The 72,089-nt window shown below is 37.7% G+C and overlaps 1 protein-coding gene and 2 non-coding genes across 3 annotated transcripts; 1 reads left to right on the forward strand and 2 right to left on the reverse strand.

The window, feature by feature from the left end:
• Positions 1 to 9,205: 9,205 nt before the first annotated feature.
• Positions 9,206 to 9,312, forward strand: LOC127109914 (small nucleolar RNA R71). Its single transcript, XR_007797160.1, has one exon. It is a non-coding gene; the product is annotated as a small nucleolar RNA R71 (small nucleolar RNA).
• Positions 9,313 to 17,881: 8,569 nt separating this feature from the next.
• Positions 17,882 to 17,988, reverse strand: LOC127108875 (small nucleolar RNA R71). The gene has a single exon (XR_007796377.1). It is a non-coding gene; the product is annotated as a small nucleolar RNA R71 (small nucleolar RNA).
• A 17,490-nt stretch (positions 17,989 to 35,478) lies between these two features.
• LOC127100396 (formin-like protein 5) lies at positions 35,479 to 40,627 on the reverse strand. Its single transcript, XM_051037547.1, has 7 exons — positions 39,779 to 40,627; positions 38,565 to 39,312; positions 37,758 to 38,484; positions 37,463 to 37,668; positions 36,842 to 37,077; positions 35,859 to 36,738; positions 35,479 to 35,750 (listed from the first exon to the last, which is right to left on the reverse strand). Exons 1-6 carry the CDS (start codon positions 39,938 to 39,940, stop codon positions 35,875 to 35,877), a joined length of 2,943 nt encoding a protein of 980 aa, XP_050893504.1. The 5' UTR covers positions 39,941 to 40,627; the 3' UTR covers positions 35,479 to 35,750; positions 35,859 to 35,874.
• Between the last annotated feature and the right edge of the window lie 31,462 nt (positions 40,628 to 72,089).

A 72,089-nucleotide genomic window follows, 5' to 3' on the forward strand; every position in this document is an offset into this window, starting at 1 on the left:
AGTGTCAGTTGGGGTTGGGAGAAGCGTTTTGGGGTTTTTCCCACGGTGGATGAAGGTTTTGTCGGAGGGTTTTGGATGGGTTGCGAGCGGCTATGGGTTGAGGAGGTTAGGGCGTTGTGAAGGGTTTGACGGTGGTGAATCCGTCGGTGAGGGAGATGATGAAGACGGTGGTTAAGGGCTTTGAAGGTGGCGGCGAGCTTGCGAAGGGTTTGACGGTGGTGAATCCGTGGCTGTGGTGGTGGATGGATGGCGGATGAAGGCAAGGCGATGATGATGACGGCGAGGGTTTTTTTTCTTGAGAGAGAAATGTGTGAAGATGGTTTTTCAGAGAGTGAGAAATGTGAGTGAGAGTAAGAAGAGAGATTCGTGAGGGAAAGAGGGAAGAGGAAAAGGGTTTTTCTCTGAGTGTGTGAAGGGTGAAGGAGAGTTAGAGAGGTGATAAAATGAGGGTGAGGTGGCGTTGTGGATGTGAGAGGAAAATCTGAGAGTGATTTGTGAGATTTGTGGAGAGTGTGTGGGAAGTGTGAGGTAGTTGTTGTAGGTGAGGGAAGAGAGACGTTAGGTGGGTGAGGGAAGAGGAAAAGTTGTTTTCTCTTTTTTTTCTTTTTTTCAGTCCGAGAGAAAGAAGTGAGGAATATTTATTTATTTTTTTGTAACGCCTTTGTCTGAGAGGGGGACAACAAATGAGTGAGTGAGGTGGTGGTAAAGTTTGTTAGGATTTGAGAGAGATTTTTATGAGCTGTCAGATGGAGACGTGGGATTCTTTTGGCATTGCTATTATTTATTTATTTGTTTTTTTATATTTAAGAAAAGAGAATCCAATGCTTAACATTTTTTTTAATACACTAATAATTCACTTAAATACATAAAGCATTAATTACAAAACTAATTAACATTTAATTTAAATAAATTTTAACTATTTTAATTATCTAACTAACCAAAAATATTGATCCATTAAAAATAGAAATCGAATGCAAATTTGTCCGGAAAATTAAATCAATCATACTAAAATTATCAACACAAAACACATTATTTGAAAAATACACTGTTTCCTCAAATTCTAACAATTCAATCGATTTGTCTGTATTCTCAAATAAATTCATTCTGACTGACATTTCAGGTATTATTCATGATGCAATGTATGTCATGCTATGTGTATGATGCAAAAATGAAACTGAAATTAATTTTGAAAATTTAAATATGCCCGGACAAAATTGGGGTACGACACTTTGTAATATAGAAGCCAGGAGTGGTACCTACAGAAGAAGAAGATGGTGCGGTGTGTGGTGGTGAAGGATGATGGGGGGACACATGGGGTACGGGAGATCTCTCTATCCGATCATATTCATCATCAGTGTCTGGTCCCGCCTCATCAGGAATGTTAGGAGGAAGAGGACCCAAAACAGGTGGAGCATCTAAATCGTAGGTCCAATTCCTCTCATCTCGTATATTTGTACGTCTAGTGCAAGGTAGGACAATAGATGGGATGGCTACACCATGAACCATAAGTGTATAACCTCCTTCTCTCCTTGAACAGCACAATTTCATGTCTCTCAGAAATTTAAGGTTAATTGTGCGAGGAGGTAAGGGGTCTAGGGTAGCCAACTCATTGTTCAGGTTAAGTGCCCGAGCAATAGACGTAATCAATCCACCAAAAGAAATCGGTCCCGCTTTATTCAAAGTTAAAATCATATGGGCAAGCATGAACGGAACCGAATTAATTCGCCTATTTTTGAGGCTTCCTTGCAAATATAGAAGCTCTCTAGCGTTAAACTTATTTGGATTCTCCCGGCCAAAAATAGTACATGCCAACAGATATCTAAAAACTCTGATGGACGGGTTATGGATAGTTGAGGCAAGAACTCCTTCAAAAGAGTTTATGGAGGTGTTTGATAAACGCTCCCAAAAGGAAAATACCTCAACAGACCATTCGGAATCCAAAGGGGCCTCACAAATAGCACCTTCGCCATGAGGGATCCCTAACAAGCCGGCTAGTTCATCGGTACTGAACTCATATTCAACAGAAAACATTCTATATTTGAAAGTACCAACTGTGCTAGCAGTGTTAGGGTTGACAATATAGATTAAGGAACTCAAAAATTCAATTGTCAACCGCTCATAGGTAGGTTCTTTGGTGGAAAAGAAATTATGCAAACCTAAATTATTTAATAAATGAAATATGCTATGATAGATACCTAAAGTGTAGAGACAGTTTTCGTCAACATACCTTGTCGGGAGGATTTCCCGATTTTGCAACCGTTCAATAATTTTTCTTTGCCTATCCCCCGGTTTCCCTCCTCGAAGAATGAATCCATTAAACTCCATTTGAATGCTCTTGAAAAGTGGTGAAGAGGATGAAGTGGTTGGTGAAAAGGTTGGATTTTTACAAAATCTGACGGATGAAATCGAAAATGGAAAGTGGAATAATGATTTGTGTGGTATGATGGTTAGGAAAGTATGAGCTTTTTGTGGGTTCAAGGATGTTTTTCCAAGGTGAAAAAATGGGTTTGGGAGGTTGTAAATTGCAAAAATGGTGAAGAAAAGGGTTCTGCCCCGACCATTTACAGACGCTGTGGCGAGCGCCACAGGTCCTATGGCGGGCGCCACAAGGCCAAATCTGGTTGGGCCAGATTTTGGTCCTTTGGTTTGGGCTTCTCTTGTCTTTTGGCTTAGAAGGGTCTGGATAGCATTTGTCTTGTGATTCTCCTAGTATCTTTGACTTGCATAATTTTATAAAAGTAAAAACAAAAATAAAAGTGAAACTTAAAACAAAAAAAAACAAAAAAATTAAAAATAAATAAATAACTGAAAAATTAAAATGCAAATAAATTAAACATAAAACATATATAGATAAAAATAGAAATACTAATGTATAGTAGTAGTTTATATAATATTCTAAATGCGATAATATAAAATGAGTTATGTAAATACGAGAAGAATAAAATAAAATAAAAGAGCGATAAAATAAGATGGAATGGTGAGATCATATAGTAGGGGTGTCATCTTCCTGAGTGGATCCACGGAGCGTGGTGATTTCCTGCCTGAGCTATGCGATCTCTTGATATAGACAGTCGGCTTCAGTAGCATGGGTGAGATCAGACACTCCCATCTGTAAAGTGAGGTCAGCCACCTCCTGCCTAAGCTCTGCGATCTCTCTACGGCACTCAGCAATCTGGGTGCGTATGTCGGGTGTCTGCAATTAATGATTATTAGAGAAAACAGTGATTCTAGGAGATGGTGGTGTAGGCGTGTATTCAGCAACGGGTGGTGATCTCGGTGCGTCGACGGTCTCTCCCTGGCCCTCTAGAGCATAACTCCAATTCGCTGGATCATGCACATTGGTCATCATAGGGCTGGCAGTGTGAAATAATGGATGGCCTCACTGTCGACTAGCAATCGGAACTGACATGGGTGGAAAGAGGCTTTCCTCATCAATCCTCTTGTCAAACAGAAATCGATGTCCATGGTAGTGTATCCACAGTAGATCCGAAGATGTGACAGCTTGCGAGACAGACCTAAAGCGACAGCAATTTGTGTGATAATTCCACCCACATGGATGACTCCTTCGGTGGATCTGGAGATACCGCTGAGACTGTATAATAAAAAGTTCCCACATGCTACTGGACGAGACTGGGATGCATAAAATAATAGGAAGATCTCCTCTTCACTCAGTAGTGTCTCTGCATCCGGTCTTCCCAGGAAGGAATGTGCTAATATCATCTGAAAATATCTGAAGGTTGGGTTATGTATGACATAAGATAGATGCATAGATGGATCTTGGCTTCCGCCACCCGATATATCACTCCAAAACTTCTCCACCTCCTTACCCAGAAAATATCTCATAGGTGTCTCTGGGATAGCATCAGGAGTGGTCTGGAAACCCAATAGGTCGCCGAACTCTTTCTGACTGAAAGAGTACTCAACTCCAAAGAGCCTGAAAGCAGCATACCCATCTGGTCCAGAGTATGGGTCATAGTCGAATGAACTCAGGAACTCCAAAGTCAAGTTCCTATATGTGTTACTCAAGTCATCAGCAAATTCGTCCCAGTGGAGCTGGTGGCTAAGGAATCGGATACTCGGTTCGATACCTAGTGCCTCCATACAGTGCTGATCAGGGTAACGTGTGGGTGCCATAGGACGCTGATACAGGGCGATGTAGCGCTCTCTCTGAGTGTTATCTTTATAGGTAACATGCATGTCATCGAAACCCTACATCCTGTAAAAGTTAAGAAAGTGATCCTGAAAATGCAAACCATTCAAAATTTTAGTCTCGATGCAAAATATGATAATATAAAATAAAAATAAAAATAAATAACTGCGAAAAAGTAAAATGAAAGAAAAACCATGGGTTGCCTCCCACGCATCGCTTGTTTAACATCATTAGCTTGACGATTAGAATTTATACACCTGTAGTAGTAGAGATTGGTGGATCAATCAGGGTGTGGCTTGAGTAGTATGTTGGAATGTCTCCTCCTTCGTAGAGCTTCAGTCTTTGTCCATTTACAATGAATGGACTACAGGTTTCGTTCTTGATTTCTACGGCTCCGGATCTCAGAATCTTGGATACTTCGAAAGGACCAGTCCATCTTGAACGTAGCTTTCCAGGGAAGAGTTACAACCTAGTGTTGAAAAGAAGAACAGAATCACCTACATTGAAGTTTTTCTTTACTATTCTTTTGTCGTGATAGGCTTTTGTCCTCTCTTTATATATTTTTGCATTCTCGTAGGCCGATTGCCTAAGTTCTTCTAATTTATGAATGTCTAGGGTACGCTTTTCTCCAGCGGCTAGGTAGTCTAAATTCAAAGTTTTAATGGCCCAGTAGGCTTTATGCTCTAACTCGAAAGGTAAGTGACAAGATTTTCCATAAACTAGTTGGTAAGGAGTAGTTCCTATAGGGGTTTTGAAAGTGGTTCTATAGGCCCATAATGCTTCTTGAAGCTTCTGAGACCAGTCTCTCCTAGAAATAGAAACAGTTTTCTCTAGGATTTGTTTTATCTCCCAATTAGATACTTCTACTTGGCCACTAGTCTGTGGGTGGTATGGTGTTGCTACTCTATGCTTAACTCCATATTTTCTTAAAAGTTTGTCAAATATTCTCGATATAAAGTGTGATCCTCCATCGCTTATGACTAAACGTGGTGTTCCAAATCTAGGGAATATATAGTTTTTAAATAGTTTGATTACTACCCTAGTGTCGTTTGTGGGTGCAGTTATAGCTTCAATCCACTTAGACACATAGTCTACAGCTACTAAGATATACCTGTTTCCTAAGGATGGTGGGAAAGGTCCCATGAAATCTATACCCCATACGTCGAAGAGTTCTACTTCCTGAATGTTTCTTAGAGGCATTTCATCACGTCTTGAAATGTTTCCAGTGCGTTGGCATCTATCACACTTGACAATGCAAGCATAGACATCACGCCACATGGTAGGCTAGAATAGGCCAGCTTGAAGAATCTTGGCGTATGTCTTAGAGACGCTCGCATGTCCACCATAAGGTGCAGAATGACAATGCTCGATAATACTATTTACCTCTTCTTCTGGAACTCAACAGCGAAAAATGCCATCTTTACCCCTTTTGAAAAGGAGTGGTTCGTCCCAATAGAAGTTTCTCACATCGTGGAAGAATTTCTTCTTGCGGTGGTAGTCAAGATCAGTGGGTACTATATCAGCAGCTAGGTAATTAACGAAGTCTGCATACCAGGGTACGTTACTTATTGCTAAGGAATTTTGGGAATGCTCATAAGGATCTAGGTTATTATCTTTAATGGTTTCTACTCTAGCGATCAGTCTATCATAGGCGAAATCATCATTTATGGGTACTAGTTCTGGTTTTAGATGTTCTAGTCTAGAAAGGTGATCGGCTATTACATTTTCAGTGCCTTTTTTATCTCTTATATCTAAATCAAACTCTTGTAGTAATAGAATCCATCGGAGTAACCTGGGCTTGGCATCTTTTTTACTTAATAGGTAATGAATGGCAGCATGATCGGTGTAAACTATAATTTTTGCTCCTACTAGATAAGATCTAAATTTGTCTATAGCGAAAACTACAGCAAGTAATTCTTTTTCAGTTGTTGTGTAGTTAAGTTGGGCAGCATCTAGGGTTCTACTGGCATAATAAATGGCATGTAATCTTTTATCTTTCCTTTGTCCTAGAACGGCTCCAACTGCATAATCACTAGCGTCGCATATTATCTCAAAAGGTTCCGACCAATCGGGCGGTTTCATAATGGGTGTTGAGATCAATGCTTGCTTTAAAAGATTAAATGCGTCATTACATTTTTCATCAAAAATGAATTCAGCATCTTTCATTAAAAGACGAGTTAATGGTTTTGTTATTTTTGAGAAGTCCTTAATAAAACGCCGGTAGAATCCAGCGTGTCCAAGAAAGCTTCGGACTTCTCTGATTGTTTTGGGGGTTTTAGGTTTTCTATAACTTCTATTTTAGCTTTATCTACCTCTATACCTTTTTCAGAAACTATATGTCCTAAAACTATTCCTTCGGTCACCATGAAATGACATTTTTCCCAGTTTAGCACGAGGTTAACCTCCACGCATCTCTCCAGGATTTTCTCTAGGTTAGAAAGGCAATTGTGGAAATCAAATCCGCAAACCGAGAAATCATCCATAAACACTTCCATGATACCATCTAGGTAATCTGCAAAGATTGACATCATGCAGCGTTGGAAAGTAGCTGGAGCGTTATAGAGGCCGAAAGGCATTCGTCTGTAGGCAAAAGTTCCATAAGGGCATGTAAAGGTAGTTTTTTCTTGATCTTCGGGGTGGATAGGTATTTGGAAGAATCCAGAGTATCCATCTAGATAGCAGAAGTAAGAGTGTCTGGCTAGACACTCCAACATTTGGTCTATAAATGGTAAAGGGAAATGATCCTTCCTAGTTGCTTTATTTAATTTTCTATAGTCTATACACATCCGCCATCCTCCTTCTAAACATTTTGCTACATGTTCACCTTTATCGTTTTGCACGACTGTGATGCCTCCCTTTTTAGGTACTACATGCACAGGGCTCACCCACTTACTATCCGAGATCTAGTAGATTATACCTGCCTCAAGCAACTTAAAAACTTCCTTTTTAACAACATCACTCATTATAGGGTTTATCCTTCTCTGATGTTCCCTTGAGGGTTTTGAATCTTCTTCGAGCGAAATCCGATGCATACATTCGGACGGGCTTATTCCTTTCAGGTCAGAGATATTATATCCTAAGGCTGAGGGATGTCTTCGTAAAACGTCTAAAAGTTGGTTCGTTTCCTCATGGCTCAAGGTAGCGCTAACTATAACTGGACGGTTCATCTTTTCGTCGAGGAACTCGTATCTCAGGTTCTTAGGCAGTTCCTTAAGTTCTAAGGTTGGTTTCTCAGGGCATGGCATAGAATCTAGGGTAAGGGATAAACATTCGTAAAGGTTATCATCGATGTAAGGTTCTTTAAAGTCATCATCTTCCTTCATGGGGGTTGATGGTAACTTAATTGTTTTTATAATTTCTTTTTGTTCTAATTCTCTAACACATTCATCAATGATATCTAAGGCATAACACACGTCTCCCATCACAGGTGCCATAAGAAATTTCGAAAGTATAAATTCTATTTTCTCGTCACCTACCTCAAATGTCAACTTTCCTTTCTTGACATCTATTATGGCTCCTGCAGTTGATAAGAATGGTTTACCTAGAAGGATTGGTATATCATTGTCCTCTTTGATGTCCATGACGACAAAATCAGTAGGGATAAATAACTGACCTATCCTAACAGGAACATCTTCTAAAATGCCTATCGGATATTTAACATATCTATCGGCTAACTGAAGTGACATCTTAGTGGGTTGTAATTCTCCTAAGTTTAACCTCTCACAAACTGCTAAAGGCATTAAGCTCACACTAGCTCCTAAGTCTAGAAAAGCTTTGTCGATGACATGATTACCCAAAAGGCAAGGAATGGAGAAATTTCCAGGATCTTTATCTTTCTTTGCTAATTTATCTTCGGAAATAGCATTACATTCCAAAGGCTTCGGATCGTCAAGTCTACGTTTGTTGGTAAGGATGTCTTTCAGAAACTTTGTATAAGAAGGTATTTGGGTGATGGCTTCTATGAAAGGGATTTCTACATGAAGTTTTTCTATAACTTTAATAAATTTTTGATACTGTTTATTGATTTGGGTTTGTTTGAGTCTTTGCGGATATGGTATTGGTGGTTTATATGGCGGGGGTGGTACGTAAATTTTATCTTTAGGTTCTTCTCCTTTCTCTCGACCATCCTGGTTTTCAGATTCTTCTGGTTCCTTTACTTCATCCGGGGATTTGGTACATTCCTTAGAAGTTCCGGGTTCACTTAATCTTGGGTTTGGTGGCTCATCATAAGCGTTCCCACTGCGTAGGGTAATGGCATTGGCTTGTCCTCTCGGATTTTGTTGAGGTTGTCCAGGGAATTGTCCTCTAGGTGTAGTCTGAGGGGCTTGGTTTAAAGCTACCTGAGAGATCTGGGTTTCAAGCATCTTGGTATGAGTAACTATTTGGTCAACCTTGGTTCCTAACTGAGTAATCAATTCGTTAACATGAATGTTTTGGTTCATGAACTCCTTGTTTTGTTGGGTTTGAGCGGTGATAAAATTTTCCATAATTTTCTCAAGGCTCGGCTTTGGTGGCACAGGTTGCATAGGTTGATTTGATCTTGGGGCTTGATAACTAGGTCTCGAAGGTGCATTATTTTGGATTGGGTTATTGTTTTTATAGGAGAAGCTAGGGTGATTCCTCCATCCAGGGTTATAGGTATTCGAGTATGGGTTCCCTTGGGTGTAGTTCACTTGCTCAGAGTGGGTTTCGTTTAACAGATTGCATTCTTCAGATTGGTGTCCTTTGGCTCCACATATCTCACAATCCGACGAAACTGCGGCTACAGTATTCGGGTTTGTGTACATATGTTCGACTTTGAGGGATAATGCGTCCATTTTAGCTTGCATCATGTCTATAGAGCTTAGTTCATGCACTCCTCCTTGGGCTTCCTTCTTCTCAACTGTCGCTCGTTTGACTCCCCATGATTGATGGTTTTGAGCCATATCCTCAATGAGGGCACTAGCTTCAGGATAAGGTTTGTTCATCAGAGCACCGCCTGCGGCAGCGTCGATGGTCATCTTTGTGTTATAATGAAGTCCATTATAGAAGGTTTGAATGATTAACCAATTTTCTAAACCATGATGTGGGCATGCTCGTAACAACTCTTTATATCTCTCCCAAGCTTCAAACAGCGATTCTCCTTGGTTTTGGGTAAATCTAGTTATATGGTTTCGAAGAACGGCGGTCTTACTCGAGGGAAAGTATCTAGCAAGAAAAACTCTTCTAAGGTTATCCCAAGTCGTAATGGAATTGGGTGGAAGGGAATCTAACCATGATAGGGCTTTATCTCTGAGGGAAAAAGGAAATAATATTAAACGTATCGCCTCAGGAGAAGCTCCATTGGTTTTAAAAGTGTCTGCTAATTGAAGAAATATTTTTAAATGTTGGTTAGGGTTCTCGGTAGCGAGACCCGCGAATTGTCTCTGTTGCACTAGTTGCAACAAGGATGGTTTAAGTTCGAAATTATTAGCTGGGATTATTGGGTTTACTATACTAGAACTAGGTTCTTCATTAGATGGTTGAGCGAAGTTCTTAAGAGGTCTTTGGTTTTGATCTTCAGCCATAGCTCTCTTAATTCTATGAAAGAATAAACGTGCGCGAGCGTAACATTCAAGTTCCTCCAGAGGGTTTACTAAACTTAAACTTCTGGTGTTGCGAGTTCTTCGCATTGACCGGCGGGAAATAACCTAAGTCTAAACGATATAACAACAGGAAAATGAAATTTGACGAAATTGGTCCCCGGCAACGGCGCTAAAAACTTGATGCGTTTGCTTTTCGCAAGTATACGAACGCGTCAGAGTAATATAAAAGATTGTCGAATCCACAGAGACCAAGTGTCAATCTATCGTTATCTATTGTTATGGTTTTTATCAAAGGCAATCAAAATAGGTGTTTTTAGAGTGTGCAATGAAAAGTAAAGTGTTGAATAAAGATTAATTAATAAAGACAGGGTCGAATGTAATTCACATAATTAATTGATAATCCAAGTACTTGCTAATAGAACTACTTATGGGCAATGTTTCCTACTTTGAAAAGAACTAATTTAACGGGAACTGTAGCTTTCGCGTATTCAGAACCGAGTTGTACTCCCTAATCAAACCCTCTTATTGTCACTTATAAAAAGGCGCGCATTGCGTTAGAGTAGTAAACCTATTTTTAAGAGGTTCTTTACTAAGTTGAAAAGTATTATAACCTGGATTTCTTAACCAAAAGAGGTTCTTTACGAACCAGACTCTAAACTTATAAACGCGTCCGAAAATAGTTTTAAAATCTCTTTTCTTCTTAATGTTAAAAACTCCTAATGAACTAAACAAAGCGCTTTCGCTATTTTTGAAATAGTTAAAAACAATTAAGTTTAAATAGACGTTGGACGGCTTTCGATCTTACCCAACGGAATTGAAGTGCGGGAAAACTCAAGTTGAAAGTTAAAATAGCCCTTAAGTACTACTACGAACAATTGTACGGATTATCGGTTCAATTACGATCCTTACATTCTAACCTTATAAATTTAGTTAGACATAGTAAAGTAAAAGTGCATTAAAGTAAATAAAAGTAGTGCGAGTGCGGAAAGTAAATAAAAGTAGTGTGAGTGCGAGGAAATAAATAATTTAAAGCGAGTGTGAGGAAATAAATGAAAGTGAAGCGAGTGCGGGAAATAAACAAAGTAAAGCGAGTGCGAGAAATAAACAAAGTAAAGCAAGTGCGAGAAATAAATAAAGTAAAGCGAGTGCGGGAAATAAATAAAGTAAAGCGAGTGCGGGAAATAAACAAAGTAAAGCGAGTGCGGGAAATTAAATAAGATAAAGACAAGTAATAAAAACCTGCTCCAATCGGAGGGTTGAGTAAATTGCAATGCGGAAATGAAAATGGCGGCAGGATTAACTTCCTTCCAAAGTGCTCCAAACTCGATTACAGACTCTATCACAGACTTGATTACACAATTGTGGTAACACTCCAATGCGAAGCGATTACCACTTTAAAATACTAAATATATGCCTAAGTGAAACAAAGTTGCTTCTGAGTTTGCCTCTGTTCTAAGTTTGGATCTTCGTCTGCTCTAAGTTTGGATGATTGTAAAAGTGAATTCGCGTTTCTATTTATAAGCAAGTAAAAAGATGGAAATGACTTGGATGCCCTTCAACTTGAAAATAGAAGGGAACCGTTTTTCCTCTTGTGGCGCTCGCCACAAGGCCATGGCGCCCGCCACAAGCACAATATGGGGCGCCTTAGTGGAATTAGTGGGGAAACATGGGAGTTGATGGAAGTTGAGTTTGACATGTCATGGCAGGGTCTATGGCGCCAGCCATGGGGTAGGCCACAAGAACAAAATGCTGAATTTTAGGGTTTTTAGCCCTTTTTCACTCCTTTTCTCGATCGGGGCTCCGATTAAAGTAAAAACCTGAAAACAAAGGAAAACATAGTAATAACACAACAAAATGACAATAAAACAACTAGAATGCATGTGAAATCAGAGTCAAAAATACGGTAAATTTTAGTCTTATCATTTCACATCCATACCATTTAAACCAAAATCCCTTATCGTCTTCCATTTTGCCTTTAGTAACCTCTATCATAGATTTCTTAAGAGTTGTAATTCCTTTTAGGAATCAGAAATCTTCTTTTCTAAATGACTGAAAAATTTCTTATTTGAGGCCAAGCGTTTAAAAGCTTCCTTGGCCTTATTCTGTAGAGTACTAAAGGCATTTTTCAAATTAGCATAAGACATTTTATCAGTATGATCATATTTGGAATGAATTACATTCTTTTTATTCTTTTGATGAGATGTAAGACAAAGATTGACAATTTCTTCTTCATCACTTGAGTTATCATCGCTTGAGGGCTCGTTATCGCTCTCCCATGCAATGTATGCTCTTCTAGGTTTCCTAGGTTTGTTATGGCGTTTGTCTTTTCCATTGTCTTTCTTCAATAAGGGACACTTCGGCTTATAGTGATCGGCCTTTCCACAATTAAAGCATTATCCTTTTGACTTGGTTGTATTGCCTTCCTCTCGATTTGGGAATTTTGATTGTCTTCTATAGTTGACAAGATTTTATCCGAATGTTGGACTTCATTTTTTATAAGGTATCGGTTGTAGCTCCTAACGAAAAAACCCCATGTCTTCATTCGAATCTTTGTCATCATCACTTCACTCACTCTCACACACATCATTGGTGGATGACTTATATCTTGAAGCCTTTAAAGCGATAAACTTCCTTTCGGTGTTCTTGTCTTTCTCCTTGTTCTCCTTCTTTTGATTCTTCTCATGTTTCTCAAGATTCATGATTTCTTGCTCATGCTCTTGAAGCTTGCCGAACAATGTCGTCATGTCTAATGTTCTTAGATCATTGGCTTCCTTGATCGCGGTGACTTTTGGTAGCCAATCCCTGTTAAGACATCTTAAGATTTTATTAGTAGCAACATTATTAGGGGTATTTCTACCAAGCACATTTAAACGATTGATTAGATGAGAAAATATCTTTTGCATATCGGCAATGGTTTCACCATATTCCATATGAGAAAGATCAAATTCTTGAGTTAGGGTGTTCATTCTAGCTAGTTTGACATCATTGGTTCCCTCATGGGTAATTTGCAATGAGTCCCACACAGCTTTAGCACTAGTACAATGGGAAACCCTATAATACTCATCAACACCTAAAGCGGCAATGAGCATATTTCTGGCTTTCCAATTGTAGCTATACTTTTTCTCATCTTCTTCATTCCATTGTGCTTCAGGTTTAGGTACAACAAAACCATCTGCATTGGTCATGGTTATTTCCATAGGACCATCTTTGATGACTTTCCATACTTTCCTATCAATAGAGTTGATATGCATATGCGTATAATCTTTCCAATAACTATAGTTATCACCAGTAAAAATAGGAGCCCTATTGTACGCCCATTTAGGATCGTTACTCATTTTCGAAAAAGTTATATGTGAAGCACTAGATGAATCGGCGCTCGTGAAACCATTTGTTAGACGATAGTAGCGATCTAGAAGGGGGGTGAATATATTAGTTTTAAACTTTAGCGCTTTTTAAAATGTTTTCAACGGTTGCGGGAGAACCCTAGATTGTAATCGTCTAAATGATCCGTTAATGGAAAGATCGGATATGCGTGAAACCGAGTGGAATTACTTAAGATAGATATTATCAACCCCTATCTAAATCAATCGATTAACCATTATGATCCTTGATATCGTTACCTCTAATAATTCTTAACACAATAAGAGATCAAGAAAAATATTACTAAGTTTGTGTGAGATTAAATTTATCGAACACTTGGTGTGCACTTCACACCAAGTTTCAATTTCACTCAAATTGAATGTGCAGAATTTTACTCAGTTACAATCAAAGTGATTGTAACAATTTATCGAACAGTTGTTATGCACACCAATCAAGCGATATTGATTTTACGATTTATTTCACACAAAATATAATTAATGCAGAATTTAAATAGTTAAGAGATAGAGAGAACAAGACCGGATTTGTTGAGGCAGTTCCCATATCATCCTCACTTAGGGTACGTCTGCCTTCAATTTTAAATCTAGAATTGAAATGTTTTTATTAACACGTTGCAAAGTCAATAGAAGAGAACAAATGATCACCACCAATCAACCCCTAGAGTTGTTACAGATCCTATTTTATTCTCTCCCCTTGATTCGAGTTGAACCAAGTTCTTCAAGCACTTCGAGCAAACCTCTGGTTACCGCTACCTTATTGCAAGAACGCCATGTTCTCCAAAACTTCAGCTCGGGTGATTTCGAATGCAAATCGCTTGAACCCTAAGCTTTTCTTCACAATCCTCCGCTTACCGCTACTTGTTTGACCGAACCTTTTGTTCTTCAAACTTTTCACTCGGCTGAATCTGCGAAGCAAAGGTTAGTGCAAAAAACCCCAATTCTTGGAGGACAAAACCTCAAGGGTTTTATTCAAGAAAAACCCACACAAAGTTTCAATCCAAACTAAGATAATCCAATCTTATTTGAATGTTATCACAACTGCAATGCACAATGCTCAACAAAGATTATTATGTGTGATTATTGAGAAATGCAATGAAGAATGAAGATGATGAGCACTTTGGTGTATATCTTTCACTTTTCTTGTTAGTTTTTTGAAGAAGAGACATATGAATATTTATATGATGCATGGACCAAAAATTAACATAACATAAATATTTTGCAAAGTTACACAGCAGAAAATTATGTAAAACAGGCGATGAGTCGACTCAAACAGGGGATGAGTCGACTCAAACAGAGTTTACTTCAGGGTTGAGTCGACCTATGACTCGACCTGTTCAGACCCGTGGCAACATGGTTCAAATGAAAGTGGGAAATGAGTTGACGTAAGGAGTGGATGAGTCGACTCATTCAGGTTTCCCAGAATTGGGTCGACCTGTGACTCGACCTGTTCGGACCCGTAGGTTTTGCTACGAGTCATGAGTCGACTCACAGAGCTTAAACTCCCAAAAATGAGTTTTAACGTATAATGACCAATTTAACCGGTCTCCTATGAACCTAGGATATTTACTATGATTAAGTGCATGATTCACATATAAGATATGCTCCGATATGCTTGGACACACTGAACCTATATTTTGAACATGTTAAAGAATGAATGCTTTCTATACTATGGTGATATTATCCAAAGACACGTTGTGGGTGACTAGAGAGGTTTAACATCATTAAAATAAGGACTAGGCATATTTGCCCTCACATCTAGCAACTAAGGTCTCCCGCCGCATATAACTGGAATATAAAGAAGACTCATCGAACTCATGGTGGACTCTGTAACTTGTGTATGGTGTCCAGATGATATCATCTACAGTGAGCGCATCAAACCTCCTCCTTTACTCCATAACACTGATGGGATGTGCCTGTCTGGCCATCCATTTCCTCACTCATGGGGCCCCCACATGGGATTGTTGCATCATCCTATCATAAATGGTGGAGAACTCGTATATCCAGCACTGACATAAGAACACAGACACAATTCTGAAATTTCCGAGAAAAATCCATTTCTTATGAACAGCCAAAAATTCTAAAATTTTCGGGAAAAAATGCATATGAAAATATCGGAAATTTTGAAAATTTCAGAAAAAGATGCATTTCAAAATACCGGAATTTTTGAAATTCCCGGTAAAAATTCAAAGGATTCTCACGGAAATTTTGAAATTTCTTAAAAAAATACTTACTATTTTTCAGAATTTTTGATAGAGTATTTGAAATTTCCGATATCACTAAATATTTTTTTAAATTTGCGCAACTGATGAATAGATTTTGAAAACGAGTGAAAATTTTGTTACAAGAATAATATAATCAATTCATTGAATTTGGAAGGTGTTATATTTCATTGGAGAGTGGCAAATGAAATGTTCGACTCTGAGGTGTAGGCTTTTTAGACAACACTAATTGTGAGAATTACAAAACATAGTTTACTAGTCAATTATATGGAAAACCTATTCTACCTGTTTTCTATGATGTTGATCCTTCTCAGTGATTGATAACGCGAAAATACATCATATATTTGCCTTGATTTACACTCAAAGATCATACCGCTTTAGTTCATATTCTGATTATTCCGCAAGTATTCGAGTTATTTTTGCAGGTATTTCAATCTCCATGCATAAATGAGCAAAATGTAGAAAAGGAAGAAAAAGAAGAAGAAACATATGAGAAAGTAGCAGGAAAAGCAGGAAAACCAGAAATATAGAAAATGCTGATGTGACGACCGTCACAAGCAGCATGACGACCTTCACGCCCAGCCTGTGACGAACGTCGCAGGCCCATGACGAGCGTCACACGGCCAAAATATGCGATTGAAGCAGTCAGCAGAAGAAATCAAAATGTGCCTAAATTTTCTCCAACAGAACCACTTCCCCGTGGATTCCTCACTCAACCAGTCACCCTTAATTATCTCAACTGCCAAAGACCTATGAGGGATATAAAAAGGACGAAGGTTGGAAAAAAGAAGACGTCTACATTCTCTCTGCAATTTATTTTTTCTACAACATTCTAGCTTTTTGAGTATTATTTTCCTTCAGCAACTTTGTTTTCCTTACCGTAATTCAGTTACCATTCCATTTAGAATTCCCGTTTTTCCCTTTCCTTTCCGTTTTTCAGTTAGCTAAAGTAGTAGTTTCCTACACTGGGGAACTACTACACTTTATTTAATTTAGTAAGCAATTGTATCGAAGAAGCAGAATCCTACCTACCTGTGGAGGACTGCTCAAGTACTCAAAGATTCGACATACTCTGTTAATTCAATTGCCGGGTTTTTATTCAATTATTATTTTTATTGCCCTGTTATTATTATAATTATGTTTGTTGCACTGTTAATCGGTTTATGCTCGTCTGTGTTTGCGCTATTTAGCATGTCCAGGTAAACTACCGCTATCGGTATGTAACAACTTAATTGGATGGGATTTAGTAATAACCGGTGAAAACTCCTTTTCTCAAACAATCTTTTCGGCTGAGGTTTTTAATTTGAATTTAATTAACTTTGTCACAAAAGTGAGAAGCTATTTAATACGATTTTGCCACGAGAGTGGGAAATTAGCTAAGGTGAGAACCAACAATCGCGAGAGCGTGAGGCTCGAGCTGGATAGTAAAAATTAGGCATTGATTTTAAAAACAGTGAGAGCACTTTAAAAGCAATTAGAACTTATTTATTTTCAAAAAGTATTTTTAACTTCAAATGGGACAGCGAGAGCGTACATTCTGACTTAAAGCTATAGGCTGAATCAACAATCACGAGAGTGTGAGATAAGGTCTTTTAAATAAGTATTTTATATTGAAAGATATTTGGTATTTGAACTATACACCGGTGATTTATCGAATCCCTGAAGATTAATACGTTGCATACTGATTCCTCTTATTAATACTTTCTTAAAACTAAATTTCTCTTAGATTTAATTCTCTGCACCCGAACTTCTATAAATCCTTCCCTTAGCTAAACATAGTGACGTTAGTAGCACTAGTTTGACCATCGGTCCCTGTGGGTTCGATATCTTTTAAAACTAAAACGACTGGACTGTGCACTTGCAGTCAAGTACCCGATAGACTATATTCTATATATAGTCACGACTCGCATCAAGTTTTTGGCGTCGTTGCCGGGGACCTGATTTAGTCGAATAGTGTGATTCTTTCGTTGCACGGTATAGACTAAGGTAAAAATAAAAACTAATCTTCTTTCCCTTACTTACCCCGATTGTATGCCAAGTACTCGCTCACAAGGCGATAACTTAGCACCACCAATCCCAGAATTAGAGCGTTTCTTATATATAAGACGCCGAATACTAGAGTATCAACAAAAGTACGATATTCCCGATATCTTCTTTCCTACTAAACCAGAAGAAAAACCAACCATGGCTGAAGAAGGACCACATAATCGTCCTCTTAAATTCTACGTTACCCCGTCCCAACAAGATCCTCACAACAGCATTGATGCCCCCGCTATCAATCGAAATGATTTCGAGCTGAAACCCTCACTATTATCAGTCGTCCAACAACATCAATTTGCCGGAAATCCTATGAACGACCCTAATGAACACCTGACCAAGTTTGTGCAGTATGCAGACACTGTAAAGGCGAATGGTGTATCTCAAGATGCGATAAGACTGCGCCTCTTTCCTTTCTCACTAAGAGACAGAGCTTGGGCTTGGTTGCAATCCTTGCCCTCCAACTCCGTTACAACATGGGAAGAACTAAAGAACGTTTTCTTATCCCGATATTTTTCGCCGAGAAAAACTGCTATGCTGAGAGCTCAAATCAACGGATTACGACAAAAAGATATAGAATCTCTCTACGAAGCGTGGGAGAGATACAAAGACATGATGAGGATATGTCCACATCACGGTCTTGAAGACTGGGTGATCATTCACACATTTTACAATGGGCTTCTGTATAACACAAGACTGACAGTAGACGCTGTCGCGGGCGGTGCACTTATGGACAAGCCATACAACGAAGCCTATCAACTCATTGGAAATATGGCCCAAAACCATTTCCAATGGGGAGGTGAAAGAACTCCAGTAGAAAAGTCCCAAACAAAGAGTGGAATGTACGAAATCAGTAGCCTTGACCATGTTCATGCCAAGGTAGATGCCCTTGTTCAAAAGTTAGATAACTTGACCATACCACCCACAGCCACCGTGGTTGCTGTAACTCCAAACTGTGAGTTATGTGGAAACCCTGGACACACTGCACAAGAATGTCAAATATTAGGAGGAGTCCCAACCGATCAAGTAAATTACGCACAAGGAAATCCCTATTCGAATACCTACAACCCAGGCTGGAAAAACCATCCTAATTTTTCGTATAAGAATAACAACGCCCTGTATGCACCTGGCCAAGCACCAGCTGTTCCGCCTGGATATCAAAAGCCAGCTAATAATGCTCCTAACATGCCTAGGAAGTCAAATCTCGAATTAATGATGGAAAGCTTCATAGCTACCCAAGCTCAGATAAACAAAGACTTCTTGAACCAAAACATACACACTAGCGGGCAACTTAAACAACTAGTGAGCAAAGTAGACGCCTTAGCCACCCACAATAAAATGCTTGAAACACAGATTTCACAAGTGGCTCAACATCAAGCATATACAGCCGCTCCCGTTGGAACATTTCCTGGACAGCCGCAACCTAATCCAAAAGGACATGCAAATGTCGTTATACTGAGGAGTGGAAAAGAAATAGACGGACCCGTAGATCCAAGACTCCAAAACCCTGCCATGTACAAAAAACCAGACAAAACCACAACTGGGCAGGTAAGTGAACCAAAGGAAATAGAAGATAATACCCAAGAGGCCGAAGAGAAAGAAAAACCTTATGTGCCTCCACCTCCTTATAAACCACCCATTTTGTATCCTCAAAGACTCACAAGTTCTAAAACTGCGACTCAATTTAGGAAATTTGTTGAACTTCTGAAGCAACTAAACATTACAATTCCCTTTACAGAAGCCATCACACAAATGCCCTCATATGCCAAATTTCTTAAGGAGATCCTATCCAATAAGACAAAAATCGGGGATAACGAAACAGTTACACTTACTACAGAGTGTAGCGCAATAATCCAAAATAACATGCCTCCCAAACTAAAAGACCCAGGTAGTTTTTCCATACCCTGCATCATTGGAAAATTCGTCATAGACAAAGCTCTATGTGACCTAGGAGCCAGCATTAGTGTAATGCCCTTAACCATCTGTAAAAGGCTCAGTATGGGAGAATTAAGACCAACCAAGATGTCTGTTCAATTAGCTGACCGCTCAATCAAATATCCTGTCGGTATACTAGAGAATGTTCCCGTATGTGTAGGACAATTTTACATTCCTACAGACTTCATAATCATGGACATTAAAGAAGATGCCAATACACCTATTATATTAGGAAGGCCATTCTTGGCTACCGCCGGAGCTATGATAGACGTAAAGAGAGGTAAGCTGACATTTGAAGTTGGAGAGGAAAAGGTTGAATTCATCTTAACACAATTCTTACAAGCGCCAGCCATAGACGATACCTGTTATCTACTTGATGTCATAGACGAGTGCGTAAGAGAGATGGAGATACAAGGAACCACATACTCTGATATAATGAAAATCCAAATCCCTCCAATCTTTGAAGACGATAATTGGCATGAATCATACCAAAACGAAAGTCTAAGCGAATGCTTAGCACTTACACCCAACCACATGCCATGCCCAAAGAAACCTGACTTGGAATTAAAAGCACTACCAAAGAACCTAAGATACGAATTCCTAGACACTGAACTGAAAAGACCAGTAATAGTCAATGTTGACTTGGGACAGATGGAAACTGAAAAGTTACTAGATGTCTTAAGAAAATATCCAACTGCGTTAGGATACAACATCGCTGACCTAAAAGGAATAAGTCCTTCTATCTGTATGCATCGCATTATGCTGGAGGAAGATTGTAAAACCTCTAGAGAACACCAGAGAAGGATCAACCCAATCCTAAGTACGGTATTCAAGGATGAAGTAAAGAAACTACTAGATGCTGGAATCATATACCCGATCTCCGATAGTCAATTGGTTAGCCCCGTTCATGTAGTACCCAAGAAAGGGGGTGTTACAGTCGTTAAGAATGATAAGGGTGAATCCATAGCACAAAGAGTTGTGATCGGAAGTAGAATGTGCATCGACTATAGAAAACTAACCAAAGCCACTCAGATCATTTTCCTCTACACTTCATTGACCAAATGCTTGAACGATTGGCTAAGCATTCCCACTTCTGCTATCTAGACGGTTATTCAGGATTCTTTCAAATTCCAATCCGTCCTGACGACCAAGAAAAGACAACCTTCACATGCCCTTATGGTACATTCGCTTATCGATGAATGTCATTTGGATTATGCAACGCTCCCGCAACATTTCAAAGATGCATGATGGCAATCTTCGTTGATTTTATAGACGACATCATGGAAGTCTTTATGGACGACTTTTCTGTTTGTGGGCAGAGTTTTGAAGGATGTCTATCAAACCTTGAAATGGTACTCGAAAGATGTGTAAAGGTAAATCTCGTTTTGAACTGGGAGAAATGCCATTTCATGGTCCAACAAGGAATCGTGTTAGGTCACGTGGTATCTGATAGAGGAATTGAAGTAGACAAAGCTAAGATCAAAATCATAGAGAACCTTCAACCCCCTAAAACCATACGAGAAATACGAAGCTTTTTAGGACACGCCGGTTTCTACTGACGTTTTATCAAAGATTTCTCGAAAATTGCCAAGCCACTTATGGGTTTATTAATGAAAGACGTTGATTTTATCTTTGATGAAAAATGTTTAACAGCGTTCAACCAATTGAAAACATCTTTAATCACCGTACCCATAATTCAACCACCTGACTGGAGATTACCTTTCGAAATCATGTGTGATGCGAGTGATTACGCCGTAGACGCAGTACTGGGACAAAGAAAGGATAAGAAACTTCATGCAATCTACTACGTAAGTAGAACACTAGATCCATCCCAAATGAACTAAGCCATCACTGAAAAGGAACTTTTAGCCATCGTGTTCGCCTTGGACAAGTTCCGTTCCTACCTAGTAGGAGCGAAAATTATTATCTATACTGACCACGCCGCTATTAGATATTTGTTAAGTAAGAAGGATGCCAAACCAAGACTTTTAAGATGGATCCTACTCTTACAAGAATTTGACTTAGAGATAAAAGATAAGAAAGGTACTCAAAACGTAGTAGCGGACCACTTATCACGAATTGAAGGGAATAAGCCTGAACAAATTCCAATCAATGACGATTTCCCTTACGAATGACTCATAGCCCAAATGGAAAGTGACATGTCTGAATTAACAATAAATGATACCGAAATAGAAGAATCCGTGGAAGAAATTCATGTGAATGTAACTCTGCCATGGTATGTTGATTTTGTCAACTACCTAGCTGTTGGAGTACTTCCACCGGACCTATCTTACCAACAAAAGAAGAAATTCTTCCATGACCTAAAACAATACTACTGGAATGAACCTCTGCTTTTCAAAAGAGGTACCGACAGTATTTTCCGTCGATGTGTTCCTAAGGATGAAATAGATGACATAATCTCCCATTGCCATTTCGCTCCCTATGGTGGGCACGCAAGTACCTCAAAGACATGTACTAAGATCCTATAATCGGGCCTCTTCTGGCCCACTCTATGGAAAGATGTCCATAATGCGGTCATGAAATGCGACCGGTGGCAACGCACTGGTAACATTTCAAGACGCGATGAAATGCCACAAACAGGAATCTTAGAAGTGGAAGTCTTCGATGTATGGGGGATTGACTTCATGGGACCATTCCCATCTTCTTTTGGTAATAAGTACATACTCGTTGTTATCGATTATGTTTCAAAATGGATCGAGGTTGTATCCTCTCTGATAAATGACACACGAGTCGTGATTAAGTTGTTCAAGAACATCATCTTTCCTAGATTCGGTGTGCCAAAACTAGTAATTAGTGACGGTGGCTCCCATTTCATATCAAATATCTTTGGAAAACTTCTTCTGAAGTATGGAGTCCGATATCGTGTAGCAACACCTTATCACCCACAAACTAATGGGCAAGTCGAAGTCTCAAATCGAGAGATCAAACAAATTCTAGAAAAAACTGTCGGAATATCCAGAAAAGACTGATCATCTAAACTTAACGAAGCTCTGTGGGCCTATAGGACAGCCTACAAAACCCCAATAGGGACCATACCCTTTAAACTAGTCTACGGTAAATCATGTCATCTCCTTGTGGAATTAGAACACAAAGCTTATTGGGAAATTAAGACCCTAAATATAAACTATACTTCCGCAGGTGAGAAATGAATTCTGGACATTCACGAATTGGAAGAACTTCGACTAGACGCCTATGAGAATGTCAGGATATACAAAGAGCGAACCAAAAGATAGCACAACAAACGTATATCTAGGAAAGAGTTTAATTTCGGTGACATAGTACTACTATTTAATTCGAGACTTAAACTTTTCCCGGGAAAACTTAAATCTAGGTGGTCAGGCCCTTTCGAAATCACTAAAGTCCTCAAAAGTGGTGCGATAGAAATCAAAGGTCGAAACAGTGAGCCATTTATGGTAAACGGGCAGCGATTAAAACATTATCATAATATTGAAAATAGAGACTATTCAAATAGTCTAAGACTTATAGAGCTGCCCGCTCAACCACAAAACTAGTACATCGCAACGTTACTGTCGAACTTACGACATTAAACAAAGTGCTTAGTGGGAGACAACCCGTCTTTTCTTTTATTTGTTATCTTTGTTACACAGTATTTTCCTTCTTTGATTTTCTTCTTTATTTTTTGCTCCCCTTTCCTTGATTCTATGCAGTAATACTTGTTGCTTCTAGTTACTAACTTAGAAACATTGAATACTGATTAACAGGCGAATTTATAACTAGTTAGTTACTAACTTTCATCATGCAACCAGTAGACACAGTTTTCAGAGGCAGAGTTCAGAGAAGGCGTTATGATTATCTAGCTCGGAAGGATATGGCTTTGTCCATATATTATGATGGACCTACCATGGATAGGTTAGGTATCCGAGATAGCATCTTGTTTATGTTTAATCAGTTAGGATGGGAGAATGTTGCCATTAAGAGAAGGTTTATCACTTACCGTGAACTTACCCTAGAATTCCTTAGCTCCCTAGTATACAACCCCGAGCATGGTTACGGACTTAACAAAGGGTTGATTTCCTTTAGGCTATTTAGCATGGACTTCACCTATAACCGTAGAGACCTTGCTGACCTCCTAGGATTCCCTAGTGGCCCTTTTATTTTCACTACCCTCTAGGAGGAACTAATCGATGACATCGATCTAGATTACTTTTGGGGTAGTTTAACTGGAGACTACCATCCTAACCCAAATGAGATGCACTCCCAAATGATCCATAACCCTGTTATCCGCTACTTCCATAAAATACTAGCCCACACCCTATTTGGTAAGGAAGAGAACAACACCATAGTGTCACGAGATGAACTTTTCATCTTGCTCTGTGTCGATCATGGTCGACATGTCAATGTTGTGACATTTATGATGGAGAGATTCATCTACCTTGCAAAGAACAATCGAACCCCAATCATAATAGGTGGCCTAGTAACCATGATAACTGATGCCATTGGACTTAGACGCCCACTTTACGAGCATGCACCATTTGGACACATCCGACCTATGGACATTGAATTTTGCTTTAACAGTAGAATCATAGGAAACCTTGGGCCGGATACTTTTGATTACCTCATTAACAACGAAGTTGTCCGACTATTTACCCTGCTTAACCATGAGAGAACAAGTGTCCATAACCGCAATAACTGGTTTTATGATTTAGATGAACACCCAATTGATCCACCTTCACCTCCTGAGACACCGCCTATATATGAGTATTTCAATGACCCTATCCATGTTGATGAATCTGACCCTGAAACACCTCCAAACTACTATAACATAGATGAACCGACACTTCGATCCTATGCTGATAACCTTGCCATGCTTCTTACCATCTGAATGATTTCCATGTTGACATCACAATTGTGAAAGAAGAGATAAAGATCATGCGCCTTGATATCTTAGGCCTAATGGATGTAGTCGTCGAGCAGTTTGATCATTTGAACCAGGTTGTAGCTACATTGGGACAGAGCCGTGGCTGATTTCACTTACCACTGATCTCTCCTACTCACACTAAGCAATGAGGAAACTGTTGTGTTTTGTGTGGGGAGGGAGCACATTTTATTGTTTTTTTTTTCTTTTTATCGTTATTTATCTCTTATATTACATTTAATTTTAATCGTTTAATCTAATAACATTTGCTATTTATTTATTTATTTATGCTTCAATTTATTTATGCTTCTATATTTATTTATTTATGCTTTTAAATTCAATTGCTAAGTCATTATATCCTACTGTATTAAAACTGCTGCAACATTTAATGATAAAATCGCAAACAAGCGTGTGACGACCGTCACATATAGTGTGACGCCCTTCTCACAGACGTGACGACCGTCACAGATCTGCCACGCTCATCACGCATGCAGATGACAGTTACGCTTAGTTGACCGTTGGAGACGACCGTTACACCCCTGTGACGACCATCACGAAATCCAGAGAGCACGCCTATAAATACAGGCGCTCTTCCTCATCAATCATCCTACTCACATCACTCTTCTCTCCATTATCCAATTCTTTACCTTTTTTCAAGCGAGAAGCGTGTAACTCACAACATCCATCCTTCCCACCACCACCTATAATTTCATAAACCTTATCAATGGCCCGTCAAGAGAGAGCGGCTCTTAACCTCTCTACCGTCGTTTTCTGAAATGGAGAAGTCGGCGAACGCCAAAGAGACAACTACCTCAAACTCTATCAACGCTCAGTCCAAGCAACGAGGTATGCTGATAACGAATGTCTGACGGAGTTGGGAATTCTGGAAGGCGTGGGTTGGATGTTGACAAACTCCAGTTTGACACAGCTTTGCACCACACCGCAACCAACCTACGAAGCGTTGACCCTGGAATTCCTGAGTTCCTTCTCCTACATTATCCCTCTGGTGCAACTCAGTTTCTCACCGGAGTTGCCACATTCAGAATGTTCGGCACCGAGTATTCTCTAAACCAAACTTAGATAGCTCGAATGCTTGGTTTCCGACATGGAGAAGGAGTTCACTGCTGTATCCCTGACGGATGGTCAGAGATAGCATTTGGAGTATGGCACAGCCTGACCAACATGAATGCTACAAGCTGGGATACGCTCAACGTAACTTACATTCACAACCCAACTATTAGATATTTCCACCGAGTCCTGGGGCACACGGTTTTTGGAAGAGTCAGCAATCACAAGGTAAACTCCAAGGAACTCTTCCTTCTTCACTGTGTGTTCACCCCGGTCGCATTCAATGTCACTCCATTCCTACTAGCCAACATTCAAGCTGCTTGCATGAGAGGCAGCCAGGCATTTTATTTTAGGGGAATCATCACCTCCATAGCACTAGGCCTGAATCTAGGAGATAGGCTCGCCAACATGCCAGCCTTGCCAGCAGAGTTCCTCGACATCGACTACTGCCGTGCTTCGCACCTAATCAAGGCCAGAGACGACGGGAAGTATCATCCTGTGGTTAGAAACAAAATAGTTTGAAGCATCATCATGCCCAACAGGAACCGAACAGATCCGCAGAATATGGCGAATTGGATTTTTGATCTGGATGCCCCTGAGGAAAATGAAGGAGATCCTGATAATAGAGAAGATGAAGTCGAGGAGGAACTCGACCGAGGCATGCCACAGCCACCCCCTGAGTACGCTGCGGAGACATCTTCCCGAAGCCAACGAAGAAACGAGCGAAGACCCTCCACCATGGAAAACATCTACGCTGAGATGTTGCGACACAACCAGGGGATGGAAGAACGCCAAACGGAAATGATGCAAGTAATCCAGCAGATACAGCAGGATCAGCACGACTATGCAAACTAGCACGGCCAGGGAATGGCGGAGCTTTCAGACTAGATGAGTGCCCTGACATATCGCGTAGATGCCATCCAGGAGTACACTTAGCATGTAGGATTGGACCCTACCCAGCGAGGAAGAGGTGAGCGTGCCAGAGCACGAGCCAGAGCCCGCAGAGGCCAACAGCGTGACGACGAGTAGAGATCTTCTTGATTCTTTTCTTTTTCTTTATATTGTCGCATTGAGGACAATGCTTTGTTTAAATATGGGAGGAAATCCCTATCTTTCCTTTACTTGTTTTCATTTTTAGCCAATACAAAAAAAAATTGTTTATTCTTATTAAATCGTTACCATCATTCAATCATTTATACATAATTTGGCATAACAAAAAAATTTCCTTAAGATTTAATGCATACCCTACGAGTATATAGGTTGTCTTACAGAGGTTCTGTTAGGAAACTGAGAAAAATCTAACAAGATTGATACCGTCCCGACACCTTAGATCCCTCACTTCTGCGAGATCAGTTTGAATACCAATTATACCGATACCTTAAGTCTCCATTCTAGATTAACCCCTAGTAGTTTATACTAGCAGTCAGCACCGTCTCAAGCACAAACCACGTGAAGAGCCGATGAATATAAGTGTTTGATGCCTAAGAATTAAAGAAAATCCTTCATACTTTTTGCTATCATGAAATTGATAAAAGAATCATACAAACGGTTGCAAGATATACAAAAGGAAGGAATAGAAATACCCGGCTGGTTGGTTCAAAGGTACCTGGTACTGGACTCGGTAGGGAGAACTACGGTTCGATCCCCCACAACCTTCAAAAAGGGGATATATATAAAGGGGTACCACACTAGTGTACCAGACCCCGTGCTAAGAAAAGGATCAAAGTCACTAACCGGCTACTTCACTAAGTGTGTGCGAAGGCAAAGGGCTTAATGTGATTGCGCTAGAATGAAACCGGGTGAAATAGAAACAAGGGATGCTAGGTTGAGCTATAATAGCATGATTTGAACTGGCTTGTACAAAGGAGAGGTCTACGTTAATGCATTTTGCTTGTGTCGTCACTGTATCTTTAGTGTTTTACTTGAGTATCTGTCATCTTAACAAAGTACCCAACAACCACGTACAAATTGGAAATGTATTCGAGTTTAACTATGGTTTCAAAGTTTCATTTGCTTGAGGACAAGCAAAGATTCAAGTTTAGGGGAGTTTGATAACGCGAAAATACATCATATATTTGCCTTGATTTACACTCAAAGATCATACCGCTTTAGTTCATATTCCGATTATTCCGCAAGTATTCGAGTTATTTTTGCAGGAATTTCAATCTCCATGCATAAATGAGCAAAATGTAGAAAAGGAAGAAAAAGAAGAAGAAACATATGAGAAAGCAGCAGAAAAAGCAGGAAAACCAGAAATACAGAAAATGCTGATGTGACGACCGTCACAAGGAGCATGAGGACCGTCACGCCCAGCCTGTGACGAACGTCACAGGCCCATGACGAGCGTCACACGGCCAAAATATGTGCTTGAAGCAGTCAGCAGAAGAAATCAAAATGTGCCTAAATTTTCTCCAACAGAACCACTTCCCCGTGGATTCCTCACTCAACCAATCACCCTTAATTATCTCAACTGCCAAAGACCTATGAGGGATATAAAAAGGACGAAGGTTGGAAAAAAGAAGACGTCTACATTCTCTCTGCAATTTATTTTTTCTACAGCATTCTAGCTTTTTGAGTATTATTTTCCTTCAGCAACTTTGTTTTCCTTACCGTAATTCAGTTACCATTCCGTTTAGAATTCTCGTTTTTCCCTTTCCTTTCCGTTTTTCAGTTAGCCAAAGTAGTAGTTTCCTACACTGGGGAACTACTACACTTTATTTAATTTAGTAAGCAATTGTATAGAAGAAGCAGAATTCTACCGACCTGTGGAGGATTGCTCAAGTACTCCAAGATTCGACATACTTTGTTAATTCAATTGCCAGGTTTTTATTCAATTATTATTATTATTGCCCCTATTATTATTATAATTATGTTTGTTGCATTGTTAATCGGTTTATGCTCGTCTGTGTTTGCGCTATTTAACATGTCCGGCTAAACTACCGGTATCGGTATGTAACAACTTAATTGAATGGGATTTAGTAATAACCGGTGAAAACTCCTTTTCTCAAACAATCTTTTCGGCTGAGGTTTTTAATTTGAATTTAATTAACTTTGTCACAAAAGTGAGAAGCTATTTAATACGATTTTGCCATGAGAGTGGGAAATTAGCTAAGGTGAGAACCAACAATCGCGAGAGCGTGAGGCTCGAGCTGGATAGTAAAAACTAGGCATTGATTTTAAAAACAGCGAGAGCACTTTAAAAGCAATTAGAACTTATTTATTTTCAAAAAGTATTTTTAACTTCAAATGGGACAGCGATAGCCTACATTCTAACTTAAAGTTATAGGCTGAATCAACAACCACGAGAGTATGAGATAAAGTCTTTTAAATAAGTATTTTCTACTGAAAGATATTTGGTATTTGAACTATACACCGGTGATTTATCGAATCCCTGAAGATTAATGTGTTGCATACTGATTCCTCTTATTAATACTTTCTTAAAACTAAATTTCTCTTAGATTTAATTCTCTGCACCCGAACTTCTATAAATCATTCCCTTAGCTAAACATAGTGACGTTAGTAGCACTAGTTTGACCATCGGTCCCTGTGGGATCGATATCTTTTAAAACTAAAACGACTGGACTGTGCACTTGCAGTCAAGTACCCGATAGACTATATTCTATATATAGTCACGACTCGCATCAGTGATATCAAAAAGGAACTTACGATGTAGCCCTTTCCAAACACGAACAAAGATTCAAACATGACTCAGATAATATTTCTCAATAATATTGATCAAGTTCAACGGTTGGAGACATTAGCTGTGAATCGCGTGAATGGCTAGGTGCAGGGAGTAGAATCATAATAACTTATAGAGATCATCATATCTTGGAAGAGTGATCGTGAAAATAGCAAGTGTACTATTTTTACCGATGTAGTAATGAAAAGGAATTATCCTGAGTATCGATCTCGAGGACTGCGTAGGAACTATCAGTGTTGGTAATGATTCAATTAAACAAAAGAACCTTTGGTTGGTAAGTGAAGAGTAAATTCGCTCTGTAAAATATAAAGGAAAAATAGAGAATTGTTAACGCAGTAAAGTTAAGCATGCTAGGTCCGGGGTGTATGAATTGCTTTGAAATAAACTTAATCCTTATTTCATAACATCGATGCTAGAATGATCCAATATGATTCTCAAGAGTAGTTTCCCCTAATTCCTTAGCCAGAAACCATTAACATTCAATTTTAAATCCCAATTCCTTAGCCATTCAAAAGAATATTAATCCCATGTATGAATATCAAGAATTTCCCATCATCACTATTAGATCCTCATTCCTAAGAGAAATTAGCGATGTTCTTATACACATAGTGATAAAGGGATTTGTCTGACCTCCTTTACCTCCAAATCAATACCTAATTTTCCAATACGGCAAGCATTACACTCGTGTATAACAAATTGGATTCATAAAAACATAAACATTCATAAAATTGTAGGAAAAAGGTTCATTACAAAAGCAATTCAGGGACACCCCCCTAGCATAGGGGGGTTTAGCTCATCATACTATTCAAAGAAGGTACAAATTCAAGATTAGACATTACAAGAGATTAGATAGCTTCGATCTTCAATTGCTTCCGTGCTTGATGATCTTTGTTCTCCAAAAATCTTGATTCTCTCCTTCTCTTTGTTCTGTCCTCCAAAAATCTTCTCTTCTTAGGTCTAAATAGTGCAATACATATTACAGCCAAGCCAAAAAGTCGAAAATGCCCTCCGGGATCACTTCATGAGTGAAAACAAGAAAGCAGAAAATTCAGCGCACCTGCCAACACGGGCCGTGCCAAGCAACACGGTCGGCCGTGTTGGCTCTCTGGTTTTTGTATGGGAAGAAGTTGAGCTTGCAGCACGGGCCTTGTCAGGAGACACGGGCCGTGTTTGGCTCCAGGATTTTATTTTTTTCTTTAACTTTTCTTCCATTGTTGCCTCGGCACTTCCGACTCTTCAACTACTTCTGAAACATGCACAATACCATGGAAACGACATCAAACGCATCTAAAAACTTAAATTAACACCAAAAGCAAAATAAGCATAAAAATACTCAAATATGAAATACTTAAAATTCAAACACTAAAACTCAAAATAAAGTGTTACCACATTGATGAATTTTGGCCGAAAACATGATGAAAATCGAGTACAATGGTGACCAATCACAACCCCAAACTTATCTCATTGCTTGTCCTCAAGTGATGCAAGAGACAACAAACAGAGGTCACCCCAGAATTTCTTTTTTTTTTTACCACTATACGGCCGATGTTATTCGCACCGAGTTTCCTACCTTCATGGTCAAGATTTCGGCCACCCGATCCGAACTATCCGCTACACCTCACAGTCCAGCACCTCTTTACCTGCAAGCTTTTCATACATCTCACACAATCTCTCAGGGTTAGCACTCAAGACTCAGCATATGCAATATCGACTCTTAGTTTTTGAATAAATTCTACTTCTATTGCACAAACATATTTCACACACTTTATGAGGACGTAGGGTTGTAACGGGGCTTAGGACAGGTGGGATAAACAACAAACGGATACACAAGGGTTTTTGGGCTCGGCACTCATGCTATTTTTCTTGTACTTTTGCTTATTTTGATATAAAGGGGTTCGACATCGACTACTTAACTTTACTCAACAGATTGAGTATTGCAAATGTACTCAAGTCGTTTAGTTGGGACAAGTGCGTTTTTATCAGTTCTATTTTTCTTTTCTCTTTCTTTTTTTTTGCGAAGAATTCAAAAACCCTCCAATTTATTTTTCTTTTTCTCTTTTCTTGTAACAATTTTTCGCACGCTTGTCCCTTTTTGTATTAGATTCACCACCCCAAACTTAGAATTCAACACAGTTTCAAAATCCACAACATTCATGCCGAGCAAGGGTAAAAGAGATTATTATATTTTTTTCTTTTTCTGGCCATAGGGTAACATAAGTGGTTTAAAAACAAACAAAATGGTTAAAGGCTCAAAAGGGGTTTGCAACGGATAAAACGTACAAGGGTGGCTGGAAAGGCTTGAGGTTAACAACAAAAATGTGCCTCAGTGTGTGTCTTAATGCAGTGTTATGTCAGTAGAACGTATGCAAAACCAGAGTGATAGAGTCATACCTGGATTAACTCTCATGATGATATCTTAGTATTTGGCTTTTTGTAGTCTCACCGTGTGGGGTAAACTTGCAGGTTCCAAAGCACTCTCTGTGTAATGTAGCTTCTTTTTGGTTCAGGTGTACCATACTTCTATCTCAATCCAGCTTTCATCACACTGCGTCCAACAATAGTTTTTCTTCGGCTGCATAAATTTCCAAGGTGCCTCGGGAGAGTAAGTTCGGGTTGTGTCTTTCATCCACTAAACATCCTTCCATCACGCCTCTGGTTTTTATCCATCAATCTGTAACCTAACACCCAAACAGTTGAAAATAAAAGAAATCAAAGTTAACTTTAAAAAAAATGAAAAACCAAAACGGAAAATAACTAAAACAATGAAAAGAACCCCCCCCACACTTGAACTAAACATTGACCCCAATGTTTAAACCCAAATGCAAGAGGGACTTACAGTGCCTACTGCGGAGGAGGGTGCTGTGAAAATCGCAACATCATCTGTTGCATCATCCTTTGAATATCATCAATGGCAGCCCCTTGACGGAGCTGCTCTGTCACGATCCGATCAATCTCCGCCCCCTGGCGAGCCTGCTCGACACGGAACTGATCCATGTCCATGGGTGTCCATCCAGCAGAGGAGGCTCCCATACCTCGGTGGTGAGAGGTGTAAGGGTGAGGAACACCCTTCTCCCTTTCCGGTGCATCTTCCTCCATCGTTTCACCTGCACGAAAATCATCTTCTCCCGCCTCTTCGGGGTTAACAGAAGTATACAACCAATTCTCATTATTATCAACATTAGTTTTATCAGTGTTCGGTAAGCGGAACAGCCGGCGTGCCCGGCTTACCAACACATACCCATGACGGCTTTGTTCGAGCATTCCTTGCGTGCACAGGGCATTGAGGTCAAGCTTACCCAACGCCTGCATCGGGGTCTCTCCGTCCAAAACCGGCCTACACCCACACCATTCAGCAATTTGTGTGATCATACCACCCACTGAAATGGCACCTGAGCTGGCACGCCCCATGGTACCTAAATGGTCGGCGGCGAATGCCGCCACATTCACTGGTTCCTCATTAACCATAGCATGCATCAAATATAACTCTCGCTTTGCCGCTACACGTGTACTATCTCCTCGTCCGAACAAGGTGAACGCTAACCCTTTTTGAGCATATCGGAAACACGGGTTTTGAATCCATGATGCCTTTGCACTCCGGGGTTCATACTGCGGTAAACCTGTAATAGAAGACCAAAAGGAACCTGCAGAAAAGTCATTTGGCACTGCCCCGGATCCTACCAATGGTAACCGGAGGCATTGCCCAAGCTGAATAACCGACATCGAATAGTCTTCGTTATAAAGTCGGAAACTCATAGTACCAAAATATTCATAAACATGACCAGTCCAATTCTTTTCCAATTTAAATTTAACAGTGCTTAGGAACTCTAGAGTGATGCGTTCATAGGAAGGCATGTCAGCATTCATAAATTCAAAAATACCTAAATTGTGGAACATTTGAGATACATCATCTAGAATTCCTAAAGCACTCATAGTATCATCACAAACATACCTTGTAGTTACAAGCTTCCTTTTAAGGTGAGTCTTGTATCTTTCAACATGGTCATCATCCTCAAAAATGATTCCGTGTGCATTTGGCATCCTCCGGGCCCTTTGTCTCGGCCTTGAGGTCTCTACCACAGCCTTTCCTCGCTCGGCTCTTTTGGGGGGCATAATGGTCACCTGAAAAGTTAGCGGAAAAAAATAGTGGAGATAGAGAAAAATAATACTGTCACTGTGTAGAGTGCGAGAAACGGCCCAGCTTTTGTGAAGGAACTTTGAAAAAAAAAGGTTGGATGATGATGAAATATGAGGCTTAAAGTGAAGGTGGTTATGGAGTTTGAGAGGTTTGAGAGAAAAATAGGGTTAGAGGAGATGAAGTGGCTGAAAAGTGAGTGGGGGAGTGGTAAAAGGTGTTTAAAGCGTGTGGGCCCCACTCCAACGTCTCTAAAATTTAAAAAAAAATCTGAGTTACGCACTGCAACACGGCCCGTGCTAGCCAACACGGCCGGCCGTGTTGCACCCCTGGAAAATGTATGGGGATGAGGCCATATGATCAACACGGCCCGTGCTGGCACACACGGCTGGCCGTGTTGCTCCTCTGGAAAATGTATGAGGAAATTGGTAAGCCATCAACACGGCCCGTGCTAGCCAGCACGGTCGGCCGTGTTGCCTTATTCTGTCTTGCACTTTTCTCTTTTCAAGTCCATAGTTGAACACCTTAGTTGTTACCCCATTCAAATTTTTCACCTTCACCAGTAGCACACTGCGACTACCTACAAACATTCAAACTCAAAAATAGAAACACAAAAAAGAATTCATTAGAGAGAAAAATTGAAAACCCGTGGGTTGCCTCCCACGAAGCGTTGCGTTTAACGTCGCATGGCTCGACGGTTGTTCATCTCATTCTGTGAGACGAACAACATGTATTTGACCGATCTCTTGCCCTTGGTAATACGGCTTTAACATCTAACCATTGACTTTGAAGGTATCCCTGTTTGCTTGATTCTTTAATTCAATCGCTCCATGAGGGAAAACTTTGTGAACAATAAACGGGCCTGACCATTTGGATTTCAACTTCCCAGGGAATAACTTTAATCGAGAATTATACAAAAGGACCAGTTGTCCTTCATAAAACTCTTTTCTCACTATCCTTTTATCATGCCATTTTTTTGTTTGGTCTGTATAGACCTTAGCATTCTCATACGCACGATTCCAAAATTCTTCTAATTCGTGGAGCTGAAGGATCCGAGAACTTCTTGCCTTGGATAAATCCATATTCAAAAATTTTGAAGCCCAAAATGCCTTGTGTTCTAATTCAAGCGGTAAATGGCATGTCTTGCCATAAACTAACTGGTATGGTGACATACCAATTGGCGTTTTGAAGGCCGTTCGGTAAGCCCAAAGTGCATCATCCAACTTGCTTGCCCAATCCTTGCGAGATGAGTTTACGGTCTTTTCAAGGATTTGTTTGAGTTGCCTGTTTGACACTTCCACCTGCCCACTAGTTTGAGGGAGGTAAAGGAGGTCGGACAAATCCCTTTATCACTATGTGTATAAGAACATCGCTAATTTCTCTTAGGAATGAGGATCTAATAGTGATGATGGGAAATTCTTGATATTCATACATGGGATTAATATTCTTTTGAATGGCTAAGGAATTGGGATTTAAAATTGAATGTTAATGATTTCTGGATAAGGAATTAGGGGAAACTACTCTTGAGAATCATATTGGATCATTCTAGCATCGATGTTATGAAATAAGGATTAAGTTTATTTCAAAGCAATTCATACACCCCGGACCTAGCATGCTTAACTTTACTGCGTTAACTATTCTCTATTTTTCCTTTATATTTTACAGAGCGAATTTACTCTTCACTTACCAACCAAAGGTTCTTTTGTTTAATTGAATCATTACCAACACTGATAGTTCCTACGCAGTCTTCGAGATCGATACTCAGGATAATTCATTTTCATTACTACATCGGTAAAAATAGTGGTGAGTATTCCCGCCTGTCACGCGGGTGACCCGGGTTCGATCCCCGGCAACGGCGCCAAAAACTTGATCGTGAAAATAGCAAGTGTATTATTTTTACTCACACTTGATACATTCTCAACAATAAAGACGGAGTAAAGGACAAACAGAAACACTTTTACGAGACCTATTGATAGAAGCAGATGAAAGTTTCATCAACACAAGTCAAATGTCCAAAGGGTTCAGCCGATGATATGTTTGAAGTGAATAGATGTTTAGAACAAGAGAACAACAAAAGTTGTGGTGAACTAAATGCACCTGATGATCTTGCAAGCGGTTTTGTGATCTTGCTAAGTTTTATCAATGAAGTTCGGACACTATATAAGTTGATATCGGATAAGATAGATATCCAATACCACGATAAGCCATTAATTAAATTAAATAATATAGGATATGATACGGATTGTATATGAAAATTAAAATTATACATCTAATTAAATTATAGTATAACAAAAACCAAACAAACACATTACTGGATTGTTAAAAAACGTGAAAGGTCTGAAAAAGGAAGGAGCATGGGTCTAAAACTTTCATAATGTTATGTAAAAGGAAAATAATAATTAATCTGAATAAAAGCACTATGTTCATTATCTTTCTTTTTTAATATAAGCCAAAAAGCACTATGCTACATTTTTTTCTCTTTTTAAAAAATAAATACAGGAGCATAATTAAATAGAATAAAGAATTGTTAAAAACTAACAAGACCCTACACAACTATCCCTCTAAAAGTGACTGTCTCAAAACACCATGAAACTAATCAGAAAAATAATGCTGTACAACAATGATGATAGCCACTTCCACCATTTATCAAGAAACATGTGTAACCATCTCTCTGCAAATATAAGATAAAAAGAATAAGAAAAATATGAGTTGAAATTCAAATAACATAATCTCCTTCAATATTAGGAAAGAAAAACAAGTCTTCAAAAAATTACAATACCATTTCCAACTTGAATCTATGGACTCTCATCATCTGAACTAAGGTCATCTATCCTCCTTTCAGCTATAGCTGGAAAAAGCCGCTGACGATAATCAGAAGGTGATGGACGCGTATCAGGCGGAGACAATCCCCTTGAAGTTTCTTGTTTTCGAGGTTTTGCTGGTTTCTTCTGTGCGTCTCTCACCTCTTTGCACACCTTATCAAGCATTATTAAAAAGTCTCTCACTATTACAAACAATCGCAAGCCATCATCCTTTGCAGCATTCCCGTGAAAGTAATCGCCAGTGCTCTTCACCAGAGCCGTGATTTTCTTCTCATCTTCAAGCAGTTTCATAACATCAGCCTCCGCATCCTGGACAAAACTTTCCACTGTCTCGCGAAACCCTCTATCGTCCTCCACATTCTTCAGGTTTTTGCTCAGTAAGTCTTTGGCTTTCAAGAGACCGTGACCAAGTTTGGCCGCAGTTGCTGTTAAGCTATCCGCATCTAGAACAGATCCTCTTTTAACATTCTCAAGCTCACTGCTCAAATGTGAAACCATCTCAAGACCAAGTTCGCGGTAGTGGTCTTCTTCTGTTTCACGCGCATTATCCTTATCCTCAAGAAGTTCATCTGTTTTAATACCCGACAAACCCTGGCTCTCTTTCGCTGCTCGAGCAGCTTTTATGCCCTCGGAGCGGATAATCTCTTGAACAACAAAGTGTAAGAGTGTAGTCTTGCCGTCGGTTCCTTTTACATCAGATAATTTCAAAAGTGTATCAAGTTTAAACGCTTGTGCACCACCACGGTATGTTCCGTCGTTCATACGATTTCCAGTTTTTAGAACAGCTTCAAGAAGTTTGAGGAACAGACGGCTGTTTCTTAGTTCCTTACAAGCAACCTGACACACCATATGAAAGTTGCTCAAGGATCAGATATTTTTCCAGGTGAGAATGTGATGAAAAGAACCAGAGCAAGGGTGGTGTAATTTAAATCATACATACCTCTAAAACTGCAAAAGACTCCTTAGTAGTAGTGAGTTCCTCTTTAAATGTTCCCATGAAAAGCAGTGCCTCCATTCGCTTAAAAGCAAAGGGAATGTCAACCAAGGCTTTAAGGAAACGGTCAGCAGGCCCAAGTTGAGACAGATCACCACTAAAAACTCGAAGTTTAAGTTCTTCGTCTGATGTCGGTGCCATCTTCAACAAGGTTTGAAGAAATTCCGACGGTAGCTCGTTTCCTGATCAGCCAAGGACTGGTTAGAAAACATTTCATACAAGTGCAACAAGAGACGCCTAAACAATTTAGCTTTTCTAATTTCTACGTATACTTTCACCATTTTACGCTTATCAGAAAACCAAGCAAGGAATCAAAAACCAAATTTTTCAGGAAATATTCATCTCAACAACCTAGCCAGATTAACCACAAATTATCCTCGACTAAACATTATGAAAATCAAATCAAAATAATTTTAGAAGAACAATATGCAAGACTAATAAATTACAATACTACCACATTCTATTCTATCGAAGGGGACAAGAAATGGTGCTAGTTTATGAGAGTCCACATGAGATTATAACAGTTATGAGCAATTTCTTTGAAAAATTAAAGGAACAAGAAATCACCTTCATAGAGTGCATCGCAAACTTCTTCCATTGTCACATTCAATGCTCGCAACAGAATTAATAAATTTTGTGCTCTCTTTTTGTCAACGATCTGGATATACTGGGGTGAAGGGTCTTGGGAGGAGGAGGACTCCTTCTGTCGTTGACCATTGTTTTTATTTACAGCATTATAACCAAAAAGTGTCTCTATCATCTCTTCGTTAAACCTGTCAAATTTTGTCATTGAGGAATATTAGCCACTATTGATAATTTATCATCCATGGTCAACAAAATAATTTGGGATTTTATTCCTTACTGGAATGATCCGGATTTGATCTCATTCCAAACCATTGATTGATCTGAATTAGCTTGAACCTTGTCCCAGAAAAATGGCTTTAGTTTGGCTTTAGAACTATCAGCTCCAGCTGCTTCAGCATTCAGTGAAGCTTTGGATCCACTAGCCTTCGGGCCAATTGGTGGTCGAGGAGGAGCTACACCGCTTTTAGGAGGAGGAGGAGGTGGACGAGAACCGGGTTTAGCACCAAGTGGTGCTGGAGGTGGTGGGGGAGGAGGACCGGGTTTAGCACCAGGTGGTGCTGGGGATGGTGGAGGACGGGGTTTGGCACCAGGCGGACCAGGGGGTAATGGAGGACGAGGAGGACCAGGTGTGGGACCAGCTAGTGTTGATTGTGGTGGTGAAGGAGCAGCAGGAGGTCGAGCACTGCCAACACTAGACTGTTGAGGAGGAGGTGCAGCAGCCGCAGCAACAGCACTATTGCTAGATGGCCTAAATGAAGGTGGCTCCGGCGGAAGAGGATTCATCCTGCCTGGAGGAGGTCTTAAAGGTGGCATTCCAGAATGGATAGTTCCCCCTCTCCCGGAAGGAGGTTTCAATTCAAATGGTGATACGGAAGTAGCAAGAGCTCCTATTGATTGATTTTCTTGCAGTGAGGTCTTCTTGTTATCTACTAAATTATTACTTGATGACTGAAACCCATGTTTCTCCCCTTTTGTCGAATTTCCAAAAGCGTGATTGGAAGGACCTGTAGGATAAATCAATTTTGTCACAAACTAGTACAACACATTAACAAAGTATGAATGAAATGTAATATATGATATGTACCAAAAGAATAGTCATTCATGCTCAAGCTGAGAAGGGGCCTCTCATCATTACGTCTAAGCCGGGCATTCTTACGAAAGCATAAAAAGAACAATGCTGCAGCTATAAATATCACTGATAAAGTTATTACTACAGAAAGAACAACTGTTCTCTTTTTACTTGACTTATCATCCTCCCCGTTCGTGTCAGGAGATGGAGGAGCAGAAATATCCTCAGCTTCTGGCGGTGTCAGCTTGGGAAAAAATGGGGTTGGTGACAAAGGAGGAGACGGAGGTTGAGGAGGTAGAGGCACTGGAGTAGGCGATGGAGATATACTAGGTCCAGGCGATGGAGTCGGACTGGGCTCAGGTGGTGGAGTGAGACTAGGTTCAGGTGATCCAGCTGCAGGGCCTGAACTAGGTGGTTCTGATATGTGCTGGAGCAAAACACGGCCCGGATTTCTTCTAAGAATACTGGATGAGGAAAACAGATATCCCGTATTAGTGACATGCCATATCTTGGAATCAACCTCTTCTCCTGAGACACGTAATTGAAGATTATTTTTTCTCAAACAACGAAGAAAGTTTTCCCTAACGTGAGGATGGAAAGCACCATGCAATTTTTGGATTTCTGTTTGTGAAAGAGGTTGAATCGTGGAACTGAGTTTATTGGTACTAGCATAGAATTCTAGTGGGTGGCATAAATCACGATATCCAACCTCTTCCTTTAAATGAATAAAATCTTCGCAGCATGTGGTCCATAATGCCTTTGCCTGCAGTCATGAAACTTGCAACTTTTAGAGTTTATGAATCCATTAATTGAAACAACAGTCACTGAAGTACGACAAATAATCATAGAACATTCAAGGCCCTGTAATATAGTGTCAGGTGACCTTAATAATTACATAAAATTATAAATTTATGTTTTTAAATAAAAGTGATCGTTTACGCTAATCATACGAAAGGTGGGAGAATTTCAAAGTGCATTTGATGCATTCATAGATTAAAGTATCATATTTCTTCATCAAGTTCATGTGTTTCCCATGCAAATATAGCACAAGTTAATATCAATTACTGGCATTTAGTCTAATGGAACGCATATACTCAAGTAATCCAATGGCAAAATAAAACTAAAACTTTGCAAATACAAAGTTCTGCCTATCCTTAAACTTCAAAGCAACCAAAATCTATATGCATATAAAGCTACCAAAATCCCAGTAACTAGTGAAAGAGCCTTACCGTGGGCTTGTCGAACAATCCAGATGCCGAATCAAATAGTTCTCTAACAAAGCCATCTGGTGTTTCCTTCTTTACTATAAAGCTAACAGCTGCTACAAGATGGAAAACTAAAAAAACACAAAAACTAAACTTAATGACAACCATATATCTCTGAATTCCCATTCCAAGTGCTTGGTGTTTTTCTCATTTCATCAAAGAACTACACCTCCAACCTTCATCACTAAGAAACACATTAAAAAAAAAAAAAATTCAATATCCACCACCAACCCACTTCAATTCCTTTGCAGAACACAACAATTATGCAAAACCCACAAAGGGTTTCTGATAAAAATCAAACTTTCAAAATCAAACAACAAACCCCAGAAAATTTTCCCTCTCCAAAGATTCCAACTTTCACCTAATCAGATCAAGTGCAGACAAAACCCACCTCAAATAAAAGAACAAAAACTAACAAAAGGGTGTTGAAGCATCAAAATCGAACAGTACGCTAAGAAACAAACCAACCCTAGAACTACAAAATACAAAGTTGAGCTCGAAAGAAAGATTCAAAAAAGGGGTTTTTGCGTCAAAGAGGATCCGAACTAAGCAGCCACAAAAAAAGATTATTTTTTTGTTTAGTTGACCATGAAATGTTGAACGAAGCAATGTTGTTTTGTGTGAAGTGCGAGTTAAACCAAAAGGAAAGACTTTTGATGAAAGGGACTAAAAAGGGTATTTCGGAGGAAAAGAGGAAAAATCTTAAAGCACTACGCGTAAAGAAACGTCTTGGGAGCAAGGGTTCTAGATTCGGACATTGACAAGCTGCCACTATCGCTTACACTACTCAGTCTTCGTTTTCGAGCTAACATTGATTAATGGTTAAGTTAATAATCATTCAAATATTAATTAAATATTAAAAAAAAAACATTTTGTATGAATCTACGGAGTTTTAGAATTTCTTATTTTTTTCAAATTACAATCAAGATTTTATAATTTGGATATTTTTAAGATTCTGAATTTAATATTTTAATTTATTTTATATAGTTATAATATTTGAAATAGCTTTATAAATTTTAACAAAAAAATTGAAGTTAAATATTAAAAAAGAGAAAATGTTTGAAGATAATAAATAAAATCAAGGATTTGAATAAAGAAAAATAAAGTCAATATAATTTTTAAATTTTTCAATAACAAAGTGATTCAATTTATATGTCTTGTAAGTATTGCATGTCATAGTATTTTTCAATAAGACTTGAAGACACCCATATTAAATATAGATCAGCCTAGCCATGTAATTCATATGGGTTTTATTACATCAATGAGAATCCAGCAAATATTTTTTTGGTACAAATCCCTATAGCAAAAAATTCAAAGTTAGATGACGTATAATTTTCTTATAATAATTAATTACTTCATAAATATAATTATGGATCTGGATCATGTGTGGTTGTTTATCTCCTAAGTATAATTATGGATATGGATCATCTGTGGTTGTTTATCTCATGTTGTCATTTTGTCATTAATCTTAGTTTTTCATTTATCTTTTTTCTTGCTTCAAATTTAATTTGACTTATTCATTTATTTTTCATGATATTTGGTCAATTAGATCATCAACATGATCTAATTTCAAGTGTTCAAAGAAGATGTTTTAATGAAGGTAGAGTCGTGTTCAAATAAGAAAGAATGAAAAATCGTCTCAAAAGATTAAGTTATAGATGATCAAGGAAAATGGTATAATATGATATCTCATCATTATATATCTTAAGTGCTAAAACCATCTTAAAAATAATTATAATATATCATACAAATTTCATAACTTTGCATGTTTTTACTTTTTCATCTCAAAAATATTTGTGTCATGACATATATCTTATGCATACTTTTAATGAATGATGAATATATTTTAATGGTTTAAAGGGATGTCTTAAGTTACTTAATGGTCTTGTGTATGATACTTTTTTAATTTAGAATTTTAAAATTATTTTTTAAGGGGTATTGTGTACGATACTTTTTAACTTAGAATTTTAAAATCATTTTTTAAACGTCAATTTATATTTGGAAATTTTAAGGTGTCAATAGATTGATTTGATTCATCCATTGATCAACATTATTTATTTTTTGAAAAAAAATTTACTTCAATAGATTGAAAGGACTTTACAATCGATTAAAATAGTTACAATTTTTAAATTTTGTAAACGTTTCAAAGGGTGCAATCGATTGCATATATTCCTACAATCGATTGTCACCATGAAAACTCAGAAAATATTTTTACTGATTGCATCTTTTTATAGCTCCTTCATTACATATTTTCATATCACTTTCACGCCTTATCATGAATCATCAAGAGGTTTGTCTTGATTCAAAGTGGTGTGAATGTCAATATAAAAGGAGAAGTATTTTCACCTAAAAACATTCACCTCTTTCAAAAAAAATCCTAAAATTTCTCACTGTATTTCACTATTTAGCAAACTTTCAAGCATCAAGAACTCGTTCATTATTTTCATAAATAAAATAAAGGTTCTAAAGTACTTAGAAAAATTATTTGTGAAATATATATTGATTGAAAGAGAAGAAAACCTGCAAATTAGGATTTAGTATCATCCTTTTGCTACAAATTCTCATTATATCAAAAACTAGATACTTGTGCGAATACATTGTTATCCAGGATTGTTGGAAAAAAAAGAGTGAAAAATAGAAGATTAGTTTCTTTTTCTACTTTGTAAAATCATAAGGAATTATGCTTTATTGATTTAGTTAGTAATTTGTGTATAGAGGTTAGGATTAAGCTTGTAAAAACTACTAACAAATAGTAAAATCTCTTACATGTGGTAAGGGGACTAGATGTACTCTCTAATTGTGAGAGGAACTGGGATAATCCCTTTGTGTTCTTTATTTTCTGCATTTTATAACTTTCATAACATACGCCAAACCATTAAATAAAGCCACACTTCATTAAAACTAAAAATTGTTCAAAGTACCCCCCCCCCCCCTCCCCTCCTCCCCCTCTTAGGTGCACTTTACACTTACAATTGACATCAGAGCAGGTTAAGGTAACATGTTCCTTAATAATCTGGAATGGCTTCCGCAAATCCAATTTTCAAAGATGGTGGTAGCAACAATAAACCTCCACTAGTTTTTGGTGAATACTTTGATTTTTTGAAAATTTTGGATGAAGGCACATTTAGAAGCACAAGGAGAAGAAATATGGGATGCGGTAGAAAATGGTCCATTTATTCCTACTAGTGTTGTTAATGGTGTTGTGACAACAAAGATTAAGATTTTTGATGAAGGCATATTTAGAAGCACAAGGAGAAGAAATATGGGATGCTATAGAAAATGGTCCATTTAATCCTACTAGTGTTGTCAATGATGTGAAGATTAAGAAATATGACAACAAAGATTGAGATTTCATGGGATGAAGATGATAAGAAAGAAATCAACCTACTTCAAAGTCCACTTAGCATGGATGAATTATTTCATGTGTCTCAATGTACAACGATAAAACAAATATGGGATACATTGGTGGAAACTCGTGAAGGAACCGCTGAAGTAAAGAGATCAAGATTGAATACTTTGATTTATGAGTTATTTAGAGTGCAACCCAAAGAATTAGTCCTTGAATTGGAAAAGAGATTTGTACACTTGACCAATCACTTTATCACTCTCGGTAAGACCTTTACTAACAATGAACTTAATCTTAAAGTGATTAGGTCTTTAACCAGGGAATGGCAACCAAAGGTGGCGATAATATTTGAAAAGAAAAGTCTTCCTACCATGACATATGCATCCTTGTTCGGAAAACTTCAAGAACATAAAATTGAACTTGGAAGACTAGAAAAGCATGAGAATCAAGAAAATAAATCTAAAGGAATTGCTTTGAAAGTTAATTCAAAAGAAGAACAAGAAGAAGATGCTCCGAAAGAAGATGAAAATTGCATGCTCCTTGTGAAAAGGTTTGGTAAGTTTTTTTGGCAATAATGATACATCCTTAAATTGTGCAAAAAGAAATATTTTTTTAAGAAAAAGGATGTTTTTACTTCAACATAAAATGTCACATGCCATGAATGTGGAAAGCAAGGACACATGAAGACGGATTATCCAAAACTCACCAAGAAAAGTGGCTTCAAAGGTAGAAATGAGACAAAATCCAAAAAGGCATACATTGCATGGGATGACAATAAAGTAAGTTCATCATTTGATTTAGAGTGTGAAAAATATGCAAATCTTGCATTAATGGCATCACACAATTCCGATGATGAAGATGAAGAGGTTAGTAATGAAATTTCCTCTTATGATAATGATGCTCAATGAGCAATATATGAACTACTCGATGAATGTAAAATTTTGTATAAAACGGTGTCAACACAAAAGAGGGGGGAAAATTATCTCTTTAAGAAAAGATTGACACCATGGAAAATATTTTAAAGTTGAAAAACAAAGTTATGTTGAAAAATAAAATCAAAATTCTACATGCAAAGACTGTGAGTCACTTTCTTTCCGAATTGTCCAACTGAAAAGAGTTCTTGAAAAAAATAAAAAGGGACAAATTGGATTAGATGGTGTTCTTAGTCAAAAAATATATTCTAATGACAAAAGTGGACTTGTTTATTCTAAATTTGATAAACCAAGTTCTACCAAAAATATCTTTATTAAGGCTAATGACCAATACACAAAAGAGAAAGTGAACAAAGTGAAACATATTCATCATTATCCTAAAAAGAGATTTGTCAAGAAAAAATCGTATGTTGTTATATATAGAAGTAATTTTGTTCCTACATGTTTCTATTATGGTATAATTGGTCACACACATAATGCTTACTATCTAAGGAACTTTAATGTTACTAATGGGCATTATGTGTGGGTCAAGAAATGAACTAATTATGAAGGATCCAAGGCACATTTGGTACCTAATAAAACTTAATTTATTTTGTAGTTTTGCTTGAAAACCACAACAAATTTATGGTATCTTGATAGTGGTTGTTCTAAGCATATGACGGGAGATATCAACAAATTTTTATCTTTAGTCCTAAAACTCAAAGGATATGTCACTAATGGGGACAACAACTAAGGAAAAATTCTTGGCATAGGCAAAGTTGATGAACCACCTTTCACGTCCATTGAAGATGTTCTTTATGTTTAAGGACTAAAGCATAATCTTCTATGCATAAAGGCTTCAAAATTAAGTTCACTAAGGATGAATGTTTGATTAAAGATGAAGCTACTCATGAGGTAAAACTCAAAGGTAAAATAATTAATAACATTTTCATGATTTATTTAGATGATTTATCTTTGAAAGTAAAATGTCTCGTGGTAAGCAACAATAATTCATGGCTTTAGCATAAAAGAGTTGCCCATATTCATACGGAACATTTAAACAAACTAGTCAAACATGATCTTGTCATTGGTTTACCAAAGATATAGTTTATCAAAGATAAATTATGTTATGCATGCCAAAAGGAAAGCAAACCAAATCAATTTTCAAACCAAAGAATGTGGTATCAACTACAAGGTCAATTCAATTATTTCATATGGACGTGTTTGGTCCATAAAGAACTAGAAGCTTCGGAGTTAATAATGTATATTTAGTTATTGTTAATAATTTTTCTAGATTTTCTTGGACACTCTTTTTAGTGCAGAAAAATGATGTATTCAAGGCGTTCAAGAAGTATGCAAAGCAAGTACAAAATGAAAAATCACTAAAGATTGCATCAATTAGAAATGATCATGGAGGAGAGTTCCAAAATGCATCATTTAAAGAGTTTTGTGAAGAACGTGACATCTTTCACAATTTTTCAGCACCAAGGACTCCACGACAAAATGGAGTGGTGAAAAGAAACAATAGATCTCTAGTGGAACTTGCAAGAACAATACTTAGTGGCTCAAGTCTACCAAAGTATTTTTGGGCGGATGCGGTTAGCACAACATGTTATGTAAGTAATCGGATCATCATAAGACCAATCTTGAAAAAGACTCCATATGAACTCTTCAAAGGAAGAAAGTCAAACATTGCTCAGTTTCATATATTTGGATACAAGTTCTTTGTCCTCAACAATGGAAAAGACAATCTCGGTAAGCTTGAGGAGAAATTCGACGAATGTATATTTATTGGGTACTCTCCCTCTCTCTCTCTCTCTCTCTCTCTCTAGTAAAGCTTATATGATTTATAGTAAAAGAATTTTAATTATTGAAGAATCAATGCATGTTTATTTTGATGAATCTAACCCCTCTAAGGAGGATAAAGTTGTTTGTGACGATGATGATGAAATTTTAGAAGTTCCTATAGAATGCATTGCCAACAATGGCAAAGTTGATCAATTGGAACACAAAGAGGAAACCATCCAACAAGAGCCAAATCAAAGTGATCTTTCTCAATAATGGATAATCCATCATGATCACCAAATTGACAAGATAATGGTAACATAAGTCAAGGAGTTTCAACAAGACTAAATCTCAATGATGATTGCTTGAATATGGAATTTGTTTCTCAAATAGAACCTTCCAAGATTGATGAAGCCTTAGAAGACGATCAATGGATAATTTCTATGCAAGAAGAATTAAATCAATTTGAAAGGAATCAAGTTTGGGAACTTTTTCCTAGGCCAAGTGATAAACACATCATAGGTACCAAATGGGTGTTTAAGAACAAACTTGACGAAAATGGTATTGTTGTTCGAAACAAAGCAAGATCGGTGGCTCAAGTTACAATCAACAAGAAGGAATCGACTTTGAAGAAACATTCGCTCTGGTTGCAAGGTTGGAAGTTATTTGTTTATTACTTGTTTATGTTGGTTTATTAAATTTTCAGTTATTCCAAATGGATATCAAGAGCGCCTTCTTGAATGAATACATCAATGAGGAATTTTATGTCAAACAACCTCCCGGTTTTGAAGACTTCAAGAATCCTTCATGTGTTTTGATCAGTGCATTTTGATGCACATTCTTCTATAATTATACTTGGGCATTTATCTAGTTCATTTTAATTATTTTACTATTTTATTATGTTTTTAGATTTAAGTTCATGGTTTCCTTTAATCTATTTTCGTTTGTTATTTTCAGTTTTAGCGGTTATTTGATACCTGTCCACTGTTCGGATCATAACTTGAGCTACGGGATGCCGTTTTGCAAGTTCTGACATGTGTTGGAAAGCTAAGAGAAAGAGCTACAACTTTTATGTTGAAGAAAAAAGCTGATTCGGAGTGCAGACGTCTCAAATAATTCGTTGAAGTTTTGTACTTTAGAAAATATTTTCTTTTGGGCCATTTGTTGGGCCGAATTTAGGTTTTCCGACCCAATTTGAATTATTAGTGAAACCCTTATTCTGTTTAAAATGGCAGCCGCGACACTGTAGCAAATACATATTATTCACAATAACTTTTTGCTTTTGTGCGATCATGAAGAGGAACTAATCTCCTAGAGTCAATCTGCTGTAACCGAATTTCCAAGGCTTTGAGGTTTTTATTCTATCAATTTAATTTTGTTCTCTTTCAATTTTATTCTATAAAATTGCATTTGCTTAATCTGTATTTTGTGGAATGGTTTTGATTAAATTCGTATGATTGCATTCCTAACTATTAATCGTTGTTTTCGTCGCTTTGTCGTTAAATTGCGTTTATAAATCGTGTTTGCTTAATTCACAATTGTATTTATCCGTTTGCTTAATTCGGAATATAGGAATGTAAATCTATCATATATCTATTATGCTTGTCAATCGAATTTGAATCGAATAGACATCGAGGCCGCTTAGGGATTTGGTAGGTAAAAACCAATGATTAGTCGGAAACCGAAAACAGTAGATTGACTTATTTTATAATCGCTTATTTTAATCATTTTTTTTTGCTTTGTTTTCTAAATCGACCACTAAAACATAAACCCCCCTTAAATCGATTCCATTAGGTTAAGAATAATACAAGAATCCTTGTGATACGATACTCGAGTTGTCGCTTCCGCTAAACTATAGTTTTCTAATTACTCGTTTTGACCCGTGCGCGACAACGGATCAAATTGGCGTCGTTGTCGGGGATTCTTGTAGATTTTAACCATTATTATAGTCTAACTATTATTATAGTCATAGGTGTTTTAGTATTTTTTTTTGCCCTAACTTTCTTGTGTATTGGTCTTTTTGCGGTTTAGGATAAAAAAAATTGTTTTTAAACAAATTGCCTCAGATTATTCTGATTCTTTGTCGATTCATTAGGAAAAAATTAAGGATCGAAAGCCTCTATTTAGGGACTAAATAATGGAAGCCGCCCTAAAAAATCGAAATTCCTTATTTTTCTATTTTCTATGATTTATTTTCTGTTTTGATAGTTTCAGAAAATTCCGCAAAAATTCTCAAAAATCTTAATTGACGTTATTAGATTAATTTTTGTTTTTTTGTATTTTTTTATTTTATTTTAATCATTTTTTTCGTATTTCAATTGTTTTTATTTAATATGGACATTGTCGGTATTTTCCTATTTGTTGTTGCATTACTGAATTAGTTGTGTTTTCTCATTGTTTGTTAATTTTTTTTCTATTGAGTTTAACATGACTGACTAAAGAACTCTGAAAGAACTTGTTGCCCCTGATGTTAATTATAATGCTTTGTGTAATGAATATCTTGTTGCTGCCAAATCCTTGATTGGGAACATGTCACTTAACTCCCAACAATTCACAACAAAGAATAATTTTGTGGTCCAAGCAAAAGGTGTAAATGAGATTCAGGTTTCTTCTTCCAACAAGGCTCTATGATGAACTTACCTCTTTAGTGAAACAATTGATGTTACCCGTTCCACCACCACCATATAACCCTCCACAAGTAACCACCTCTTCACCTTCTGAAACTTCACTAGAGGAACTTGTCAAGCAAATGGTTGTAAACAGTCTCCAATTTCAACAACAAACATATTCTAGTATTCAGACTTTGCAAACACAAATTGGACAACTTGCCACTTCAATGAATGTCATGCAACAAGCTCAAAGATTAAACCAACTACATGCCCAAACAATAGTTAATCCAAAAGGATCTAATGTGAGTGCAATTTCCTTGAGATTCGAAAAAGTTACAGAACCAGAACATCATATTATTGTTGAGGTTGGAAAAAAGTATGTATCATCAATCCCTTTCCCACAAAGAGTATTGGAAAATAAGAAGATTGACGAGGAAGAGCATTCTGTTTTTCAAATAGAGTTGCTTTCTGAAGTTATTGCTGAAGCTTATTCTGATTTGTTTTCAGCTGATTTTCTAAATTTATCTAGTTTTGATGATATTTACTCATGTGATGATTGTACTATCACTAACCTTTGTGTTATTTGGGCTGAGATTGATGTTGTCTTGCAGGGTGGTATTGTAAATGAAGTTGTTTACGTAGCTGAAGCTCTTGACATTTCGGCTTCCCCAAACATACCATCCATTGAGCAACCACATTCTTTAGAGCCTAAACCACTTCCCGAGGATTTATATTATTCATCAAAGCTTCAACTTAAGCAGAAACATAAGAAGGGAATTAGATGGACCTTGGCTGACACTCGTGATATTAGCCCATCCATATGTATGTATAAGATCTCACTTAAAGATGAAACAAAAGTAGTGAGGCAACTCCGTAATCCTTTCATTCTTGATGTTATGAAAAAGGAGATCACTTTCACGCGCCCATTCAACACTTTTACTTGTCAAAGATTCTTCTTTGATCCTGGAATACAAGGTGAATACACTAATCAAAATTTCAAGGTCAATGGACACTACCCAAAGCTATTACATGAGAACCTGACTTTGGAAGAAGAGACTGCAAAAGAACTCTCTTTGGGAAATGTTGCTTATGCAATCACTTATCTGCATTGACTCCTCGGGTGTATTCTTTCCTTTCTATCACTCTTATTTTATATTTATGCTCTTTTATTGAGGACAATGTATGTTTTAAGTGTGGGGGAGAGAACCATTTATTTGTTTGTTTTCTTTGTTTTGTTTTCAATTTTTCTCTGTTTTTGGTTCAAATTTAAAATAAATAAATAAATAAAATTGCATGTTTTTTCCCTTGGTTTTTGAGTTACAATTATGAGTATTTTTCTTAGTTCTTTTGACTAAAGTCTTGTGGTGTGATGTGAAAAATTTGCTGTGCATTTTTAGTATGATAGGTATGACTAAACTCTAAATTGTATATCTTTAGCAGTAGATCATTAACCCTGGTGAGCTTTGAGCCTTATGTGGATAACATACAAAAATCCATCTTTTTCTTTCTTGTGTGATTCACTCATGTTTGTTAGTCTCTAAAACTTAAATTGACTCTTGTTGATGTTGTTGTTTACTCGTGCACACTGATATGATAAAGGTTGTTTTGTTTTTTGTTTTTTTAGCTAGTTAGCCAAAAAGTCAACCCTGAAATAATATCATCCCTTGTTTGAAACCCCCTTGAGCCTATTATCCTTTTTTTGTTTAAAACTCATTACAAACCAAGAATGTTATATCACCCTATTCAAAGGGTTGAAAGAGTCTTGTTTGGAGTTGTGTGGGGTTGAATAATTATGTTTGTAATGTTTCAGAAGTTGGCAGAAAAAGAGAAAAAAAATAGAAAAAGAAAAAGAAAAAGAAAAAAAAAGAAATGAAAAAAATAGAAGGATAAGAGAAAGAAAAAATAGATGGATAAGAGGAAGAAAAAAAAAGAATTATGTTTGTAATATTTCAATACATGTCAATACATACTCCTTCAAAAAAAAGGAAGGAGAAAAGAAAACAATTGCTATAGAGTTGTTCAAGTGAATGAAATATTTTGTAAATTCAACTCCCGCAGTTTCTTTCAAGTTTCTTTTATCTCTTTGAATTTTAGTCTAGTACCCCTTAGGATTTATCTCACCCTTACCTCGGTCACGTTACAACCAAATAAAAGTCTTTTTGATCTTTGTGTGCGTGTATTTCAACTGTGGATGTTAGAGTCCTTTCAAGCTTATGGTAATACTAATTTTCATGTTGTGCTTTGAGTGTAAACTGTTAATCTAAACACTTGAGAGTTGAGTGAATTATATCCTGTGAGGATCTTACTGCTGTTGATGTACTTTTTGGTAATATATTTTTCTATCTACTTTGAGTGTCACAAAAAGTTACTTACTAACACCATATTCTTGAAGCTTAGACTTAGAATTATGCTTATACCTTGTATCTTGAAAACTTTTGGAAGTGCATGCTCTGTTTTCTTTCCTTTTGTTTTGAAATTGTAATTTTGCTCGGAGTGCAAAAGTTCAAGTGTGTGAGAATTTGATCAGTGCATTTTGATGCACATTCTTCTATAATTGTACTTGGGCATTTATCTACTTTATTTTACTTATTTTACTATTTTATTATGTTTTTTTATTTAAGTTCATGGTTTCCTTTAATCTAATTTCGTTTGCTATTTTCAGTTTTAGCGGTTATTTGATACTTGTCCACTGTTCGGATCATAACTTGAGCTACGGGATGCCGTTTTACAAGTTCTGACATGCATTGAAAACCTAAGAGAAAGAGCTACAACTTTTATGTTGAAGAAAAAAGCTGATTCGGAGTGCAGACGTCTCAAATAATTCGTTGAAGTTTCGTATTTTATGAAATATTTTCTTTTGGGCCATTTGTTGGGCCGAATTTAGGTTTTCCGACCCAATTTGAATTATTCGTGAAACCCTTATTCTGTTTAAAAGGGCAGTCGCGATACTGTAGCAAATACACATTATTCACAATAACTTTTTGCTTTTGTGCGATCATGAAGAGGAACTAATCTCCTAGAATCAATCTGCTGTAACCGAATTTCCAAGGCTTTGAGGTTTTTATTCTATCAATTTAATTTTGTTCCCTTTCAATTCTATTCTATAAAATTGCATTTGCTTAATCTGTATTTTGTGGAATGGTTTTGATTAAATTCGTATGATTGAAATTCTAACTATTAATCGCCGTTTTTGTCGCTTTGTCGTTAAATTGTGTTTGTAAATCGTGTTTGCTTAATTTACGATTATATTTATCCGTTTACTTAATTCAGAATATAGGAATATAAATCTACCATATATCTATTATGTTTGTCAATCGAATTTGAATCGAATAAAGATCGAAGCCGCTTAGGGATTTGGTAGGTAAAAACCAGTGATTAGCCGGAAACCGAAAATAGTAGATCGACTTATTTTATAATCACTTATTTTAATCATTTTTTTTTGCTTTGTTTTCTAAATCGACCACTAAAACATAAACCCCCCTTAAATCGATTCCATTAGGTTAAGAATAATACAAGAATCCTTGCGATACGATACTCGAGTTGTCGCTTCTGCTAAACTATAGTTTTCTAATTACTCGTTTTGACCAGTGCGCGACAGCGGATCATGTCTTCAAGTTGAAAAAGGCTTTTTATGGCTTAAAGCAAGCACCAAAAGCATGGCATGATAGACTTAGCAACTTTCTATGTGAAGGAGGATTTTAAAAAGGTAAAGCTGGTAATATTTTGTTTATAAATAAAATTAAAAGTCATACTTGAATGATTCAAGTCTATGTTGACGATAACATATTCGTTCAACAAACAAAGAACTATGTGAAGAATTTTTATTGATGATGAAAGGAGAGTTCGAGATGTCTATGATGGGTAAGATGAACTACTTTCTTGGACTATAAATTAAGCAATTAAATAATATCATCTTCATCAATCAATCAAAGTATTGCAAAGAATTATTAAAAAGATTTGATATTGACAATTGCAAAGTTGTGGCTACTCCAATGGGTTGGGAATATTTATAGATCAAGATGAATCAGGTGTTTCCATTGATATCACTAAATATCAAGGTATAATTGATTCATTTATTTATTTAACGACAAATCGTCATGATATTATGTTTAGTGTTTGTCTTTGTGCATGTTTTCAAGCAAATCCAAATGAATCTCATATTACCACCATGAAGAGGATCATGAAGTATCTGAAGAACAACAAATGTTGGGCTATGGTATCCAAAAGGTGGTATATATTATTTAGTTGTTTATTCTAACTCATATTATGCATGTTATAAAACTGATCGCAAAAGCACAAGTGATAAATGTCACATCCTAGAAAATGATTTAGTATTATGGTCTTGTAAGAAACAAGCATGTGTTGCTCATAGCATGGCCAAAGTAGAATATGTTGCAGTTGTTGTGCTCAAATTCTATGGCTTAAGCAACAACTACATGACTATGGACTCAATCTTAGATGCATTTGATTACGATGTGATAACACTAGTGCAATCAACATAACAAAGAATTCAATCATGCATTGAAGAACAAAACACATTGACATACGTCATCATTTCTTATGTGATCATGTTCTTCAAAGATGTATCAAAGTCGCTTTCATGGATACAAATAATCAACTTGCAGATATCTTCACCAAACTATTGCCAAAAGAATCTTTCTATAAAATTTTGCGCGAATTGGAAATATTGGATAACGAGACATATGATAATTTACAAGTAGTTGTATATCATCAATTAAAGGTGCATGTATGTTTTAAATTAGTTTACAATTGATTAAATTAAAAATTCATGTTCATCTACTTCTACCCCCTTCCTTCTATGTGTTTACGTTTCTGTTGATTTTTTGTGATAATTATACTGATATTTTGAATATGTGTGATAATATGTTTAGTTCCCATTTAAAACCTTATAATCATGATATATAATTTATATTATGATTATTTATTTTTATTATTATATGCATTAGTATTTTTTTATTAAAAATTCTCTTAAAATACAATTTGGTTTTTTTAAAAAGTACTTGACTATTTAAAAGACTTTGTATGAATCTACAGAGTTTTAGATTTTTTTTAAATATTACAATCAAGATTTTATAATTTAGATTTTTTAAAGATTTTGAATTCAATATTTTAAATTATTTTATATAATTATAATATTTGGAATAATTTTATAAATTTTAACAAAATTTGGAGTTATATATAAAAAAAATGTTTGAAGATAATAAATAAAGGCAAGAATTTGAATAAAGAAAAATAAAATTGATATAATTTTAAAAAATTTCAATGACATAATGATTCAAATTTTATGTATCCTAAGTTTTCAGCAATGTTGTTATGTTGATACCTAGATTTGACATCAATATCTACACCGTATACTTGTTCATCGTATTTATACAATAAACAATGTTTTTTTTAAATAAAAAATATATTATTAAAAATATGTTTTATTTATTTTTTAATACAAATTTAAAGTTATGTTATTAACCAACTTCACCATTGTCGTTGAGGATCGATGATCATGAAGTGAATTGCGAGACAAGAAAATCGCTATAGTGAAAGTTGTCTGGGCAGGTCCTGCTGGTGGCAGTGTGACGTGGGAGCTAGAGAGTCGGATGAGAGAGACGTATCCGACTCTATTCTATTCAGGTAATTTTTTAGGGTAAAAATTCTCTAAGTGGAGGAGAGTTGTAACACTCCAAAATTTGATTAATTTATTTAATAAAATATTTTGTGTTTTAATTTAATTAATTAATGTGTGGTGTGTTTTTAATTAAAAATATATTAAGTTGTAAGTGTATGTCGTGTTTGGTGGGATGTAGAGAGAGCCTTGGGGTGTAAAATAATTAATTAATTGGAAATAATTAGAATTGATAAGTATTTTTAATCAATTAATTAAAATAAATAAGCAAGGAGATTTTTGGGTGGAAAGCAAAATTTAGAGAAAATAAGGGAAGTGGTGAACATTGTAAAAAGAGTTAGGTCTTGGTGTAATTAACAAAAGATTAAATTAGGTTTTTGAGATAAAAATATATTAGATACGTAAGAGTTGTCAGTACGTGAAATAGAGTTTTGAAGAGAAAGATAGGCTAGGGTTTGAAGAGTGAGAACAAACCATCACCAATTCAGAATTTTGCAAGGAGTATGAGGTAGGGGTGGCAAAATGGATGAATTGGATCGTTAATGGATGGATCAAAACAATCCATTAGTCCATTAACAATTCACTAAAAGTTTTTAAAAAATATTTAATCAAATTCATCCATTAAGAATACAATCCGCTCAATCCATCCATTATCATATTTTTAGCGGATGGATATCTATCCATCCATTTTTTTTTTGAAAAAATAGTTTTTTTAAATATATTAATTTTTGTATTTTTAAAAAATTCAATTTTTTTACTTTTGAAAAAAATCACTTACTTTTTTGAAAAATTTATATTTTTCAGAAAAAAATAATTTTTTGTATTTTAATGAAAAATATTCACTTTTTTTTTAAATCAATTTTTTTTTTCGAAAAAAAAAATTTTAAATCATTTTTTTCGATTTTTTTTATATTCGTAAAAAAATAATTTTTTCGAAAGTAAAATCGAATTTTGATATTTTCCAAAAAAATGGTTTTAAAATTTTTGGAAAAAATCAGTCTTTTGTATTTTTTTCGGGAAAAAAAATTAATTTGGTATTTTTCAAAAAAATAATTTTTTAATATTTGAAAAAATTCATTTTTTAAAAATTAGATTAAAAAAATCCATTGAATCGATCCATGCTTATAAATGAATGGATTTAATCCAATCCATTAACTTAGTTTTATTGTACTGGATGGATTGGATGGATATTTTGGTGGATGGATTGGGTGGATTTTGTCTTAATGGATCTAATTGCCACCCCTAGTTTGAGGTAAGGGGAGAAAGGACTTATATATGAGTGTTTAGTATGAAAGGGTGGAGAAGAGCGACTCTTACTCTCATTAACGATTGTATAAATTCTATTTTGATGTGTTGTTTGTTGTTCTAAGATAATCTGAAAAATTGATGTTGATTGTGTTGTTATGTGATTTTTGTGACTGAGTTCATGTGTGTAGTATTTTTTTTATGAGTATGTGATTCTTTGCCATTGTTGGATAATTGATGCTTTGAACATAAACATGAATTTGATGAAAGTGATGAATGATTTGTGTGTCTAATTAATATGAACCATGACTTGATGTATGTGTGTTGTAACATGTTTGATTTTAATGATATTGTTGTGTGTTGTTCAATTCATGTTATGGTGTAATTGAATGTGATAATGAAAGTTGAGATGATGTATGAGGGATAGGGAATGAGGAAGACGAAGTTCATGTGAGGAAATTGAGAATTTTTTGGATTTTGGTCGATATCAATCATTGACATCACGTGTCAATTGATTGCATGTGTGTTATTTTGATTTTTTTTATTTGAACTATGTCAATCGATGCAATCAAAATGTGAAAAATTAGAAAGACATGATGTAATTAGGATTGATGTTAATTGATTGCACCTTGTTGTCAATCTATTGATGCTAGTGTAATTCTGAAAAAGGGTTGAACTGAAGCATGTTATTTTATTCGATTGTTTTTGCCATAACTTTAATTCTGTAAGTCCAAATTTGGTACGCTTTGAAACATTGGAAAGATAACGTGTATGACTATCTCATATTAATGTATTGAGAAGTTATATGAGTACTGGAAGTGTTGTGTGAATGTATGTTCAACATGTGGATATATGTTGTGAATTGTAAGTATGATTATGTGAATTATTATAGATGTTTGTTGGTGAATTAACAAGATGAGTAGTTCATAGTCAGAACTATTGGTGAAGCATTGAATACATGATTGTTTATAGTCAGAATGGGGTTTTATTCATTTTTGTGTTGTTGTTGATGCATGATTTATTTACGATTAGATGTGGGGTTGTAATCATTATTGTGTTGTTGTCATTGCATTATTGTACGTCATGCATCATATGTTGTTGTTGTGAAAGAGGCATGTTTGCTAGTTCAGATGTTGGGACTAATTACTTATCTCAAACTCAGATGTTAGGGCATAAGCTCAATTGTTAGAACTCGGGGTTCAGATGTTGGGACCCAGTTCGTATGAATAACCAAAGAGGTGAGCCATGAGTTCAAATGTTAGGACTTGTAATTTGTCCCAAGCTTAGAGTGGGGGCTTGGAGCTCAGGCGTTGGGGCTCAATTCAGGAACCAAATGTTGAATCGGTACCACATGTGCCACTTCGTGTTGTGAGTCACATTGCATATGTATTTATATATTATTGTAAATGAGAGTGAGATTATGGTGATGTTGGTTGTGTATTGAATGTATGACATGTTGTATGTTTCTCTATCTTTACATTCTTTACATTGTTTATATTGAAAATTTTATTTCTCATCCTCTTTGCTTAATGTTGTCCCCCATAGACATCTTGCAAATACTCAGGAGTAAAGTTGTTGTTCTGTGTGGAAGATGGCTTGTTGGAGCTATTCTTCATTTTATTTATCACTTTATCGTAACTTAGTGGTCCTTATTCTTCGTTTTATTTATCACTTTATCGTAACTTAGTGGTCCTAGTACTCTGATCTTGTAACATCAGAAGCGTAACTTAGTGGTCCTAGTGCTCTGATCTTGTAACATCAGAAGCGGGGACGTTTGTTATATTTTTGAGTTAATGTTGACTTTAGTGTTTTAAAGTTAATATTTATCCTTTGGTGTTAAAAATAAAATTACTATGAAATGATTTTCCGTTGCATGTTGTCACATGTTTTTCATTTTTGATGTTATCGTTGGTGACACCTTAAATTATCGATTAAATCTTTTTATATAACTTTCGAAGTTTGCGGTGTTACATCAAACACGTCAAATTTTAGGATTTTTTAGGAAAACCAAAGGAACATATCAATTAAAATTTTTAAAACATATATAAAAGCTGCATATTCTAGGAATTCATTTAAATTAACTATCACATCAATTTTAAGAAAAAATTTGAAGTAGTAGAAAAACTAATAACTAAAAATTAATAATTAAAAATAATGTTAAATTTTAAAAAAAGATATTTAAAAATATTGATGAAAAAAATATTACCCCTCAATTGTCCAATATAATTAAGGGTGATACAAATAAAATAAAATAAAAAGAAGGAGGGTAATTCAAATAAAAAATAAAAATAAATAAAAAAGAAAGTTATACAAATGAAATATAACAATAAAACATATATAAATGATTGTGCAACAGGATAAAAATATTATTTGTAATAGTGAGTATTAAAAAATAAATATCATCTAATAATAAATTAATGCATATTCAATAATGATTTTTGGATCAATTTGAATTTGAATATTCCTATAAAATAAGTATAAATTTAATAGCGATGTACTATGTGTATATATAAAAATAAAAATAAAAATATTGTGAAAATATAGGTGTCATACGGTGAACTGACTTTGTGTGTTTTTGCTTTGGAAAGCAAATGTCGCGGATAGCAAGAGTCGCCGCCGACTTTTCTTTTATCCAAGAAGGAAAGGTGGAAAAGAACAGGAAAGACCTTAATTAGATTTTGGGTTCAGGAGGTACATTATACAAAGGGAAGGTGTTAGCACCCTTTGTATCCATGGTTATCCATGGGCTCTTAATTGCTTGATCACTTATGTTTTCCTTGTCTGAAAAAAAAGTGTTTGTGAACTGCTTAGAAAATGTTTTTAAAAAGAGAGTTTAACTTTGTAATGATTCTTGTACGAATGTATACAAAGTGTTTATCTCGTTTAATTTTGAAAGCGGTTTAGAAAAATATAACTGGGCAATGATTCTAGTACGAATGTATACTAAGTGGTGATTTTCTAATAGATGTTTTGAAAAGTGTGAGGTGTGAAAAGTATTTTAAAATTGTGAGTCAGCATTTAAGAGTTATACCTACCCAAGGTCTTTATGGGCATTTCCTATCCTTATGAGGGTAAAACTGTCCTTGCTATTGAGAAGCAAGTAGTTTTGTCCTTTGGATGTAAAAGGGACATCGTAGGGTCATCGATTGGTCATTGAAGGCAACATTTGTAAGGATACCTTAGCATTCGAAGGGACGATCATCATTTAACCGTAGGCTACAACGAAGGGTCATCGAGGGACAAAATCGTATATTCGCAGGCAACAGCCGAGGGACTATGATTTATCTTATAGGGACATGATGATTTAACCGAAGGGTCTTTGCTAAGTGTATCCCCACATTCGCGGGACATGACCGTAATACCGTAATACCGTAAGGCAACAAAGAGAGGGCCAAGATCACATATTTAAAGGCAATATTTTATAATCAATTAGGTAATTAGGATGAATCTCCACAAGGGTATCCCACAAATAAAGTGGAATACCTAGCGAGCTACCTTTTCTGGGGATATGTGAACCCTTATAAAATTCAGCAAACAGGTCAGAATACCAAATGGGGTGCAATTAAGAGTTGCACCAAACAAAGGAATCACAACAGTAATAGTGTCAGGTAAACAATGCATGGTTAGAATAAAACATGTCAGATGAGCAAAGATCAAAATAGCAAAAAATCAGCGACTGTCATGTTCGCTGCTGCCTCGCCTAGCGAAGGCTTAGCGAGCACTCGCTACATGTTCGCTTAGCGATGTGCTAGCGAACGGCTGCGGGTTCTGGGTTTGATGACAACACGATTTCAGAAACTCCACACCCTATGGCATCCATTACAGCAATTACATGGTTAAACATTCAAGATATTATTTTGCACATTCATATATACTTAAACCCACATGCAAAGCCTAAGATACGTTTAGAAATTTAATCATAATGTCACATGTAAATTGGGAACATAAAACGGTAGTGGTAATGCAAACCTGTTTGCAATTGAATTGCAATGTTGAATTGGCAGATCACTCTTAGGATTGGCGTCGGATTGAATTGGGCGGAGGTAACCTTTGTGCAAATGAGTTGCCTTCAGGGTTTCCTTTAGGGTTACTCTGAATTCTCTTGGTTAGCCTCCAGGGTTTGCTTGGTTGCTTTTGTTAGGGTTTCCTTGCTAGGGTTTCTTTGCTAGGGTTTCTGTCCGTCTTCCTCCTCCTGTCTCCTTTCGATCCCCCCTTTTTTCTGAATGAGGTCTTGGTATTTATAATAGTTTTTGTGACCTAATGGGCTCAGAATGAAGCCCAAAATTTCTGGTATTCGCAGGCTTCGCTAGGCGAGTGGTGCAGCGAAGGGTTCGCTAGGCGAATGATTTTGCTCGCCTAGCGAGCAAGCCATTTTAAGCCATTTTAAGCCATTTTCTGGATTTTGCCACCTGTGGGCTAGGTCTTTGTTCCTTTAAGATCAATGCCTTGAAAAATGAGTTGGAGTGCCTTGAAAAATGTCTTGCAAGATTAACGGGCAAATTTTGGGGTATGACAGCTGCCCCTGTTCAATATTCTTGAACCGAGAGAGTTAGAATGGTATGTACGCCATTCGTGGTCTGTAGGTGGAAGATTATTGAACACTTAGAATGCCCCAAAAATTTGCACTTGTTAATTAGTCTTGATGGAGATGGGCTTAAAGATGCCATCCAGGAAGTTTGATGATGAGAGTTTCAGAGTGCGTCGTACGCCGCTGGGGATAAAGGATCAGAATGGACCATTCGCTAGCTCGTATCTGAATAGCAGAATGAGTTGTCCATTAGGCGGGTGACTTCACTGGGGATGAAAGATCAGAATGGATCGTACGCTAGATCGTATCTGAGTTGCAGAATGAGCCGTCCATTAGGCTGTATCTGAGGAAATAAGGATCAGAATGGATCGTACGCTAGATCGTATCTGAGGAATGAAGGTCAGAATGGACCGTACGTTAGATCGTATCTGAGTTGCAGAATGAGCCATACGTTAGGCTGTATCTGACAAAAAGTAGTCGTACGCTAGACTACACCTCGGAATGTACCGTACGCTAGGTAGTATCTGAGGAAGGAAGATCAGAATGGATTGTACGTTAGATCGTATCTGAGTTGCAGAATGAGTCGTATGTTAGGCTGTATCTGACAAAAAGTAGTCGTACGCTAGACTACACCTCGGAATGTACCGTACGCTAGGTAGTATCTGAGGAAATGAACATCCAAATGGGTCGTACGCTAGACCGTATTGAAATAGTTGAAGGAATCATATGTTGGGCTGAATCAGAATGAACCGTACGTTAGGCTATATCTGGTAATATTGATATATGCTGCATTTGCAGTAAACGTCTGGGATGGGCTTAAAGATGCCATCATTAAGAGGATATCAGAATGCTTGTCAGAATGAATATTCATATGGATTATATCTGAAAGATGCATCTGAATCTCGAATGTAACCGATGATGGTGTCCGTCCGAACGAACCTTTATTTTGACTGTATCGGGAGGATAATTAACCTGAAAAAAAGTTAGCCTCATGCCATGTCATGATGCATGAGATGTTTTATGCTTGTGAAAATAAATGCGAACATTGCATGCATGTATACGATGTGAAATGATGTATGAATGAATTATGCGTCCGAGAACTTTTGCCAGGGGAAAATAAATCCCCATATTCTGGTTGGAGATACTTGTATTGATGAGCCTTTCTTAGCTGGGGATACTTGATTTCTGTCTGATGGTAGAAACATTCAACAGAGCCTGGCTGGGGATAGAAGAGATGTCCAGTCTGTCTAGTGATGCCAATTTCTTCTGGGGAATAACTGGTTTCGCTGGGGAATAGGATTAGCAACCGGATTCATCGGAAAGCATGGTTAGACTTTATCCTCGACCCCAAAGTCTTTTAGTAACTGCTATTTCTATTTTATGCATGTATTTTCGGTAAACATCAATCATGTTAAAATGCATATATTAATTCAAATTAAATCAATGGACGTTTATGCAAACAAAACAGAGAAAGTAAAACAAAAGCATCTTTTTGGAAATAAAATTTTATTGATTTTGAAAGAGGGCCTATAAACAGACAATTTGTGTACAGGGAGACAGAAATCCTAGTAAGAGGAGATTGTCAAGAAAACGAAGAAAAAGCTATGAAGAAAAAGTCCTATTGATTTTAATTCCACTACTGTCATTATGTCTTCAAGCCTCTCATCTCCTGCTGTCGGATAAAAGTGATTGACTTGTTCAGTCCTTTGAACTTGGATGAAGCTGACTGAGAACGGGACATAGTCGTACGCTTTAATCCCTAATTTTTGCCTGGACCGCCTTTTCAGGTTTTCAGTCCACCAGGATACCCTTTTTTGCCCAAGCCGCCTTTTCAGGTTTTCGACTTGCCGGGTGTACGTTTTTATATGTTAATCCCTAATTTTTGCCCGAACCCTTTTGGTTCGTCGGGATGCCCTTACTTTTGCCTAGATACGTCGATCTAGCGGGTCTCTTTTATGCGTAGTATCTTTTAACTATGTCTGCGTTCACGGGATGTGGGAAGTCTTCGCCATCCATTGTAGCAAGCATCATGGCTCCACCAGAGAATACCTTCTTAACTACAAACGGCCCTTCGTATGTGGGAGTCCATTTGCCTCTGGGATCACCTTGTGGTAGAATGATACGCTTTATTACCAAGTCGCCAATTTGATACACCTGTCTCTTGACCCTTTTGTTAAATGCCTGGGTCATGCGCTTTTGATATATCTGCCCATGACAAACAGCCGCAAGTCTCTTTTCATCAATCAAATTTATCTGATCGAATCGAGTCTGAATCCATTCATCCTCGTCTAAACCCGCCTCTTTCATGATTCTTAGAGAGGGAATCTGAACTTCCACCGGTAAGACGACTTCCATTTCGTAGACTAAAGAGAAAGGAGTTGCCCCTGTCGAAGTGCGCACTGAAGTGCGATAACCATGAAGAGCAAATGGTAACATCTCATGCCAGTCTTTGTATGTTACTGTCATCTTTTGTATAATCTTCTTAATATTCTTATTAGCAGCCTCCACGGCGCCGTTCATCTTTGGCCGGTACGGAGAAGAGTTATGGTGTTTTATTTTGAATTGCGTGCAGAGTTCAGTAATCATCTTGTTGTTCAAATTGGTGCCATTATCAGTGATAACTCTTTCAGGGATGCCATACCGACAAATAAGACTATTCTTGATGAACCGTGCCACCACATTCTTGGTGATAGAAGCAAATGAGGCTGCCTCTACCCACTTTGTAAAATAATCAATAGCAACAAGAATGAAACGATGTCCATTAGAAGCATTAGGTTTAATCTCTCCAATCATATCAATGCCCCACATTGCAAAGGGCCAAGGGGCTGTCAACACGTTTAATGGAGCAGGAGGCACATGTACTTTATCCGCATAGATCTGGCACTTGTGACAAGTTCTGGAGTGATGGTGGCAATCAGCTTCCATGGTAGACCAATAATACCCTGATCTCAGAATCTTCTTGGCCATCGTATGTCCACTAGAATGAGTCCCAAAAATACCATCATGTATGTCTTCCATAATCTTTTCCGCTTCCTTTTTATCCACACAGCGAAGCAAAGTCGAATCATGATTACGTTTGTATAATACCCCATTACTCAAAAGGAATTTAGCGGAAAACTTCCTCAGAAATTTTCTGTCGTTGATGGATGCTCCTTCAGGGTATTCCTGAGTTTCTAAATATCTTTTCACTTCGTGGAACCAAGGTTTCTCTTCTACTTCATCAGCATTAAGTTCATAACAATATGCTGGTTCATCTAATCGTTCAATGGTGATCATGGGAGCTTCATCATCCCATCTGACCCTGAACATAGATGAAATGGTAGCCAATGCGTCTGCCAACTGATTCTCTTCTCGTGGAATATGTTCGAATGTAATCTCTTCAAAGCATGGGATTAATGTCAACACCCGCTCTCGATAAGGGATGAGATTCGGATGTTTAGTGTCCCATTCTCCTTTGATCTGACTGATTACTAATGCTGAGTCTCCGTACACTCTCAAAAACTTGATTCTTAGGTCTATAGCAGCTCTGAGTCCCAAAATACATGCTTCATACTCAGCCATATTATTGGTACAATCAAAACATAGTCTAGCAGTGAAAGGCGTATGGCAACCCTTGGGGGAAATGATTACAACACCAACACCATTGCCCAATGCATTAGAAGATCCATCAAAAACCATAGTCCATCGGGATCCCAGTTCGGGTCCTTCATCCAGTCCATGTTCTTCATAATCAGTAACAAGCATGACATCCTCATCTGGGAACTCAAAATTCATAGATTGGTAATCATCAACTGCTTGATGAGCCAAATGATCGGCTAACACGCTTCCTTTGATTGCTTTCTGAGTAGTGTATTGGACATCATACTCTGTTAAAATCATCTGCCACCTTGCTATTCTTCCGGAGAGGGCAGGTTTCTCAAATATATATTTGATAGGATCCATCTTAGAAATCAATAAAGTGGTATGATTCAACATATACTGTCTTAGTCGGCGAGCAGCCCAAGCCAAAGCACAACAAGTTTTCTCGAGCAATGAGTATCTTGTTTCACAGTCGGTAAACTTTTTGCTAAGGTAATATATGGCATGCTCTTTTCGACCAGACTCGTCATGTTGCCCTAACACACACCCCATTGAATTTTCTAACACGGTCAAATACATGATTAGAGGTCTTCCTTCAACTGGTGGCATCAGAATTGGAGGTTCTTGGAGGTACTTCTTGATTTTGTCAAAAGCTTCTTGACATTCATCATTCCATATCATCTCTTGATTTTTCCTCAGTAATTTGAAGATGGGTTTGCAGGTAGCAGTCAAATGGGAGATAAATCAGGCAATGTAATTCAAACGTCCCAAGAAACCTTTGACTTCTTTATCTGTACGAGGAACTGGCATTTCTTGAATAACTCTCACCTTAGCCGGGTCAACCTCAATTCCTTTGCCACTGACAATAAAGCCCAAGAGTTTACCGGATCTTACTCCAAAGGTGCATTTGTTCGGGTTCAATCTCAACTTGTATTTCTTCAACCTCTCAAACAGTTTGTATAAATGATCGAGATGTTCTTCTTCAGTATGAGATCTGGCTATCATGTCATCCACATATACCTCTATTTCATGATGGATCATATCATGGAACAAAACCACCATAGCGCGCTGGTACGTTGCCCCTGCATTCTTTAAACCGAATGACATCACTTTGTAACAGAAAGTACCCCATTGCGTCACAAACGTAGTTTTCTCCATGTCCTCAGGTGCCATCTTAATCTGGTCATAACCTGAGAATCCATCCATGAATGAGAATACCTTGTGTTGAGCGGTGTTATCCACCAAAACATCAATGTGCGGAAGTGGAAAGTCATCTTTGGGACTCGCTTTATTCAAATCTCTGTAATCTACACACATTCGCACCTTACCATCCTTCTTTGGCACTGGTACCACATTAGCAACCCATTGAGGATAAGAAGTAACAGCCAGAAAACCTGCATCAAATTGTTTCATAACCTCGGCTTTGATTTTCTCAGACATTTCAGGACGCATGCGACGAACCTTTTGCTTAACAGGACGACAATCTTCCTTCATTGGCAAACGATGCACTACTATATCAGTGTCCAGTCCTGGCATGTCTTCATAAGACCAAGCAAAAATCTCTATATAGTCATGTAACATCTGAATCAATCTTTCTTTGACGCTGCTTTCCAAGCCTGCTCCTATTTTGACTTCTTTCTTGTCTACTTCGGTACCCAGATTTACAGTTTCAATTAATTCCTCATGCGGCTGTATAGTCCTTTCTTCTTGTAGTAACAGTCTGGCAAGCTCTCCAGGTACTTCACAATCTTCCTCACTTCCATCCTCGGCTTGGTAGATCGGATTTTCAAAGTCATAATGAACAGTAGTAGAATTATTATCAACAGGATCCAGAGTGGATATGGATCTGCAATTTGTTACGTGAGTGTGTGTAAGAAAGCATAGCTTATTTGAAAGATGACAGGAAAGATAAAGAGCGCAATATTTGAATGCAAAAAGTCCATTGATTTATTGAATGTGAATATGCTTATGAAGATGACAAAACCCTTAACAAATTAGCTATTGTGCCCCGGGCATAGACACAATGCTTTAAGAAGTTCAATTGTAAAAACTAAAAAGTTTGCAACACTAAAATAGACAATAACAATTACTCCTGACTAAAGGAAATCGGGATAGTGTCTTCAGCCTTCCAATTATTGAGTTCGTCACCAACTGTTGGGAAAATCCAGCTATCCAAGTCGCAATCGCTATCAGCATCTTCTACAGCATTAATCTGATCTTTGACTATGTTTTCAGAGCTAAACCCCAGGCCAAATCTATCAGACTTGTACGGTACATTGATCAGTTGACCCCAGCCAATACGACCACCATCTTCAACCACGGCTTGAGCATCTTTCAGAGAAATCATAGCAGGAGGAGCACGAATAACCTTGGGCACACGGGAAGTTGGCTTAAGGACAGGACTAGTCGGAGGAACTACTTCAAATGACTGAGAAGGAGTCTCAAAGAATTCACCATCCATCTCGACGTGTCTGAAGGTATGCACACTACTGACAATATATTCTTCTTCTCCACACACAGTGACAATCTTACCCTCTATTGGATACCTCAGCTTTTGATGGAGAGACGAAGCTACAACACTTGCCCCATGAATCCAAGGGCGTCCCAGCAAGCAGGAATAGGCAGGACGAATGTTCATTACGTGAAAGGTAGTGTTGAAGACTTGAGGTCCTATCTTGATAGGGAGAACCACTTCACCATGGACAACACTCTTCGCACCATCGTAAGCACGCACCACAACGTCACTAGGTTTCAGTTCAATGCTTTTACAGTCAAGTTTATCGAGCACAACTTTCGGTAGCACATTCAAAGAAGAGCCATTATCGATCAACACATGAGACAAGGTGATCCCCTTACACTCAATGGAGATGTGTAGAGCTTTATTGTGATTCTTTCCTACTGGTGTCAGGTCAGCATCGGAAAAGCCTAGGCCATTGTCAACAGTCAGGTTAGCAACATAGTTTCGAACTGATCGACAGATGTCTCCTGAGGTACATGAGCGGTCTTCAGGAATTTTATCAATGCATTGGCATGAGATTTAGAAGATAACAACAAGGATAACATCGAAATTTTAGACGGAGTATGCCCCAACTGTTCTACCACATCAAAATCACTCTTGCGGATGATTTTCAGCATTTCTTCCATTTCCCGTTTGGCAACATCTTCGGTAGTAACTTCGACCGGTGTCCTTGACTGAGAAGGATTGGTTACTGGTTCCTTTCCTCGAGTTTCAGGGGCGGGAGGTGAGATTTATGGAGAGAAGATCCTTCCACTTCGGGTAATTTTACTAGTCCCAACAATGTCATTAGGATTAGCAGAATTATCAACTTGCTTCATGACGTGGATGTAAACATCACCTCCATAATTCCATGGAATGGCTTTGCTTGAGGAATACGGTATTGGGCCAGGTGCAGTAATAATTAGGGGAGCTACCTTGGGCTCAGCAGTAATCTTCACAGGCACTCTAGTAGCGGTAATCTTCACCGGAACTTTGGACCTAGCAATCACAGATATTTCTTCAATAGGGTTTTCCACCCTAGGAATCTTTTCGAAGAGAATTGTGCGATCATCCATCAGCCATTGAATACCACTCCTCAACTTCAAGCAATCATTGGGTCGGGGTATACAGAGATCGCAATTTTCAGCACAACCTGGAAATAAACCAGCTTGCAACAACTTCTTCTTAATGGTCAAGAGAGGAGATGCTAAGTTAGCTACATTAGAAATGTGAGAATTGTCATCCACAGCATTAACAGTCTTGTCATGATTAGGCATAGGAGCAGTGATGATATTAGGAGTCTCTGGAGGATCAAATTCAATTTCTCCAGCGTCGATCATATCCTGAATCTTATTCTTCAACAACCAACAATCGTTTGTATCATGCCCGGGGCTATCAGAGTGATATGCACACCTGGCATTGGGATTATAACGAGGAGAAGTAGTGTTGGGATTTGCAGGAGGACCTCTGAGGGTAATCAAATTTGCTTTTAGCATACCCTGTAGTGCTTGTGCTAAAGTCATATTGATCTTGGTAAACTGCCTTCTTGGTCTGTCTTGTCTGTGCTGGAAGTTTTGAGATGGCGGTGCTGCAATCGTAACTGCTCCAATAACATGGTCACGATTTTTCCTGTTATGACCCCTCTGGTGGTACACAGCATTCGACTCGTTCCTCCCCTGGTAGGACTTTTTGGTGCTTGCAGAGGTAGCCACCTGTATCTTTCCACTTCGAATGTCGCTTTCAACACGTTCACCTGTCAATATAAGTTCAGTGAAACCTGATGAAGAACTTCCCAGTAGATGGCTGTAGAACGGGCCAGTCAGTGTACCCATGAACATGTCCACTAATTCTCGATCAGTCATAGGGGGTTTGACTCTGCCAGCCACGTCTCTCCATTTTTGAGCATATTCTTTGAAGCCTTCTTTAGATCCCATAGTCATATTCTGCAATTGTAGCCGAGTAGGTGCCAATTCAGAATTGTACTGGTAATGCTTGTGGAAAGCTGTCGCTAAATCAGTCCAGGTGCGGATGTTAGAGCTCTCGAGCTGATAATACAACTCCAACTGGGTGCCAGACAGACTCTCTTGGAAGAAATGGATCCATAGCTTCCTATCAGTGGTATACGGCTGAATCTTTCTCACATAAGCTCTCAGATGCATCTGAGGACAAGACGCACCATCATACTTAGTGAAAGCGGGGACCTTGAATTTGCGGGGAATGACCACATCAGAGACCAGACCTAAGCCTTCGAAATCCAGACCGGGCGCCTTCTGACCCTCCATAGCTAGCATGCGTTCTTCCAGCAACTTGTACTTATCATCTTTTGGAGAGTACTGTTCATTTTCATAATCTTCATCGTCGTCCTCAGGGTTGAAGAGATCAACATTCTCCTCTTCCGAATCATTCTCTGTCTCCTCTCCTTGATCCTTCGGAATTCTAATCTTGACTCCTGCGGCCTGTCCTTTGAGCCTTCTTCCCGGGTTAATGTAACTCACAGGTTTCTTGTCTTTCTTCTTCTCGAGCAAGAGAGCCTTCAGCTCATCCTGCCCCTTGGATAAGTTCAAGATCATCTCCTGGAATTGAGCATTCTGAGCCTGGAGATCTTTGACAGTTTGTTCGAGAGCCATCTGTCTGTTTAGAAGGAAGACCGTGAGAATATTGATCTTTTAGAATACCTGTTATGCAATGTTATGTTATGCTATGCAATGTATGAAATGTTTTCAAGGACTTTTGGAATTTAACTTTGCGTAAACCACAGAGAAATGAACTTTTATTAATAATTTCTTTAATCAATGTTTATTACAAAAAATAATAAAAATACAATGAAAGCTCAAGTCTCCCAGGGACGACTTCTTTTTGGGCGAAGATATGCATTGAGTCTTCGTTCCTCATTAAGCTGGCTGGTGAGCTCTAACACTTTCTTCCTTTCAGCACAGAACTGAGTTTCAAAAGTATCCCTTTCCTCTCTCAACTGGATCCAGGATTTCTTCAATTCTTCAACATTGGTAGGCATATCTGGATAAGGAATGATCTGAGGAGTACATCCTTCAACTCCTGGTTCAACAATCAACGGTCCGACTGCGAGATATGGCATGATAAGCTCACGAGCTCTGGCGCGTACCCATCTGAGATAAGGTTCCATAGGAATAGAGTTTTTCTGTCCTAAAGTACTTCTTTTCACCATGTCCCAAGCTCGTACAAACCTTTGACGGAGACCTTGAGAGTCGTTGTCATAGTCAAACACAGTGCCTTGAATAATTATTTCATGTGGACCATCTCTTCGAGCATAACCAAACTGACGTAGGGCTAAAGCTGGGTTATAAGTAATACCTCCTCTTATCCCCAGGAGTGGTACGTTAGAGAATTCTCCGCAGCGGTCAATGAGGATAACATTTTCTTCGAGATGAGGACACCAACGGATGTCTGAATGGGAGAGCGACATTATCCTTTGAGACCATTTCAAATTTTGCTCATTCTTCAAGACTGATTGAGGAAGGTGCGAAATAAACCACCTGGATAATAAAGGTACGCAGTACATGAGAGTCCCTTGCCTCTTCATAGTACGAGTGTGAAGGGAATGCAAAATGTCTCCCAGCACGGTAGGCACAGGGTTATGAGTGAGAAATATCTTAATAGCATTCATGTCCATGAATTGGTCTGGATTAGGGAATAACACCAAACCATAGATTAGTAATGCTAGAACATCTTCGAAAGCATGGACATTCATAACTTTGAGGAATTCTCGGGCCTTATTTATCAGAAATTTGGCAAGTAAACCCTTAACTCCACTTCTTGTTACCCAATTGGTTTCAATGTCGGACTTTGTCATGTGTAAAGCTGCAGCAACTTCTTTAGACTTCGGAATCTTTTCTAAACCACTGAAAGGTGTTTGATCAAGGATAGGTATCCCAAGCAGCCTGGAGAATTCTTCTAGTGTGGGTACCAACTGATAATATGGGAAGGTGAAGCAATGATGTTTAGGATCGAAGAACTGGAATAGAACTCTCATCATATCTTCTTTCAAACCAGTGGTAACCAAATTGAGGAGAGAACCATGTTTCCTGATGAACTGAGCATGATCGGGAAGTTCTGACACTAAATTCTTGAGTTGAGGAGAGATCGCCACCAGATTGATCCGGATGGTCTTCCTGGAAGCCATAGCCCTGTTACAGAGCAAAGTTAAATCCCTAAGTCCTTGAAATGGTTAGTACAATGCCATGATGTTATGATGTTATGATGTTATGTAAGTAACAAACACAAGCAAGTCACGCAACAATCATTCCTAGGTTTTAAGGCTTGCATGAGTTCCATAGGTAAGTACCCTCCCCACTGAAGTTTGGTTGGTTCCACCTGTCCTAGAATAGTAACCGGGTTCTAGAAGGATCTCAAATCATTGACCTTCCCTTAAGTCCACTTCAGTGCAACACCAAGTGGTTGACCAAAGCTTCCCTAAAGTCCAATCTCAAAGAGTGTAGTATCGAGTCTCAACCAACCCCAGTCGGAACCGAAGTCAGTTATCTCACTACTTTCTAATGCCCAAGATGAGTCAATTAGGGTTCTAAAGGTCTGGTTAATGCTTTGGTGACACCACGCGGACGCCAAATTTCTCCTCAAGTAAACATGAGGAACATCAGGACATCCAAAGTGTCATATTAACCGTAGCCATCATTTTAACCATTCCAGTATACGTCGGATAGACGCGATGATCTCTTGCTAAACTAGATCCGGGTGTAGGATCTTTCACTCAAGCATAAAATACCCAAGCAATCCCTTAAAAGTAAATCAGACAACTCAAATAAGTGATCTTGTTATTTTTTTTTTTTAAGGCAACCTCTCTTTTTAAGTATTTCCCCAGCAGAGTCGCCAGTTCTGTCATACGGTGAACTGACTTTGTGTGTTTTTGCTTTGGAAAGCAAATGTTGCGGATAGCAAGAGTCGCCACCGACTTTTCTTTTATCCAAGAAGAAAAGATGGAAAAGAACAGGAAAGACCTTAATTAGATTTTGGGTTCGGGAGGTACATTATACAAAGGGAAGGTGTTAGCACCCTTTGTATCCATGGTTATCCATGGGCTCTTAATTGCTTGATCACTTATGTTTTCCTTGTCTGAAAAAAAAGTGTTTGTGAACTGCTTAGAAAATGTTTTTAAAAAGAGAGTTTAACTTTGTAATGATTCTTGTACGAATGTATACAAAGTGTTTATCTCGTTTAATTTTGAAAGCGGTTTAGAAAAATATAACTGGGCAATGATTCTAGTACGAATGTATACCAAGTGGTGATTTTCTAATAGATGTTTTGAAAAGTGTGAGGTGTGAAAAGTATTTTAAAATTGTGAGTCAGCATTTAAGAGTTATACCCAAGGTCTTTATGGGCATTTCCTATCCTTATGAGGGTAAAACTGTCCTTGCTATTGAGAAGCAAGTAGTTTTGTCCTTTGGATGTAAAAGGGACATCGTAGGGTCACCGATTGGTCATTGAAGGCAACATTTGTAAGGATACCTTAGCATTCGAAGGGACGATCATCATTTAACCGTAGGCTACAACGAAGGGTCATCGAGGGACAAAATCGTATATTCGCAGGCAACAGCCGAGGGACTATGATTTATCTTATAGGGACATGATGATTTAACCGAAGGGTCTTTGCTAAGTGTATCCCCACATTTGCGGGACATGACCGTAATACCGTAATACCGTAAGGCAACAAAGAGAGGGCCAAGATCACATATTCAAAGGCAATATTTTATAATCAATTAGGTAATTAGGATGAATCTCCACAAGGGTATCCCACAAATAAAGTGGAATACCTAGCGAGCTACCTTTTTCGGGGATATGTGAACCCTTACAAAATTCAGCAAACAGGTCAGAATACCAAATGGGGTGCAATCAAGAGTTGCACCAAACAAAGGAATCACAACAGTAATAGTGTCAGGTAAACAATGCATGGTTAGAATAAAACATGTCAGATGAGCAAAGATCAAAACAGCAAAAAATCAGCGACTGTCATGTTCGCTGCTGCCTCGCCTAGCGAAGGCTTAGCGAGCACTCGCTACATGTTCGCTTAGCGATGTGCTAGCGAACGGCTGCGGGTTCTGGGTTTGATGACAACACGATTTCAGAAACTCCACACCCTATGGCAT

This window comes from Lathyrus oleraceus, chromosome 7 (genome assembly GCF_024323335.1).
Source record: "Lathyrus oleraceus cultivar Zhongwan6 chromosome 7, CAAS_Psat_ZW6_1.0, whole genome shotgun sequence".
In the NCBI taxonomy this organism is placed as follows: Eukaryota; Viridiplantae; Streptophyta; class Magnoliopsida; order Fabales; family Fabaceae; genus Lathyrus; species Lathyrus oleraceus.

Bases quoted from the DNA above. Each gene is read 5' to 3' on its own strand.
- LOC127100396 (XM_051037547.1), bottom strand. From the start codon at position 39,940: ATGGGAATTCAGAGATATATGGTTGTCATTAAGTTTAGTTTTTGTGTT. The intron at 38,485-38,564 runs GTACATATCATA...TTTATCCTACAG, and splicing joins CATGAATGACTATTCTTTTG to GTCCTTCCAATCACGCTTTT. The intron at 37,669-37,757 runs GTAAGGAATAAA...AAAATTTGACAG, and splicing joins ATCAAATCCGGATCATTCCA to GTTTAACGAAGAGATGATAG.